General features: G+C 43.1%; 1 protein-coding gene and 2 pseudogenes across 1 annotated transcript; all 3 read left to right on the forward strand.

The window, feature by feature from the left end:
* Positions 1–493: 493 nt before the first annotated feature.
* Positions 494–2128, forward strand: LOC127327631 (phospholipase A1-II 7-like; annotated as a pseudogene).
* A 24832-nt stretch (positions 2129–26960) lies between these two features.
* On the forward strand, positions 26961–35334 carry LOC127339739 (phospholipase A1-II 7). Its single transcript, XM_051365556.2, has 2 exons — positions 26961–27760; positions 35053–35334. Exons 1-2 carry the CDS (start codon positions 27041–27043, stop codon positions 35332–35334), a joined length of 1002 nt encoding a protein of 333 aa, XP_051221516.2. The 5' UTR covers positions 26961–27040.
* A 25181-nt stretch (positions 35335–60515) lies between these two features.
* LOC127327632 (phospholipase A1-II 7-like) lies at positions 60516–62150 on the forward strand (annotated as a pseudogene).
* The last annotated feature ends 9939 nt before the right edge of the window (positions 62151–72089 follow it).

The raw sequence follows: 72089 nt of genomic DNA on the forward strand, positions 1-72089 counted from the left end.
TCTATATTTTCTGCACTTCGACCTCTTTCTCTATATCTCCATTTTTTCTCATCCCCTAACAATATCCTCTCAAACGAGTAGATTTAAACATTTAAAAAAAACAGAATGGAAGTTAAATATTTCAGAAAAATTTAAATTTCTACACTGATACATATATAGTTGTAGAACATTTTTCTGTACTTTTGGCTACACAAAAATAACTAATACTCTAACTAGGCATTATTTTTGTATTTTTCGTCTTCACATTTGTCGCTAATGTGTTGATCACGTATGAAAATATGATTCTATATGTAGTTGCATTTTTTCTTCAGAATTGTTTTAGACGAAACACTGGAGTTTTCTGAATTTAAAAACTTTGGGTTCACTAACACAAACACAACCAATTACACTTGGGATGCAGGCAACACTAACACAACCAACACTTAAATGTCATTTGTTGGTCCTGTCGTTTCCCTATAAATAGATTCCCATGTCTAGTAGAGAAACAAGGCGACACTTGGGACACATATATAGCTAGCTACGGCACCATTTCTAGAGTTGCAATAGTCGATCGGAGGAGAATGGCACCCACCGGGAACGCTCCCGTGTCGTCGCCGAAGCTTGGAGCAGGAAGCATCCCCGTTCCATGGGAAGAGCTCCAGGGCTCCTGCTCGTGGGAAGGGCTCCTGGACCCGCTCGACGCCGACCTCCGTGCCTCCCTCATCGCCTACGGCGAGCTCGCTGAGGCCGCGTACGACGGGTTCGACGCCGACGAGAAGTCGCCGCACGCCGGCTCGTGCATGTACACCCAGGCCGGCCTGCTCGCCGCCTCCGGCGTGTCCCACCCCGAGTACTACACCGTCACCAAGTTCCTGCAAGCGACCTCGGAACCGCGTGGGCAGTCGCCGGAGTCGGAGTCGACGGCGATAGGCAAGGCCTTGTTCGTGCAGCAGCCGGAGAAGCCAGGGCGGACCAACTGGATCGGGTACGTGGCGGTGGCGACGGACGACGGTGTGAAGGCTCTGGGGCGGCGCGACATCGTCGTGGCCTGGCGCGGCACCGTGAACATCCTGGAGTATCCCAAAGACGTGGAGTTCCAGTACAAGTCCGCCGCGCAGGTGCTGGCCGGCGATTTCCCCGACGCAAAGGTCCGCTCTGGCATCCTTGACGTGTACACCACGAACAACCCAGTTGAGAACCATATAATGCCCATGATCGTAAGGAACAGCGCCAGAGATCAGGTGAAACTTCGTTCGAGCCTTACTCACTCTTAATTACGAGCAACTTCACACTCTTCGTCGTTATAATTAAGCGCTCACGCTTGCATGCATGTACAATTAAGGTGCTGGCGGAAGTAAGGAAACAAGTGGAGGCGTACAAGGAAGAGAAGACCAGCATCACCGTCACCGGCCACAGCCTCGGCGCCTCGCTCGCCACCCTCAACGCCGTCGACATAGTGGCCAACGGCTATAACGTCCCCGGCTCCAGACCGGAGCAGACGCCATGCCCGGTGACGGCGATTCTGTTCGCGAGCCCTCACGTCGGGGACGACAACTTCAAGAGTCCGCCTTCGCCTCCTTCCCTGCTCTCCGTGCCCTCCACGTGAGGAACGCCGGCGACAAGGTGCCGCCGGCAGACGAAAACATGGACGTGGCGACCGCGGTTCTGCACATCAACATGGACAGGTCGCCCTACCTCAACCTGCGCCTGAACGATGACGTCACGCGCCACAACCTCGAGTGTTACTTGCATGGACTTGCTGGGGACCAAGGTGATGCCAAGGACTTCGAGATGGTGGTGGACCGGGATGTTGCGTTGGTGAACAAGAGTGCCGACGCGCTCAAAGACGACTACCCGGTGCCGGCAAACTGGTGGGCCATTAATCACAAGCACAAGGTCAAGGGCGTCGTTGGCCGCTGGACCTTCGACAACATCAATGATTTATAATTGTGTGGTTAAGTTACTACATGCACCCTCTGCCATGGATAAGGCTTATAAATAATATCGGTGCTCTGCTTTATGTTTTCGTAGCAATAATCATTTAAAGGTTCCCGTTGTTTGTGGACTTGTAAAATTCTTGGTTTGATATGATAAATTGTGTAACAAGATTTATTTTAATTATCAGGCAGGCGATGTTATCGGATTTCAATTACAACTCAAGCTACTACTCATTTTTAGTACGAATCACGAAGCAATATGTACATTATTTACCTTGTCACTCATGAATACCATGAATCACGAAGCAATTTAGCGGTATGTAGCACTTTTCGCAGTTGCATCCCATATGTAATTAGTAAAACTTACGTGTAACACCATATAAAACTAGGAAAAACTCGATTGCAAGTTGAAACTTATATTATAACCATATGGCAAGCGGTAATCATCATTTAATCAACGCCCTATGAACCAGATGTGGAATTCTTTATTATCCTAATGCTACATCTGATCCCAAGATGTGGAGTACTCCCTCCGTCTCAGTTTAACGCACGCAGTTTAAGACAAACTTTGACCATTGATTTGATCAATAAAATATAAATTTTATGTCTACAAAATTTATATCATTAGATTCGTATGAAAAATCTTTCCAATGCTATAATTTTTGTGACACATATTTCATATTTTATTAACCAAAATAATGGTCAAAGCAATTTCTTAAACTACGTGCGCGCCTGTTAAACCGGAGGGAGTATGTTTTTTCTTTTCAAAAATCAAAACCTCGGGCCTGTCATGCATGTCTTCAGTGTTGTGGACTTTTGGGATGAACTTTTTCCAGTTCTTCGATGTACCATTGTAGTGGAGTACTATGCGAAAAGTGTCTTTGGCTTTTGGGCACCAGTGTTCCTGCTGTTTAAAAAAATACATATTTATTTCGAAAAAATCTAAAAATAAATCTGAAAACAGTAAATAACGTAACCTACAAGCATGTAAAATTTTAATATGAAATTCTTTTAGGCCACACAAAAAGGACAAAATCTGTTGAGATTTGGAGATTTAAAATATACATACCTAGATCCACATGTTTGTCATTTTTGTGTAGCCCAAAATATTTTATATTTGAAATTGAAATTTTGCACGTTTATGGGATAATTCATTGGCTACACCATGATTTTTTTCTAACTTTTTTGAAACATATACGTGTGATATTTTATTTTTTCAAACAGCAGGCTGGTGTCCAAGAGCCAAAAAATCTATGTCTAGTACTATGTTCTTTGTACCATTGTTCTCACATACTACTAGCTATTATGTACTCTAGTTGACATATGATTTTAAATGTCTAGTGCATGAGAAAGCTTTCCCGGTACTTGCTGAGTAAGAATAGTCATAGTAGTGAGTAACATAGAGTAGTAGCATACACTTAATACTCTATCTTACCACCTCTATAGTGGGTACTAACACATGCAAGATTATATTTATTAGGTTGTAGACGCATATCTTGTCTTGGGAACTATTCGACTTGAATCTACGCATGGTTGCAAGCATCCGTCCCTAGACTCGGGGCTACTCTATCGGGAACGCTGGATGCGCACCTGATAAAAACAAATGCATTCGAAGAATAACGGACACGAAGGTTCCAGAAGATCCAAGATCGAGCCCAGGGACTTGATCCTAAGTAGAGTAACTTTGTTTTACCATCGGTAGTTAACCAGCATCGATTTATCGACTAAAGTTGGGCACGTTACTTCTATCCCTTACGTACAAACATAACCAAATGACTTTACCCGAAGTCTTTGAAGACCCGATATACTAAAAAGATATCAGATGACAAAGGAAGTTCAGAAAACATCGACAACAAAATCCTCGAGTAGTACAACTTGAGTCTACACACGGTTGCAAATATCCGTCCCTAGACTTGGGGCTACTCCCAACGGGAGCACTGGACGCGCACCCAATATCAAGCAATTTCAATTTCATGGTGAACGATAAGGTCCAATTCTTTTCAACAGCTAGAAGATATTGGTGATGAAGGAAACTCAGAAAGCAACGGCAACAAGATTTTCGACTAGTACAACTTGAGTCTACGCACGATTGCAAAATTCCGTCCCTAGACTCGAGGGCTACTCCCATCGGGAGCACTGGACGCGCACCCGATAGAAATGACTTCAAATCTGCAACAAATATGAAGACCCAATTGTCTTTGACATTAAAGCATATTCGTATGAAGGAAATTATAGTCCATGCCCGAAGCTTCAATTCAGCCAGTCACTCGGGGGCTACTGATGTGGACATTACCCTTTGGGTACCAACATTAGTCTATCTTCTTTGGTCTAATTAGGACCCATGAAGATTGTCCAACGACCGAGGTTGGCCCATACGTCGGTTCAAACAAAGGAGACCTATCAGAAGACGGATTCTTGAAGAACAAGGCAAGAAGACATCATCAAAAAAAAGACTAGAATAGATTTCATTGTAAACTAGTCGAGTTCGGACAGGACTCTCGGGACCTAACCAGCAATATAAAGGCCAGGAGAGGACCTGCCGAACGAGAACAGAACAAACAACAGTACGTGAAATCACCGCGATTGGAGCTCAAACCCTATAATCCATTCCTTTCGGCGAGTTAACCATAACAGCCTATCGACTACCCCATTGTAACCTGGTATATTTGATAACCAAGATCAGACAAGCAGGAAGTAAGGGTTTTACTTTAACGGGGGCCCCAAATCTAGGTAAATCTCTCTCTGTCTCCCGTTTGTTTGATATCCGATGTCGAGTGTTAGTTTGCAAGATTCCGTCAACACTAAGCCCCTCATGGTGGGCATTGCCGAGGAGCTCACTCGACAATGAGCGACGGGACGAATCTGTGGGGTCACTGACCTGGATTTGTCGCGGGAGATCTAACCTTGGGCTTCATCGTGCCACCAACCTGTAACACCGAAGCTAAACGATCAGATAACTCTAATGAGCCCAAGACGCAACAGCTTCAATCAAATCAAAGGAAACAATCTAGAATCTCTGGAAGAGTCACGGTACCTTCGGATCGAAGCGATGCGATTGGTTCGTGTGGGAGATGGATGAGGGTAGGCGATGGGAGGGTGGCTACTAGTGGCTGTTTGGATAGCGTTGACGGCGGCCGTTGAGCATCACGGTGCGGTGGCGGCAGAGCGAGATCACCAGGGGTGTCGGCGGGTCAAACCCCGATGTTTTAGATCATAATGTTTTTCTAGAAATATAAAGGATTTTATGTTCAATGTGTTTGCACTTGAAAATTGAATAACATATACTCCGTACATTATGTTTTGGTAGACTAATTTAGCTTGCCAAACCGGAGTGGTGTTTTGTTAATTTTGGTTTAAATACATTTTCAAAATATTGAGAAATTCGAACACAAATTTAATGGGCACATCTCGAAATTGTACACGCTCACAAAACCGTTTAACGGAAAATGGACATTTTACTGTCATGTTGTAAAAAACGAATTTTGGTGCATAAAAAGTTGTCTATTGGACTTTCTGTTGTGTTTTTCTCACAAATCAGTAAAATTGCCAGTTTTTCACAAAACTTGATGCGCGCACATAGAATATCCATATGTAAGCGTGCAATTTTTCATTCGAATTCCCATGTGCCGTATTGAATTTATGTGCCAAAACATCATATATTAGAAAAGGAGTGAATATTTTACAGTTAAGATTTTTATCTTGCAAAATTAAATATCAATTCATCATTGATTAGGTCACATACTAGGTCCAAAAAGTTCTAAAGAGCAAAGCATTAACTTCATTCAAATTAATATGATATGCAAAATTAAGAGTGACTATCTCAAATATTTTATTTCAATAAATGGGATATATTAATATCAAGATGATACCAAATACACCGAGACTCTGCAACAACATAATGCCTGGAGCCTGTGACATTATGGATGCACACAACATCCACATTTCATCCCTTTTCTTCGTCTCCGGGATGGATGTGATCTTTTTGACCTGTTCAGCGACTTTCCATCGGCAACCTACAACGTCACGCCGGTCCTGGGAGGTGCGGTAGTAGCAGTGTCACGTCGATACAGTCTGGAGGTTAAAGATGCAGTGCTCATCAAGGATCTCGTTGTAATTTTTGTTTTTCTTAAGGTGCTTTGTATTGTTCATTGTTTCTTTAATGTCAGACCTATTTGCAAAAAGGATGCACACGGCCGAAAACACAAAAGAAAAAAAACACCTCATCGAAACAAACAGAGATTTGCTGCAGCAAGAGCACCACAAGTGTTACAACACCTAAACTCCATAAAAGGCTCTAGAAAACAATGTCTCTAGAAAGGTAACAATGCTGAAACACCATTCTTCTGATCTAACCAGAATGGTTAGATCATGGGTTTTCGCCTTGCAGAAGGTCTCATCTCTAAACAATACCTTCAACAAGGAAATGAATAAAAGTCGCCATTGCAAAGTTACAACCACCAAAGCTCGGCATGAGTGTATTTACCCCGAAAACTAATACCGCAAAAAGGGGAGTCCGTAAGTGTCGTCGCTCCCACTCGCCGAGAACACTGCTGCAAAACACCGATCATCTGACACGCAAAATTATCCCGATCCACTATGAGAACTCTCTAGAAACTTCACTGGATCTCGACTCGAGCTGAACATGCGAGATAGTACCTCCAGAGTCTATCCGATCTTCTTCCAACACGGCCACAATTAATCGATATCATTGATACGTCTCCGACATATCGATAATTTCTTATGTTCCATGCCACATTATTGATGTTATCTACATGTTTTATGCACACTTTATGTCATATTCGTGCATTTTCTGGAACTAACCTATTAACAAGATGCCGAAGTGCGATTCTTTGTTCTGCTGTTTTTGGTTTCAGAAATCCTAGTAACGAAATATTCTTGGAATTGGACGAAATCAACGCCCAGGGTCCTATTTTGCCACGAAGCTTCCAGAAGACCGAAGAGGAGACGAAGTGGGGCCACGAGGTGGCCAAACCCTAGGGCGGCGCGGCCTGGCCCTTGGCCGCACCGACCTGTGGTGTGGGGCCCTCGTGCCACCTCTTGACCTGCCCTTCCGCCTACAAATAGCCTCCATCGCGAAACCCCCAGTACCGAGAGCCACGATACGGAAAACCTTACTGAGACGCCGCCGCCAATCCCATCTCGGGGGATTCAGGAGATCGCCTCCGGCACCCTGCCGGAGAGGGGATTCATCTCCCGGAGGACTCTACGCCGCCATGGTTGCCTCCGGAGTGATGTGTGAGTAGTCTACCCCTGGACTATGGGTCCATAGCAGTAGCTAGATGGTTGTCTTCTCCCCATTGTGCTTAATTGTCGGATCTTGTGAGCTGCCTAACATGATCAAGATCATCTATCTGTAATTCTATATGTTGCGTTTGTTGGGATCCGATGAATAGAGAATACTTGTTATGTTGATTATCAAAGTTATGTCTATGTGTTGTTTATGATCTTGCATGCTCTCCGTTACTAGTAGATGCTCTGGCCAAGTAGATGCTTGTAACTCCAAGAGGGAGTATTTATGCTCGATAGTGGGTTCATGTCTCCGTGAATCTGGGGGAGTGACAGAAACCTCTAAGATTATGGATGTGCTGTTGCCACTAGGGATAAAACATTGGTGCTATGTTCAAGGATGTAGTCACTGATTACATTACGCGCAATACTTAATGCAATTGTCTGTTGTTAGCAACTTAATACTGGAGGGGGTTCGGATGATAACATGAAGGTGGACTTTTTAGGCATAGATGCATGCTGGATAGCGGTCTATGTACTTTGTCGTAATGCCCAATTAAATCTCACAATACTCATCATAATATGTATGTGCATGGTCATGCCCTCTTTATTTGTCAATTGCCCAACTGTAATTTGTTCACCCAACATGCTGTTTATCTTATGGGAGAGACACCTCTAGTGAACTGTGGACCCCGGTCCAATTCTCTATATTGAAATACAATCTACTGCAATACTGTTCTACTGTTTTCTGCAAACAATCATCATCCACACTATACATCTAATCCTTTGTTACAGCAAGCCGGTGAGATTGACAACCTCGCTGTTTCATTGGGGCAAAGTACTTTGGTTGTGTTGTGCAGGTTCCACGTTGGCGCCGGAATCTCTGGTGTTGCGCCGCACTACATCCCGCCGCCATCAACCTTCAACGTGCTTCTTGACTCCTACTGGTTCGATTAAACCTTGGTTTCTTACTGAGGGAAACTTGCCGCTGTGCGCATCACACCTTCCTCTTGGGGTTCCCAACGGACGTGTCAACTACACGCATCAAGCAAATTTCTGGCGCCGTTGCCGGGGAGATCAAGACACGCTGCAAGGGGAGTCTCCACTTCCCGATCTCTTTACTTTGTTTTTGTCTTGCTTTATTTTATTTACTACTTTGTTTGCTGCACTAAATCAAAATACAAAAAAATTAGTTGCTAGCTTTACTTTATTTACTGCCTTGTTCTCTATATCAAAAACACAAAAAAATTAGTTACTTGCATTTATTTTATCTAGTTTGCTTTATTTACTATTGCTAAAATGAATAATCCTGAAAACACTAAGTTTTGTGACTTCACAACCACAAATAATAATGATTTCTTATGCACACCTATTGCTCCACCTGCTACTACAGCAGAATTCTTTGAAATTAAACACCTTTCTTGAATCTTGTTATGCGAGAGCAATTTTCTGGTGTTAGTTCTGATGATGCTGCTGCCCATCTCAATAATTTTGTTGAATTGTGTGAAATGCAAAAATATAAAGATGTAGATGGTGATATTATTAAATTGAAATTGTTTCCTTTCTCATTAAGAGGAAGAGCTAAAGATTGGTTGCTATCTCTGCCTAAGAATAGTATTGATTCCTGGACTAAATGCAAGGATGCTTTTATTGGTAGATATTATCCCCCTGCTAAAATTATATCTTTGAGGAGTAGCATAATGAATTTTAAACAATTGGATACTGAACATGTTGCACAAGCATGGGAAAGAATGAAATCTCTGGTTAAAAATTGCAAAACCCATGGACTGACTACTTGGATGATCATCCAAACCTTTTATGCAGGACTGAATTTTTCTTCGCGGAACCTATTGGATTCAGCTGCTGGAGGTACCTTTATGTCCATCACTCTTGGTAAAGCAACAAAGCTTCTTAATAATATGATGATCAACTACTCTGAATGGCACACGGAAAGAGCTCCACAAGGTAAGAAGGTAAATTCTGTCGAAGAAACCTCTTCCTTGAGTGATAAGATTGATGCTATTATGTCTATGCTTGTGAATGATAGGACTAATATTGATCCTAATAATGTTCCGTTAGCTTCATTGGTTGCACAAGAAGAACATGTTGATGTAAACTTCATTAAAAATAATAATTTCAACAACAATGCTTACCGGAACAATTCTAGCAATAACTATAGGCCATATCCTTATAATAATGGTAACGGTTATGCTAATTCTTATGGGAATTCTTACAATAATAATAGGAACACACCCCCTGGACTTGAAGCCATGCTTAAAGAATTTATTAGTACACAAACTGCTTTTAACAAATCTGTTGAAGAAAAGCTTGGGAAAATTGATATACTTGCTTCTAAAGTCGATAGTCTTGCTGCTGATGTTGATCTTTTGAAATCGAAAGTTATGCCTAATAGGGATATTGAAAATAAAATTGTTACTACAGCAAATGCCATCCAAGTTAGAATTAATGAGAATATAAGATTGATGGCTGAATTGCGTGGTAGGTGGGATAGAGAAGAAAATGAAAAACTAGCTAAAGAGAAAAATGTAGCTAAAGTTTGGACTATTACCACCACTTGTAATGCTAATGCTACACAAGTTGCTGCACCTCCTACTATTACTAATACAAGAATTGGTGTTAGCAATGTTTCCACTTCTAATGCAAAGCGCGAGAAACTGCCTGAAACTGCTAAAACTGCTGAAACTGCTTGTGATAAAACTGCTGAAATTTTTTCCAACCTTGGGGATGATGATCCCATTGCTGTAGCTCATAATGATTTAGATTTTGATGATTACCACATCTCTGAAGTTATAAAGTTCTTACAAAAACTTGCTAAAAGTCCTAATGCTAGTGCTGTAAACTTGGCTTTCACAAAACATATTACAAATGCTCTCATAAAAGCTAGAGAAGAGAAACTAAAACTTGAAACTTCTATTCCTAGAAAGCTAGAGGATGGTTGGGAACCCATCATTAAAATGAGGGTCAATGATTTTGATTGTAATGCCTTATGTGATCTTGGTGCAAGTATTTCTGTTATGCCTAAGAAAGTCTATGATATGCTTGACTTGCCACCATTGAAAAATTGTTATTTGGATGTTAATCTCGCTGATAATGCTAAAAAGAAACCTTTGGGGAGAACTGATAATGTTCATATTATGGTTAACAATAACCTTGTCCCCGTTGATTTTGTTGTCTTGAATATTGAATGCAATGCATCTTGCCCCATTATATTGGGAAGACCTTTTCTTCGAACCGTTGGTGCTACTATTGATATGAAGGAAGGTAATATTAAATATCAATTTCCTCTCAAGAAAGGTATGGAACACTTCCCTAGAAAGAGAATGAAGTTACCTTATGATTCTATTATTAGAACAAATTATGATGTTGATGCTTCGTCTCTTGATGTTACTTGATATACACTTTCTGCGCCTAGCTGAAAGGCGTTAAAGAAAAGCGCTTATGGGAGACAACCCATGTTTTTACTACAGTACTTTGTTTTTATTTTGTGTCTTGGAAGTTGTTTACTACTGTAGCAACCTCTCCTTATCTTAGTTTAGTGTTTTGTTGTGCCAAGTAAAGTCGTTGATAGAAAAGTTCATACTAGATTTGGATTACTGCGCAGTTTCAGATTTCTTTGTTGTCACGAATTCCGACCTGCCTCTCTGTAGGTAGCTCAGAAAAATATGCCAATTTACATGCGTGATCCTCAGATATGTACACAACTTTCATTAAATTTGGGAATTTTCATTTGAGCAAGTCTGGTGCCATTTTAAAATTCATCAATACGAACTGTTCTGTTTTGACAGATTCTGCCTTTTATTTCGCATTGCCTCTTTTGCTATGTTGGATGAATTTCTTTGATCCATTAATGTCCAGTAGCTTTATGCAATGTCTAGAAGTGTTAAGAATGATTATGTCACCTCTGAACATGTTAATTTTTATTGTGCACTAACCCTCTAATGAGTTGTTTCGAGTTTGGTGTGGAGGAAGTTTTCAAGGATCAAGAGAGGAGTATGATGCAATATGATCAAGGAGAGTGAAAGCTCTAAGCTTGGGGATGCCCCGGTGGTTCACCCCTGCATATTCTAAGAAGACTCAAGCGTCTAAGCTTGGGGATGCCCAAGGCATCCCCTTCTTCATCGACAACATTATCAGGTTCCTCCCCTGAAACTATATTTTTATTCCATCACATCTTATGTGCTTTGCTTGGAGCGTCGGTTTGTTTTTGTTTTTTGTTTTTGTTTGAATAAATGGATCCTAGAATTCACTTTATGGGAGAGAGACACGCTCCACTGTAGCATATGGACAAGTATGTCCTTAGGCTTTACTCATAGTATTCATGGCGAAGTTTCTTCTTCGTTAAATTGTTATATGGTTGGAATTGGAAAATGATACATGTAGTAATTGCTAAAATGTCTTGGATAATGTGATACTTGGCAATTGTTGTGCTCATGTTTAAGCTCTTGCATCATATACTTTGCACCTATTAATGAAAAAATACATAGAGCATGCTTAAATTTGGTTTGCATATTTGGTCTCTCTAAGGTCTAGATAATTTCTAGTATTGAGTTTGAACAACAAGGAAGACGGTGTAGAGTCTTATAATGTTTACAATGTGTCTTTTATGTGAGTTTTGCTGCACCGTTCATCCTTGTGTTTGTTTCAAATAGCCTTGCTAGCCTAAACCTTGTATCGAGAGGGAATACTTCTCATGCATCCAAAATACTTGAGCCAACCACTATGCCATTTGTGTCCACCATACCTACCTACTACATGGTATCTCTCCGCCATTCCAAAGTAAATTGCTTGAGTGCTACCTTTAAAATTCCATCATTCACCTTTGCAATATATAGCTCATGGGACAAATAGCTTAAAAACTATTGTGGTATTGAATATGTACTTATGCACTTTATCTCTTATTAAGTTGCTTGTTGTGCGATAACCATGTTTCTGGGGACGCCATCAACTACTCTTTGTTGAATATCATGTGCGTTGCTATGCATGTCCGTCTTGTCTGAAGTAAGAGAGATCTACCACCTTATGGTTAAGCATGCATATTGTTAGAGAAGAACATTGGGCCGCTAACTAAAGCCATGATCCATGGTGGAAGTTTCAGTTTTGGACAAATATCCTCAATCTCATATGAGAAAATTAATTGTTGTTACATGCTTATGCATAAAAGAGGAGTCCATTATCTATTGCCTATGTTGTCCCGGTATGGATGTCTAAGTTGAGAATAATCAATAGCGAGAAATCCGATGAGAGCTTTCTCCTTAGACCTTTGTACAGGCGGCATAGAGGTACCCCTTTGTGACACTTGGTTAAAACATGTGTATTGCGATGATCCGGTAGTCCAAGCTAATTAGGACAAGGTGCGGGCACTATTAGTATACTATGCATGAGGCTTGCAACCTGTAAGATATAATTTACATAACTCATATGCTTTATTACTACCGTTGACAAAATTGTTTCATGTTTTCAAAATCAAAGCTCTAGCACAAATATAGCAATCGATGCTTTTCCTCTATGGAGGACCATTCTTTTACTTTCATTGTTGAGTCAGTTCACCTATCTCTCTCCACCTCAAGAAGCAAACACTTGTGTGAACTGTGCATTGATTCCTACATACTTGCATATTGCACTTGTTATATTACTCTATGTTGACAATATCCATGAGATATACATGTTACAAGTTGAAAGCAACCGCTGAAACTTAATCTTCCTTTGTGTTGCTTCAATGCCTTTACTTTGAATTATTGCTTTATGAGTTAACTCTTATGCAAGACTTATTGATGCTTGTCTTGAAGTACTATTCATGAAAAGTCTTTGCTATATGATTCACTTGTTTACTCATGTCGTATACATTGTTTTGATCGCTGCATTCACTACATATGCTTTACAAATAGTATGATCAAGGTTATGATGGCATGTCACTCCAGAAATTATATTTGTTATCGTTTTACCTGCTCGGGACGAGCAGAACTAAGCTTGGGGATGCTGATACGTCTCCGACGTATCGATAATTTCTTATGTTCCATGCCACATTATTGATGTTATCTACATGTTTTATGCACACTTTATGTCATATTCGTGCATTTTCTGGAACTAACCTATTAACAAGATGCCGAAGTGCCGATTCTTTGTTTCTGCTGTTTTTGGTTTCAGAAATCCTAGTAACGAAATATTCTCGGAATTGGACGAAATCAACGCCCAGGGTCCTATTTTGCCACGAAGCTTCCAGAAGACCGAAGAGGAGACGAAGTGGGGCCACGAGGTGGCCAAACCCTAGGGCGGCGCGGCCTGGCCCTTGGCCGCGCCGACCTGTGGTGTGGGGCCCTCGTGCCACCTCTTGACCTGCCCTTCCGCCTACAAATAGCCTCCGTCGCGAAACCCCCAGTACCGAGAGCCACGATACGGAAAACCTTACTGAGACGCCGCCGCCGCCAATCCCATCTCGGGGGATTCAGGACATCGCCTCCGGCACCCTGCCGGAGAGGGGATTCATCTCCCGGAGGACTCTACGCCGCCATGGTTGCCTCCGGAGTGATGTGTGAGTAGTCTACCCCTGGACTATGGGTCCATAGCAGTAGCTAGATGGTTGTCTTCTCCCCATTGTGCTTAATTGTCGGATCTTGTGAGCTGCCTAACATGATCAAGATCATCTATCTGTAATTCTATATGTTGCATTTGTTGGGATCCGATGAATAGAGAATACTTGTTATGTTGATTATCAAAGTTATGTATATGTGTTGTTTATGATCTTGCATGCTCTCCGTTACTAGTAGATGCTCTGGCCAAGTAGATGCTTGTAACTCCAAGAGGGAGTATTTATGCTCGATAGTGGGTTCATGTCTCCGTGAATCTGGGGGAGTGACAGAAACCTCTAAGATTATGGATGTGCTGTTGCCACTAGGGATAAAATATTGGTGCTATGTTCAAGGATGTAGTCACTGATTACATTATGCGCAATACTTAATGCAATTGTCTGTTGTTAGCAACTTAATACTGGAGGGGGTTCGGATGATAACCTGAAGGTGGACTTTTTAGGCATAGATGCATGCTGGATAGCGGTCTATGTACTTTGTCGTAATGCCCAATTAAATCTCACAATACTCATCATAATATGTATGTGCATGGTCATGCCCTCTTTATTTGTCAATTGCCCAACTGTAATTTGTTCACCCAACATGCTGTTTATCTTATGGGAGAGACACCTCTAGTGAACTGTGGACCCCGGTCCAATTCTCTGTACTGAAATACAATCTACTGCAATACTGTTCTACTGTTTTCTGCAAACAATCATCATCCACACTATACATCTAATCCTTTGTTACAGCAAGCCGGTGAGATTGACAACCTCGCTGTTTCGTTGGGGCAAAGTACTTTGGTTGTGTTGTGCAGGTTCCACGTTGGCGCCGGAATCTCTGGTGTTGCGCCGCACTACATCCCGCCGCCATCAACCTTCAACGTGCTTCTTGACTCCTACTGGTTCGATTAAACCTTGGTTTCTTACTGAGGGAAACTTGCCGCTGTGCGCATCACACCTTCCTCTTGGGGTTCCAACGGACGTGTCAACTACACGCATCAATCATCACCTTGGACATCGCATCAATGAAGGTGCCAATGTGGATCCAAGGAGAATGGAGGTCGCGACATAGCCATAGGAACATAGATGAGAGATCATCATATTACCATCGACGAGGGCGGCACAACGAGCACTAGTGGAAAAGAGGCCTTTCGTCCCACCCTTTAGTCCCCGTTTTGAACCAAACCGGGACCAATGGGGGGCATTGGTCCCGGTTCATCATGAAAACCCTTTAGTCCCGGTTCGTTTGGACCCTTTAGTCCCCCTTCGTATTACGAACCGGGACTAAAGGGTGGTCTATGGGGCAAAAGTCTTTAGTCCCGGTTCGTATTACCAACCGGGACTAAAGGTCTACCCTTTAGTCCCGGTTCGTAATACGAAGGGGGACTAAAGGATTTTTTGCCTCCCCATGCACCTCCACCCCCGTGGAGCGCCTTTTTTAACACTGTAAAATGTAAAAGAAAATGATAGAAAATTTAAAAAATAAAATCTTTTCAGATTCTTGTATGTTATGCAACCTACTATTAGGGAAAATTAACAAATTTGAGTTTTCATTTTTTTTGCAAAAAAGGTTTGAAAAATGGTAAAACCGCATTAACTTTTGCCCTAGCGTCTGGTGGCCCTCTGGCCCCCCTCTGGTGGCTCTCGGGTGTTCTGAAAGCTTCGTGGAATTCTAAGATGCTGGGCGTTGATTTCGTCCGATTCCGAGAATATTTCCTTACTAGGATTTCTGAAACCAAAAACAGCAAAAACAAAGAATCGGCCCTTCGACATCTCGTCAATAGGTTAGTTAGGAAAACGCATAAATATGACATATAATGTGTATAAAACATGTGAGTATCATCATAAAAGTAGCATGGAACATAAGAAATTATAGATACGTTTGAGACGTATCAAGCATCCCCAAGCTTAGTTCCTACTCGACCTCGAGTAGGTAAATGATAACAAGGATAATTTCTGAAGTGACATGCTATCATAATCTTGATCATACTATTGTAAAGCATATGAGATGATTGCAACGATTCGAAGCAATGATGAAGATTATAAGTAAACAATTGAATCATATAGCAAAGACTTTTCATGAATAATACTTTCAAGACAAGCATCAATAAGACTTGCATAAGAGTTACTCATAAAGTAATAAATTCAAAGTAAAGGTATTGAAGCAACACAAAGGAAGATTAAGTTTCAGCGGTTGCTTTCAACTTCAACATGTATATCTCATGGATAATTGTCAACACAAAGTAATATAACAAGTGCAATAAGTAAACATGTAAGAATCAATGCACACAGTTGGTACAAGTGTTTGCTTCTGTGATAGAAGGAATAGGCAAACTGACTCAACAATAAAGTAGAAGATTGGCCCTTCGCAGAGGGAAGCATGGATTACTATATTTGTGCTAGAGCTTTTCATTTTGAAAACAAGAAACAATTTTGTCAACGGTAGTAATAAAGCATATGTGTTATGTATAAGATATCCTATAAGTTGCAAGCCTCATGCATAGTATACTAATAGTGCTCGCACCTTGTCCTAATTAGCTTGGATTAACACGGATTATCATTGCATAACATATGTTTCAACCAAGTGTCACAAAGGGGTACCTCTATGCCGCCCGTACAAAGGTCTAAGGAGAAAGCTCGCATTGGATTTCTCGCTTTTGATTATTCTCAACTTAGACATATCCATACCGGGACAACATTGACAATAGATAATGGACTCCTCTTTAATGCATAAGCATTCAACAACAATTAATATTCTCATAAGAGATTGAGGATTAGTTGTCCACACTGAAACTTCCACCATTAATCATGGCTTTAGTTAGCGGCCCAATGTTCTTCTCTAACAGTATGCATACTCAAACCATTTGATCATGAAAATCGCTCTTACTTCAGACAAGACGAACATGCATAGCAACTCACATGATATTCAACAAAGGTAAAAGTTGATGGCGTCCCCAGAAACATGGTTACCGCTCAACAAGCAACTTATTAAGAAATAAGACACATAAGTACATATTCTTCACCACAATAGTTTTTAAGGCTATTTTCCCATGAGCTATGTATTGTAAAGGCAAAGAATAGAATTTTTAAAGGTAGCACTCAAGTAATTTACTTTGGAATGGCGGAGAAATACCATGTAGTAGGTAGGTATGGTGGACACAAATGGCATGGTTATTGGCTCAAGGATTTGGATGCACGAGAAGAATTCCTCTCAATACAAGGCTAGGCTAGCAAGGTTGTTTGAAGCAAACTCAAGTATAAAAGGTGCAGCAAAGCTCACATATGAACATATTGTAAGCATTATAAGACTTTACATCGTCTTCCTTGTTGTTCAAACACCTTAACCAGAAAATATCTAGACTCTAGAGATCAATCATGCAAACCAAATTTTAACAAGCTCTATGTAGTTCTTCATTAATAGGTACAAGGTACATGATGCAAGAGCTTAAACATGATCTATATGAGCACAACAATTGCCAAGTATCAAATTATTCAAGACATTATACCATTTACCACATGCGGCATTTTCTGTTTCCAACCATATAACACTTAACGAAGCAGTTTCAACCTTCGCCATGAACATTAAGAATAAAGCTAAGAACACATGTGTTCATATGAAACAGTGGAGCGTGTCTCTCTCCCACACAATGAATGCTAGGATCCAATTTTATTCAAACAAAACAAAAACAAGAACATAAAGACGCTCCAAGTAAAGCACTTAAGATGTGACGGAATAAAAATATAGTTTCACTAGAGGTGACCTGATAATTTGTCGATGAAGAAGGGGATGCCTTGGTCATCCCCAAGCTTAGATGCTTGAGTCTTCTTCAAATATGCAGGGATGAACCACGGGGGCATCCACAAGCTTAGACTTTTCACTCTTCTTGATCATAGTATATCATCCTCCTCTCTTGACCCTTGAAAATTTCCTCCACACCAAACTCAAAACAAACTCATTAGAGGGTTAGTGCATAATCAAAAATTCACATGTTCAGAGGTGACACAATCATTCTTAACACTTCTGGACATTGCTCAAAGCTACTGGAAGTTAATGGAACAAAGAAATCCATCCAACACAGCAAAAGAGGCAATGCGAAATAAAAGGCAGAATCTGTCAAAACAGAACAGTCCAGACGAATTTTTATGGGGCACTTAACTTGCTCAGATGAAAATGCTCAAATTGAATGAAAGTTGCGTACATATCTGAGGATCACGCACGTAAATTGGCAGATTTTTCTGAGTTACCTACAGAGAACCCTGCCCAAATTCGTGACAGCAAGAAATCTGTTTCTGCGCAGTAATCCAAATCTAGTATGAACCTTACTATCAAAGACTTTACTCGGCACAACAATGCAATAAAATAAAGATAAGGAGAGGTTGCTACAGTAGTAACAACTTCCAAGACTCAAATATAAAACAAAATTGCTGTAGTAAAATAAAAACATGGGTTATCTCCCAAGAAGTGCTTTCTTTATAGCTATTAAGATGGGCTCAGCAGTTTTAATGATGCACTCGCAAGAAACAAGAGTTGAAGCAAAAGAGAGCATCAAGAAGCAAATTCAAAACAAATTTAAGCCTAACCCACTTCCTATGAAAAGGAATCTTGTAAATAAACAAATTCATGAAGCATAATGCAACAAGCAGAGAAAGATAAAACAAGTGTAACTTCAAAAATTTCAGCATATAGAGAGGTGTTTTAGTAACATGGAAATTTCTACAACCATATTTTCCTCTCTCATAATAATATCCAGTAGTATCATGAGCAAACTCAACAATATAACTATCAAATGAAACATTCTTATCATGAGTCTCATGCATAAAATTATTACTACTCCCAACATAAGCATAGTCATTCTTATTAATTGTAGTGGGAGCAAATTCAATAAAGTAGCTATCATTATTATTCTCATCATCAAATATAGGAGGCATAGTATATTCATAATAAACGTTATCCTCCATAGTAGGTGGCACCAAAAGACCACTATCATTATAATCATCATAAATAGGAGGCAAAGTATCATCAAAGAAAATTTTCTCCTTAATGCTTGGGGGACTAAAAAGATCATGAAAACCAGCTTCCCCAAGCTTAGAACTTTCTATATCATTATCAACAATGGTGTTCAAAGCGTTCATACTAATATTACTACCAGCATGCAAATAAGGTTCCATAGGTTTTTTAATTTTCGCATCAAACAATCCATGTCTTAACTCAGGAAATAGAATAAGAAGCTCATTGTTGTCCATTATGCCTTACTAGTGTAAAACAAGAAACAAAAAGATGCAATTGCAGGATCTAAATGAAATAGCTTCGAACACTCACACAACGGCAACAGAAAAGTACTTATTTACCTGGGACCGGAGTATGAGTGCCTTTTACCTTTCCTCCCCGGCAACGGCGCCAGAAAAGTGCTTGATGTCTACGGGTGCTTCTATTCTTGTAGACAGTGTTGGGCCTCCAAGAGCAGAGGTTTGTAGAACAGCAGCAAGTTTCCCTTAAGTGGATCACCCAAGGTTTATCGAACTCAGGGAGGAAGATGTCAAAGATATCCCTCTCAAACAACCATGCAATCACGATACAAGAAGTCTCTTGTGTCCCCAACACACCTAATACACTTGTCAGATGTATAGGTGCACTAGTTCGACGAAGAGATAGTGAAATACAAGTAATATGGATGTATATGAGTGGTAATTGCAATCTGAATAAAATATGGCAGCGAGTAAACATGCAACAAAACAGTAAGTAAACGGAGTTTCGATGCTTAGAAACAAGGCCTAGGGATCATACTTTCACTAGTGGACACTCTCAACATTGATCCCATAATAAAACCACTCTACACTCTCTTGTTGGATGATGAACACCACTAATTACGTAGGGCTACGAGCACCTCAATGCTGGAGTTAACAAGCTCCACAACATTCGATGTTCATATTTAAATAACCTTAGAGTGCATGATAGATCATTGCAATTACACCAAGTACTAACATAGCATGCACACTGTCACCATCACACTATGAAGGAGGAATAGATCACATCAATACTATCATAGCAATAGTTAACTTCATAATCTACAAGAGATTACAATCATAACCTACGCCAAGTACTACATGATGCACACACTGTCACCTTTACACCATGGAGGAGGAATAGAGTACTTTAATAACATCACTAGAGTAACACATAGATGAATAGTGATACAAAACTCATATGAATCTCAATCATGTAAGGCAGCTCATGAGATTATTGTATTGAAGTACATAGGAGAGAGATTAACCACATAGCTACCGGTACAGCCCTTAGCCTCGATGGAGAACTACTCCCTCCTCATGGGAGACAGCAGCGTTGATGAAGATGGCGGTGGTGTCGATGGAGATGCCTTCCGGGGGCACTTCCCCATCCCGGCGGCGTGCCGAAACAGAGACTCATGTCCCCCAGATCTTGGCTTCGCGATGGCGGCGGCTCTGGAAGGTTTCTCGTACCGTGGCTTTTCCGTATCGAGGTTTTAGGTCAGGGACCTTTAAATAGGCGAAGAGGCGGAGTCGGAGGGCTGACGGGGGCGCCACACAATAGGGCCCCCCCCCCTTGGGCCGCGCCGCCCTAGCGTCTGGTGGCCCTGTGGCCCCCCTCTGGTGGCTCTCGGGTCTTCTGGAAGCTTCGTGGAATTCTAAGATGTTGGGCGTTGATTTCGTCCGATTCCGAGAATATTTCCTTACTAGGATTTCTGAAACAAAAAACAGCAGAAAACAGCAACTGGCCCTTCATCATCTCGTCAATAGGTTAGTTCCGGAAAACGCATAAATATGACATATAATGTATATAAAACATGTGAGTATCATCATAAAAGTAGCATGGAACATAAGAAATTATAGATACGTTTGAGACGTATCAGGCGGGGACGGCCTCGGGGCACCGGATACCGTATCGGGGCGCGCCGGACAAAACACGGCTTTAGGGGACGCGGCTGAGAATGTTTTTTCGTCCGGCGCGCCCCAAATCCCTTTGGGGGGCGGTTTGGGGGGCGACTGGAGATGCTCTTAGGCCCTAGCACACTGTACATAGGCCCATTTTCTTTGCCTCAGTAGCCAGTGCCCCGCCCTCGATCAATCAACCTTAGATCCTAAATTATATAACTGCAACATCTCCCGTCAATAACTTCTTAGAAATTCACTCTTTTTGTATGAATTGTGGCTAGAATATGAATTCGCGTGAAAAATCAAAACTAAGGTTTGTGGAGCATACACATATATGTAATTGCTAATTAGTACACCTCATCGTCTAGGCAAAATTTGAAGTTTTCTATGTAGCATTTGTTTCTCAAACACGGGTAAGAAGGAACAAGTATCTTCTCAAAAGAAAAGCCCCATCATAAGATGTTACGGAAGACATGAATCGAAAAGAGGAGATTCAACATGACGCAGACAAGAGGAAATTGATAGGACATTATCATCCTAATTCGAAAAAGTGGTAAAAAGAAAATACTTGGTTAATGGACGTTGCCAACTTCAAATTTCCTTTTTTCCTGTAGGTTGAGCCTTGGCGTTTGATGATGTATTTCAAAACCTTAAAATGCAGGACATCTTTTTCCAAGTAACTTTGTCCAGTCTCCAGTGTTACTTCAGTATAATAGGCATTTTGATTATTTTTAATCAATTTTTGTATTCATACATTATATTTTATTACTTTGATCGACAAGGATCCACAACCACAGAACATGTCTTTGTGGTCGGTTCGGTGTGGTGCATTGTTTCACTGTTTCCCTATAAATTTAGGCCCCTCCTTACGATTTGACGCAGAGGAGCTAGTAGCATGTCTAGTAGAGGAGCTAAGCCGTGTTACATACTTTCGATTTGACGCTATAACTCGCGGCGACAGGATCACACTTGAAAACGAAACGGACGCGCAAACTACCAACAACTCGGGAGCTTACACACGTTAGTACGGACGTACTTTTGGTTGAGTTCATTCCCGGGTGAGCGAGATGTCGGAGAGGCACCGCGATGTGTACATATTAATTAACGCGAGGTCTTGCGACGGAGGCTCATTATGGAGGATGTGAATGCGTGTGAGCGAATTTTCGGAACCTAGCCACTGATAATCCCACATGAATGGTGGAATCGATAAAAATATTAAATCGAATAACAATATGACATAAATCATGCATGTAGGAAATATATGCAGGTATGTGCATATCAAGTTTAAAATTCCAATACATAAGTGTTTAACTTGTGAAAAACCAAGTGAACAAGAAACAAATTAAAAAAAACTCGGATTACTCTGCAAATTTCATTTTTCCTCTTTTAGATATGCACGGATTTTTTTCTTGATTTTTTGTACGAATAAATACCAAGCCAGTATTTACATTGGTGGTTTCCTTAAAAAAATTCGGAAACTTACTAATAGAATTTGTTTTGGGTGGCTATGAACACTAGGGTTCATGAGTACCTGTTTCCATATGTGTAATTTCCCCATTGCTATAGCAGAAACTTAACTAGTTTTCAGTCTACGGAAATCACTGTCTACCCAAAAACAACAATACAAATATTTTTCATTGAAAAAATATACATAGTCCTTGCTAAGCAAATTTTCTTTTTTATTGAGACATGTATTTCATTGATGACAAGGCAAGAACTTGGTTTTGGGAGGATTCTCTGTTAGGTGCGCAATCCCTCTATCATTTCAATACATATTTCTCCACGATATCATGCCACATATATTATTGTTGCGGATATGTTATCGCAAACTCCACTGAAAATTTGATTCAGACGGACTTTAACTAGAGATTGCTGGATAATGTTGCTGAATTTAGTAGAGAGGTCAATGGGGGTAACCTCGTAGATGAGCAGGATAATTAACATGGCATTTAACTACCATGCGGTCAATTTCTATTAAACCTATGTATGCGGGCTTCATGAACGGTCACACTAGGGTTTTATGAGAATACCTTGGAACTAATGGCTCCTTTAAATATAATTTTTATGTGGTTCTTTAATATAACGTGAAGGATAATCGGGCAAAATTGTGATGGTTTGGGTGTACCAAGTGCGTTTTTTTTTTTTTGCAATTCACAAGAGTCTTTTGAGCCATTGATTATCCCATTTCCTTTTCCACGTTTAGTTTGGAGAGTTTTTCATCATACTTTCAATATACCACCTCAACAATGTCACCAACATGTTTAGGAATTGGCTAAATATGATAGAAAGAAGACAAATGGTCAAATTTGTGTAGGAGTATGTGCTCTGGTTTGAGCAATTTGGAATTTTCAATGTTTTTTTTCGTAAGACTGAATTGCCAACTTCTTGCAGGATATACACGGAGCTATCTACTGGATACACAGAGCATATGGACACTGGATGCAATCGGTTGATGGGGGTCGTACGGGCTACTTCAACCAGGGTGACCGGTTTTGTTCTGTAACACACGGAGCCCAATAGACTTAGGTGAAATTCATTTTGTACTAATTACAATCTAATATAACCCAATGTATCAGGTTGGCCTGGAGGAATGAATGAGGGTTCAGTATTCCATCCAACCAGCCAACCAGGCTGCAGGCTCACGCCCACGGCGGATGCACATTCATGACCTCACACACGCCGTTCACCAGGGTGACTGCTTCGTTTGCTCGTTAGCTTGGCTCAATCACAGGCACATCAGGAGCTTGGTTGTACTCCCTCCGTTAGCTTGGCGCATGTATTGGATACTTGGATGATGTAACAGCATCTTATATTAGTAGACAGATTGATTGTCGGACAGAAAAAGGACAAGGCCGCCTGCTCGGCTGTTCACACCATACCCAAAACAAGAACCAATCCTCCGATTAGGCGATCACTAAGCACTGCCACTGCCCTAGCACCCTAGCACCCTGCACCCATGCCTCTTCTCTTTGCCGCAGTAGCTGGTGCTCCGCCCTCAATCAATCAACATCAAATCCTAAATTATACAACTGCAACACCTCCCGTAAGTAATTTCTTAGAAATTCACTCTATTCGTTTCAAAAATTGTGGCTAGTAGATGATTTCTCTTGAAAATGCTAGCTAAGGTTTATGCAGGATACACGTATATGTAATTACTACTTAGTACATTTCATTTGTTTAGGAAAATTTTGAAGTTTCGTATGTAAAATTTGTTTTTCAAACGTAGGTATGTAATGGACAAGTATCTTCTCAAAAGAAAAGCTACCTAATAAGATTCTCCAGAAGACATGAATTGGAGAGAGGAGATTCAATATGATGTAGACAAGCGGAAATTATTAGGACATTATCACCCTAATTTGAAAGGAGTGGTAATAAGGAAATACTTGGTTACTGGAGCTTTCCAACTTGAAAATTAAGCTTTTTTTCTTGTAGGTTGAGCCTCTGTATTCCATGATGTATTTTGGAAATTGAATATGTAGGACATCTTTTCCGAGTAATGTTGTCTTGTTTTACTTCAGACATCAGTATAATGGGAAATTTGATGATTTTTCAATAGCTTTTTATAATTCTACTTTGTATTTTATTACTTTGAGTGACCATGAGTTGTAAACTTTAAATCAACAACCACTTTGTATTTTTCAACTGTCGGCGTAGCTCCTCATACTTAAACTTAATCTTAGGCCAAATTACCCCTCATACTTAAACTTCCTAACGGGCACCCATCCTCAATCTACTCCACCTCTAGCACGCTTAATATCTTGGTTCCTTCGGGTTGAACTTCCATCTTCTTCAGGAAACATTGTTGATAATACTACCATACCAATCCTATTAACCCTTAGATCGTGATATCAAAACTCTTTATTATTTTGAATTTTTAATAATTATTTAAATAAACATCAATGGTTAAGCACTAATACTCTACCGAGGATGCAATTATTAACTTAATTTAAATAAAAAATAAAAAATTACAAAATCCTGCCGATTCGGCAGGAATTTGTCTTTTTCATGAGGGGTGAATGGAAAGGTTCCAGATATACCGGTTGAGAAATTTTCCATCTTAGGTGGTCTATTATTTTTGTAAAATGTGTTGGTACCAATGTGAAAATTTAATTTGGTGGTTGCTTCACAAAACACCTCATTTTCGGCACCTCAAAAATGAAAATTGGTTATTTCGTGAGATGAAAAGGAAAACTTCCTCCTGCAGCATCGTATGATATCTCGAGATATACATATGTGTACAATATGGGCACATTATCACAAACTATGCGATTCTAGCCATAACATTCATCGTTTGACCTAAATGCCTGAAACATCGATCGAAGGATTTTTTGTGATGTTTGCAATTTACCAAGTTTAATATTTTTCCTTCCAACTATGACACATACTTTAACACCACACGAAGGTTTCACATTTTTTAGATCGTTCTTGAATTTGTTATGCCCGTTTCAAACTATATTCAAAACGGCGAGCATGAAGATTCTTTCCTCGGGGATGACCCTCGGTAAATTTGCACTGGATCTTTGATGAAATAGCATGTTGTGAACTGAAAAATTATTTTTACAATTTTGTTTGAGCATTATACCATGTACATGTAGTTTAAATATGGTCGGCCTCCTACTGATTCGGCATAAATTTGTATTTTTCATGACGGGTGGACGGATAGGTTCCATATATATCGGTTAAAAAAATTTCCATCTTAGGTGGTCTAGTATTTTTTTTTAAAATGTGTTGGTACCAATGTGAAAATTTAATTTGGTGGTTGCTTCACAAAACAACCCGTTTTCGGCACCTCAAAAATTCAGAATGTAGTTTTGGTGCGATGAAAAGGAAACCTTCCTCCTGCAACATCGTATGACATCCCAAGATGCACATGTGCGCACAATATGGGCACATTATCACAAGCTATGCCACGATTTTATCCATAGCATTGGTTGTTTGACCTAAATGCCATGAAACCTTGAACATAATAGTTCTTTTTGTGCAGGATTTTTTGTAATGTTTGCAATTTTATAAGTTTAATATATTTTTTCCTTGCAACTATGACACATAATTTGACACCACTCTAAAGTTTCCCATTATTTGGATCGTTCTTGAATTTGTTATGCCCGTTTCAAACTATATTCAAAACGGTGGGTATGAAGATCCTTTGCCCGGGGATGACCCTCGGTAAATTTTGCACTGGATCTCTGATGAAATAGCATGTTGTGAACTTAAAAATGATTTTTACAAAAAAATCTTGAGCATTATACCATGTACCTATAGTTCAAATCTGGTCGGCCTCCTGCTAATTCAACATGAATTTGTCTTTTTCATGAGAGGTGGACGGAAAGGTTCCACATATACCCGTTGAGAAGTTGTCCATCTTAGGTGGTCTAGTATTTTAGAAAAAAGTGTTGGTACCAATGTGAAACTTTAATTTGGTGGTTGCTTCACAAAACATGCCGTTTTCGGCACCTCAAAAATGGAAAATATTTTTCGTGCTATGAAAAGTTAAACTTTCTACTGCAACACCGTAGGACATCCCAAGATGCACATATGTGCACAATATGGGCACATTATCACAAACTATGGGACAATTCTAGTGATAACATTGATTGTTTGGCGTGAAAGCCAGGAAACATCGGACATGATAGCTCATTTTTTAGAAATTTTTTTGAGATATTTGCAATATTCTAATTTTAATATTTTTCCAAGATAGATCTTATTTTTCTGAAAATTTTGATATATTATTTGTATTTTTATGAATTATAATGATTTAGTTATGACTTTTTGAAGATTAATATGGTAAAATGGAAAATAGCTACGCCGACGGGCCACCGTCGGCATAGATGTGACGCCGTCACAGGGCGTTAGGGCAAGATCAAGCAGGGCCAGCTACTTGTGGCTATACCAACGACCAGGTATACGCCGAGGGTCACCGTTTGGCGTAGCAACGAGTACGCCGAAGGCACATGCACGCCGAGGGGTAAACCGAGGGGCTGGGTTGGCTGGCTTGTACGCCGACGGCCCCGATATTTGGCGTCGGCGTACAGCCAGGCCGTCAGCACCTCCTGCCATTCTTGTAGTGAACAAATTTAGCTAGATCGTGGGCTACCGAGAACGGAGCTCTGTTACATATTTTCTTTAAAAAAAGGGTATACTTGCAGTAGCATAAGATGATGGGTCCTGCACCGGTTTTCAGTCTTCTATCAGTCGGTCGACAAGGATACATAACCTGTGTTTACAGTCGGTTCCCTAGCCCAGCCAGCACTTGGTGGGTTTGGCACTCTGTTTTTCCTATAAATACATGCCCAATTCTAGTGGAACAAACCAACACTTGGAACGCAGAGCTATAGCAGAAGCTAGAAGAGTGTAGTACACACGTAGCGATCGAGAAGAAATAATGGCACACACCGCCGCTCCGATGTCGTCGCCCAAGGTTGGAGCCGGAAGCATCGCCACCCCATGGCAACAGCTCCAGGGTTCGGAGTCATGGAAGGGGCTCCTGCCCTCGAGCGAGCACCCGGACTCGCTGGACGCCGACCTCCGTGCCTCCCTCATCGCCTACGGCGAGCTCGCGGAGGCCGCCTACGACGGGCTCAACGCCGACGAGAGCTCGTGGGACGCTGGCTCGCCCCTTTACGGCCACGCCGGCCTGCTCGCCGCCTCCGGCGTGTCCCACCCGGAGCACTACCGCGTGACCAAGTTCCTGTACGCGACCTGCGATCTGCGGGTGTGGCCGTGGAAGACGTCGAAGTCGACCAGGTCGGTAGGCAAGTCCATGTTCGTGCGGCCAGCGCAGGTGGCGCGGGCGGGGCCGTGGTGGTGGGAGACCAACTGGATCGGGTACGTGGCGGTGGCGACGGACGACGGCATGAAGGCGCTGGGCCGGCGCGACATCGTCGTGGCGTGGCGCGGCACCGTGCAGACGTCGGAGAAATTGAAAGACGCCATCTTCCCGTACGCGTCCGTGGCGGAGGGGCTGGACCTCTCGGCTGAGAACAAATTCGCCGACGCAAATGTGCACAGTGGCTTCTTGTCAGTGTACACCACAAACAACCCCCGTCGGAACTACCGCGATTCGCAGATTGACATCGTTTTCGATACCAGCCCCAGAGATGAGGTGAACCCTTCATTACTACTGCTGTAGTACTCCCTCCATACTCATTTGACATCACTCTTGATTTTATGAGCGAAGCATGCATGCATAATACTCCCTCCATGCTCAAATAAGTGTATACTACTAGCTATAACATATCATAAGATCAGCACACTAGGAAAAAGTAGCAGCATTTATGATATTAAATTAATATCGCTAGATTCTGTTGACTGCCAAAACCCACCGGCGGGCAGCGACTGTCAACACGGTAGAGCCGGGAAGAGCCTAGAGCTGCGGCTGGCTGAGACCCCTCCGAGCGACGGCCCGCAATGCTCTTCTGGTCACACGTCCGATGCGAAGTGCAAGGGCGTGCCACCTGACCTATACCTGGTCAGGAAGGTGATGGGGATGCCTCGCTTAGTTTCCTGCATGGCATACACGTAAACATCAAATACGAGCCTCGATCGGCTCTAGAGCCGATCCACCCATGATTCGTACGGGGTGCACGAATGTATGGTGATCCTGCTTGATCAAGATAAAGCTAATTAGATCTACGACGATTTAGGGTTTTCACCGCATAATCGGATCATCCTACTCCAGGTTGGGCCTCGCAGCCACGCACGGTGCTCGTAAGCCGATCCTAAACAAGGCCTAAAAACCAACATGAAGTTGATCCTCGGAACATCCTGTTTAGGACTTGCGAACGCCACCCTACGTGCCGCTGGATCCTCCACCCCTTTGTAAGGCCTAACTATTGCAGATATTAAACTAATCCTTGCAGAACAAGGAGCAATCGTAACAGATCAGATCTACTAAATAAAGATCAAGCGGGGTGCCGCCCCCACACCTGAGATAGGTGTGAGGGCGGCTAGACATGCAAGGGTTGCACTACGTAAGCATGTTATACGAAGAACTATGCTAACCCTAACACATCTATGATAACTACGTTGCTCGCCATCAAAGACGCTTCAGTACGAGCAACGCATGAACAACGTGGGGCTGGTGCTGCCTAGATCGCAAGATGCGATCTAGGCAGCATGTCGCTTACCTGATAGAAACCCTCGAGACGAAGGAGTTGGCGATGCGCCGAGATTGGTTTGTTTTGGGTTGAACGTGAGTTGTTGTTTATTCCATAAACCCTAGATACATATTTATAGTCCAGGGGACTTTCTAATTCGGACGTGCACCTAACCGTGCACGGGTAAAACTCTAACTCCTAACTTAAGATACGATCAAATAAATTACAGATAAATGGGCAATCTAGCCCAACTTTGCATATAAGGCCGATCTTCGTATTCTCTCCATATATAACCTTCAAGCTTATCTTGATCGTGGCCCACCTCCGACTTGGTCAAATTCTGGTGATAACACATGCCCCCCTGGTTTTGGAAATGACATTTCCAAAATCATTATGCTTTTTCGTCGGGTCATGTCGTGGTAGAACAGAACCATTGCAGCATTTTTCGTCATGATGATCGTCTTCTCAACTTCTCTGGAAACCTGTAGCACTTTTTATCTTCTTCCCCAAGCGAGCCAATGTCAGAGCCTGAATGGGACTTCGGCCTCTTGCCAGATAGCGACAAACCCTTGACTGACGGGGAGGACGACCCCCAGTTTCTCATTGAAAGGGAACTGGAGAGCGAGAGCGAGGATGACCTCCACTCATGGAGGACCGAAGAGGACGACGACTCCTCCTTCTCCTCCATTGGGTACCCACCGGCGGAGCGCTTCCGCGCTTGGGCGGACAATGAAGATGACGATGATGACGAAGAGGAAAGGGCTCCAGTCCAAGACTAGGGCAGCGGTGACGAAGAGTTCTCCGGAAGTAGCGCAGGTGACAGCTACGACGCCGACGACGAGGGCAGCGAGGACTAGTGACATAGCACCAGTAGTATGCGAGCAATGGGCTCTTCTTTTGTTCCTCTTTGAACAATCGGCTCTTTATTGTAAAAAAAAAACCCTCCTCTGTTAGCGAAGGAGTGTTTCCAGTCAACTGTTTTGCCGACAGTCAAAGTCACAAAATCTCCAAAAAGAGCTGATGGCATCGCATCGGTCTCTACCATCAAAACACGGGTAAAGTTCACCTAGCCGCCCTTCCAAACGGTAACCTGCGACCTCCATCCGAAAAGGCAAACTCAGATCCCCAAATCGCCGCCTGAGCAGTCCCAACTCAACACCACCTACACAGATCTCGACTGCGCCGCCCCCAACTCCTTCGACGCATCCCATGGCGGAATCATCCAATATCGACATCAGGGTTCCCGGACTGAAGGTAATCCTCAACCTCCCCTCGCCGTTCGACTTGACATGGGATTAATGGCAAACACCTGAATTAATGTTTCGTTCCGCTACTAATTTAGGTTTCAGACATCCTTCTGCCACATCCTTCTCTCGCAAATTCGATGTGCCTCGGTCCTCGTTCTTCTGAGAGTCCCGCCCTGTTAATTTCGTGCGAAGCTAACAGAATCCCCTTCGTGAGCCAGAACCTAGATCTGACTTCCTGGGCCGACTGCTTGCGAGCCTGGCCTAATCCTCCTGAGGGTTGGGTGGCATGGTACAATAGAGTATCAAAAACCCACTATGCCACTTGGGAAACCATAGGGATAGCCGATGCCCTGTCATTATCATTATCTCCTCTTGAGAAGAATGAGAATATCCTGAAGACCATCGGCTACTTCTGGTCCGACGCCCTGAACTGCTTCATGTTCGGCCATGGCCCCATGACACCAACTCTGCTAGACGTGGCCATGATCACAGGCCTAGACATCGCATCCCCAAGCCCGTCTGCATTCAAACTTCCGAAGGTCCCTTTCACCCTGTCTTCTAAGAAAGAATGTACCAGCTGGGGTGCCTACCTCAATCGTTATATGAAGACCAAGGGCCCTGTGACAGAAAGGGAACATACAGCCTTCCTGAATTTCTGGTTGGAGCACTTTATTTTTACGTGGCCCATCGCTTGCCCCTACCAAGAATTATCTTTCCCTGGCCTATGAACTTGCTAAAGGTACCCAACTTGGCCTAGGCAAACTGTTTCTTGGAGAAGTCTATCGATCTCTTCAACTGATGTCTGTCAAACTGTTCTCTCGAAAGACAGTTAAAACTGGCGGCCCTTGGTGGTTCATTCAGTTATGGGCGCAGCTATATTTTCAGCACCAGATCCCGGACTTCCCATCTTTGACCACTTGCACCTTTCCAGATGTTAACGGAAAGGATATCCGATGCACCAGCTATGGCCAAGCTTTGTATGGTCTCCCAGGCAGCAGGCTGATCCCCAAGGAAGCAGCAGGGTGGTTCAAGATTTTCTACCAAGGTTTGGACAACCCCCTGTTTCTTCCCTATGCTGAGTCGGCGAACTTTGAAAACCCAATCTCCTTTCGATTGGACGATTTTGCCGATGATGTTAGCACCAACATCGTATTCTATCATGATCCGTCCTTGCTTCCTCCCCGTTGGCATGAGTACCTCGAACCGGATCATCAAGCCTGGTTACGAGTGTTACCAACCGGTAGTGGTAGCACGACAGCTTGGCCTCGGGCAGGTGCCTCCACACTTCTTCCTACACCACCTGACAGCAAGTAGAGCTGAACTGCTCGATATTATTATCGGCCAAAGATGTTATACCTTCTTCGATGCTTTGGCCATTCCAATTCCCCGCGACCTCCGTTTCTCCTTCACCACCGATGGCTTCGAGACTTGGTGGTCCATGTGGAAGACCCATGTCTTCAGAAGGGCTCTAGGACCGCTGCTGAGACAACTTGATGCCGAGTATGACATTCCTGCAGATCAGGTACCATTACTTAAACATTTCTTGTACCCGCACCATGATGATCGTCTGCGACCTGACTCTTTCTCCTGGCAGCAACAAGATGGTCCGGCTCCCACACAAACCGACGGTTCCCCTTTCGTATTCCTTCCTCCGGCACCAGTGGTTCTCTTCTGTCAGAGCTCGCCACCCCTGAAGAAAGTCATCATGCAGAGTCAGCCGATTTCACCGAAATCGGCTCCCAAGAGTAAAGCATCTTCGGGGCCGGTTGCCCCCCGAGCCTCGACTCAGGCGAGGACGGCAGTGAGGAAGGTGGCTGCCAGAAAAACCCTGAAGCGTAAAGCTCCGGCCCAAGAAAGCTTGCGTGTAAGTTGGTTCAGACCCTGTAGACACTTGTCTGCTTTCAACAATTTGTTTACAATACGCCCATATCCTTTCCTACAGGCCTCCACTGAAGGAACCTCCAGCGGGGCCGAAGAAACCAGTCAGGGGGACTCGAGCTCGGGTAATTCCGAGAGGTCCACCACCCAGAGCCAGACGGCCTCACCAGCGCCGGCTTCCAAGAAAAGGTCGATCGCTGAACCCCCTGCCCCCCAAGCCCCGAGCAGATCGGGGTCACGCACGAAGCGCCGATGCGTCAAAAGGGCTCGTAAGAACCCACGAGCCTCTTCATCAAGTCAGGAGGTTTCAAACGTAACCATCTTCTTGGTCACACTTTATGCTCGTGTTTTTCTATCCCGTCGTCATAGATGGATCGGCTAATCACTTCCTCTTGCAGGCCGCAGAAACTTCTAGCGGAGACGTTGAAGAGATACCGATGCCGTCCGCCACCATGGACCTAGCCACCTCGGCGATCGCGTCTGCCCAAGTGGCTGACCCATCTCAGTCCACAGAAAAGCCGATCGTTACTGCGTCGGCTGTTCCTCCTTCCTTGGGAGAGGTACGTCCCTCCTCCTTGGCTCCATTAATTCCCCCATTGCCTGCTGAATTCACCTTGTTTGCCCTATCAGGGTTGTGATCTCTCGAGCTTGCTTACGTTCGATCCAGAATCCATCGAACCAACTTGTTCCAAGGCAGGTGGGGAGCCGATCCCTAGTACGGTTCGTGGTCCACTCCAGCGTCTCAAAGATTTGCTTTCTGCCCCAACTGAGACTCTGATTGAAGACTCCGAGGAAGCCAAAGGCATTCTCGAGGATATCCAGCTTCATCTTCCTATGACCCTGCAAGTGAAGCTCTGGCCCGCTGTTACCCTGCCGGTCTTTAAGTCAAGGGTGCAATCGGCTCGCCAAAGGATCGCTCTTCGCCACTCCCAACTTCCGCTGAGGGCCGATATTGCCGAAAAATGTCGACGACTCAATGAGAAGAAGGCTGCTCTGGACGCCAAGACGGATACTTCTGCCACTCGCGCTGAACTCGAGACCCTGCGCAAGGAGCTGGAGGATCTTGAAGAGAGGGTAAGGGCGACAAAACAGCTCATCCAGGACAAGGAAGCCCTTGTTGCCCATTCTCAAGACGAAGCAAAAGGCCTCACAGCCGATCTGAAGACCGATCTGGCCGAAATCCGTACCCTGAGCAATCAGCTGGTGACGGGTAAGGACGAGGATGACAAGGCTGAGATCGCTGAGGCGGATCGTGTCCGTATCGACGCCATTCTCGCCCTCGGTGTGTTTCTTCAGTAGGGCCTTCAGAGACAGATGATGCTTCATTGGACTGGATCTCTCTGTACTTGCTACAATTTTTTATTTTTTATTTTTTACTGGCCGATTTTCCATCGGCTCCCGACATTTTCTTGCCCATGCGTCTGTCTGATAACCATATGCCTCCCCCGAGCCGAATCTGACAGGTGACTGCAGATATCGGCTTTGTATTATGCCAATGCGCCATACTCGTACCTCGGCTCCGTTGGGATTCGTGTAGCCGACGTGGCCGTCGTTCGTTAGATCACCGCTGAAACCAAGCAGACCGTGTAGTGAGAATAATCTTGGCCGACTCGCTGGATCGAAGCACTCCATGAAGGTTTCGTAATATCCCTCGTGTAATCCTGGAGCACTAGGCTCCGTCGGGAGGACGCGCATCGTGTTCGTACCAGCCGATGTCTCGTCATCGGCTTTCTTTTGCTCGATGTCCCACTGGGCGTGCCAGAATGTGTTGACTGCCAAAACCCACCGGCGGGCAGCGACTGTCAACACGGTAGAGCCGGGAAGAGCCTAGAGCTGCGGCTGGCTGAGACCCCTCCGAGCGACGGCCCGCAATGCTCTTCTGGTCACACGTCCGATGCGAAGTGCAAGGGCGTGCCACCTGACCTATACCTGGTCAGGAAGGTGATGGGGATGCCTCGCTTAGTTTCCTGCATGGCATACACGTAAACATCAAATACGAGCCTCGATCGGCTCTCAGGTTATCCTGTGAATCGGCTCAAAGAGCCGATCCACCCATGATTCGTACGGGGTGCACGAATGTATGGTGATCCTGCTTGATCAAGATAAAGCTAATTAGATCTACGACGATTTAGGGTTTTCACCGCATAATCGGATCATCCTACTCCAGGTTGGGCCTCGCAGCCACGCACGGTGCTCGTAAGCCGATCCTAAACAAGGCCTAAAAACCAACATGAAGTTGATCCTCGGAACATCCTGTTTAGGACTTGCGAACGCCACCCTACGTGCCGCTGGATCCTCCACCCCTTTGTAAGGCCTAACTATTGCAGATATTAAACTAATCCTTGCAGAACAAGGAGCAATCGTAACAGATCAGATCTACTAAATAAAGATCAAGCGGGATGCCGCCCCCACACCTGAGATAGGTGTGAGGGCGGCTAGACATGCAAGGGTTGCACTACGTAAGCATGTTATACGAAGAACTATGCTAACCCTAACACATCTATGATAACTACGTTGCTCGCCATCAAAGACGCTTCAGTACGAGCAACGCATGAACAACGTGGGGCTGGTGCTGCCTAGATCGCAAGATGCGATCTAGGCAGCATGTCGCTTACCTGATAGAAACCCTCGAGACGAAGGAGTTGGCGATGCGCCGAGATTGGTTTGTTTTGGGTTGAACGTGAGTTGTTGTTTATTCCATAAACCCTAGATACATATTTATAGTCCAGGGGACTTTCTAATTCGGACGTGCACCTAACCGTGCACGGGTAAAACTCTAACTCCTAACTTAAGATACGATCAAATAAATTACAGATAAATGGGCAATCTAGCCCAACTTTGCATATAAGGCCGATCTTCGTATTCTCTCCATATGTAACCTTCAAGCTTATCTTGATCGTGGCCCACCTCCGACTTGGTCAAATTCTGGTGATAACAGATTCATCTTGACATGTTGTTCAATAATATACTAATTTGATATCACATATTTTGCTATTTTTGTGTAAAAGTTTGGTCAAATTGGAAAATGTTGGTCTTCTAAAAAATAAAAATGTACACTTATTCAGGAACGGAGAAAGTATACTACTACAACTCGACATAGATAGAGTGTTCAACAAATGAGTCTTTTCGATAAAGTGCAGCTTTACCTTCACAAACCTGATACCTGCATGTAGGCGCTCAAGGAAGTGCGGAATCTAGTGGAGGCGTACAAGAGCGAGGAGATGAGCATCACCGTCACTGGCCACAGCCTTGGCGCCTCACTCGCCACCCTCAATGCCTTCGACATAGTGGCCCACGGCATCAACGTGCCGCCCGCTTCCTCCAAGCTGATTCCGACTCTTCCGTGCCCTGTGACGGCGATCCTGTTCGCGAGCCCGCGTGTCGGGGACGTGTTGACTGCCAAAACCCACCGGCGGGCAGCGACTGTCAACACGGTAGAGCCGGGAAGAGCCTAGAGCTGCGGCTGGCTGAGACCCCTCCGAGCGACGGCCCGCAATGCTCTTCTGGTCACACGTCCGATGCGAAGTGCAAGGGCGTGCCACCTGACCTATACCTGGTCAGGAAGGTGATGGGGATGCCTCGCTTAGTTTCCTGCATGGCATACACGTAAACATTAAATACGAGCCTCGATCGGCTCTCAGGTTATCCTGTGAATCGGCTCAAAGAGCCGATCCACCCATGATTCGTACAGGGTGCACGAATGTATGGTGATCCTGCTTGATCAAGATAAAGCTAATTAGATCTACGACGATTTAGGGTTTTCACCGCATAATCGGATCATCCTACTCCAGGTTGGGCCTCGCGGCCAAGCACGGTGATCGTAAGCCGATCCTAAACAAGGCCTAAAAACCAACATGAAGTTGATCCTCGGAACATCCTGTTTAGGACTTGCGAACGCCACCCTACGTGCCGCTGGATCCTCCACCCCTTTGTAAGGCCTAACTATTGCAGATATTAAACTAATCCTTGCAGAACAAGGAGCAATCGTAACGGATCAGATCTACTAAATAAAGATCAAGCGGGGTGCCGCCCCCACACCTGAGATAGGTGTGAGGGCGGCTAGACATGCAAGGGTTGCACTACGTAAGCATGTTATACGAAGAACTATGCTAACCCTAACACATCTATGATAACTACGTTGCTCGCCATCAAAGACGCTTCAGTACGAGTAACGCATGAACAACGTGGGGCTTGTGCTGCCTAGATCGCAAGGCAGCATGTCGCTTACCTGATAGAAACCCTCGAGACGAAGGAGTTGGCGATGCGCCGAGATTGGTTTGTTTTGGGTTGAACGTGAGTTGTTGTTTATTCCATAAACCCTAGATACATATTTATAGTCCAGCGGACTTTCTAATTCGGACGTGCACCTAACCGTGCACGAGTAAAACTCTAACTTTTAATCTAAGATGCGATCTACTATATTACAGATACATGGGCAATTCAGCCCAACTTCGTGTATAAGGCCAATTCTTGTTCTTCCTTCCATGTATATCTTCAAGTCTATCTCAATCGTGGCCCACCTCTGACTCGGTCAAATTCTGGTGATAACACATGCCCCCCTGGTTTTGGAATTGGTAATTCCAAAATCACCCTGCTTTCCTTTGTCGGGTCATGTCGTGGCAGAACCGTTGCAGTATCCTTCATCATGATGCCCTGCCTTCTCAACTTCTCCGCGTGAACTGGCAGTTTTTTTTTCTTTAGGCACCACTTCCTCGGAAACTGCTGTGGTATTGAATTTCCACTATATCCCCTTTTATTTAACCGTTGCGAACAGTTCTCCTCTGCATCTCCTTCGCATTAGCACTCCAAAAGCCCTCCTGCCACCATGTCTTCTTCCTCCTCTGCTCCATCGGATCCTCCCAGCCAGTCCTCCACATCCCGTGAGCCGACGCCGGAGTACAACCCGGCAGAGGTCCACGCGGCGAACATCCGCCGCGCCATTGCGGCCGGGGAGGAGTCAGACCATGACTTCTCCATCTGGTCCGAGGACGATCAGTCCTCGACGGACGGGGAGAGCGACCTCCGCTTCCTCGCCAACGGGGAATCGGAGGAAGGGAGCGATGACGATCGCTTCCCCTGGGACGACTTCACCTCCCCCGAGGGGGTGGAGGAGGAGGAAGAGGAGGAGGAGGACGACGACGACAGCTCCTCCGACGAGCCGCCGGCCAAGCGGTTCTGCCCTTGGCCGGGCAATCTTAGCGACTTCGACAGCGACGAGGACGAAGCTGACGAAGAAGATGAAGACAACGAGGGCCCGGTCGGCGGCCATTGGAGCGACGACGAGCCCGCCGGGAGCAGCGCCGACAGCGGCGACGACGGCGACGACGAGGGCAGTGATGGCCCGTAGATAGGACCTCTAGAATAGGGCCAGCAGTAGTAGATGGGGCAATGTATCCCCTGGTATTTCCTTTTGAGAGCAATTAGCTCTTTATGTAAGAAATCTCGCCTATCAATGAAGAACTTTTCCCCAATCTGATGCTGCCGATTTCTTCTGAGTTTAATTGAGCCGATTCCCTCTTCTACTGACCTTGCCGATTCGTCCCCTTTGCCAATGCGTATTGAACCGATAGCACCGCATCGGTTCTTTGAAATTCACCTTTCCCTTCTTCAACTGATGATTTTCTAAATCTGGTGGAAAACGCAGGATCTTCAGGGAAACCTTTGAACTTTTCCAACCAAATACAATAATCCTCTTCAGTACTCATCATTGTGAAGAAGGTTGCAATGAAGGAGCAGCCGATGGTATCCCCATCGGCTCTTTAAACAGAGTAAAACAGAGCATCCACCAGGCCTGCTGCCCCCCGAGCCCTACTCGAGCCTGCTGCCCCCCGAGCCTTACTCGAGGCGAGATGGTCAGAGAGAATGCGCCAAAGCCGATCCTCTTTCTTCCTCAGACAGCCGATAATCTTCCGTTTCAGCTGAACTAGCCCCAGAGATTGGAAATCCTCGACAAAAAAGGTCCAGAAACCCGGATCGGCTCGAAGCCGCTGAAGAGATTCCCATTGTTTTATTCCCTTGAAGCAACAGAAGGCACCACCGTTGGCCTGGATTTGGTGGAGACTCGATAAACATCGCATAATTCCACTAGAGTCGATGGCTGCGCATCGGCCGTAGAAATTTTTTTTTTTTTTACCGGCCGATTTTCTCCTATCGGCCCCCAGTATTTCATTGCACACATGTACCCCTGCATCTGTTCCCATGTTTAGGTGCCCCCCGAGCCGAAGCTGTCAAAGAATGGCAGATATCGGCTCTGTAATTCATACGTCGGCTCCTGATAGGGTCAAGGGCGAACACAAGCAGAACATGTGGTGAGGATAATTTTGGCCGATTGCTGGGATCGGCCTCCATAATGATTGGAGCGCTGACTGAAGGTTCTGTAATGTCCCTTCATAGACCTTTGGGGCCGATCACAAGGATCAGCCTCGCCAAGTTGCACATCGCTTCGCTTCAACTACACGGTCAGGCCAGTGGATAAAACCAGCTTAACCCTTCCCTTTGTCACATCGATGCGCTCGCAGTCGTCCAAGTTGATGCCTGAGAGGGGTTCTTGGCCTGCTGCTTCCCATGCGTTCATGCCAGCCGTTGAAATTTCGGCTGAGTCATCGGCCTGGACGACCTCTACCTCATCTCCATCCCACTGTATTATGCATTGGTGCATCGTGGAGGGAATACAGCAGTTGGCGTGGATCCAATCTCTTCCCAGCAGCACAGCATAACTGCTCATGCTATCAACGATGAAGAACGTCGTAGGGATAGTTTTCCTTCCTACGGTCAGATCCACGTTCAAAACTCCTTGTGCCTCAGACGCTTGGCCGTTGAAATCGCTCAATGTTACGTTGGTCTTGATTAGATCCGAGCTAGAGCGTCCCAGCCGATGTAGCATAGAGTACGGCATGATGTTAACTGCCGCTCCGGTGTCCACCAGCATCTTATTTATAGGCCTCCCATCGATATATCCTCGCAAGTACAGGGCCTTCAGATGCCTATAGCTCCTTTCTCGTGGCTTCTCAAAGATAACCGGCCGTGGGCCGCAGTCAAGTTGTGCCACGGATGTCTCATCTAACCCTGGAGCACTGAACTCTGAAGGGAGGATGAACACCATGTTCGTGCCAGCCGATGTTTCATCATCGGCTCCCCTTTGTTTGGGGCGTCACTCCATTTTCCGTGGATGACCCTCTTCATCCAGGGCTCGCTGAACCTTTGCAGCCAGATCAGGCCGTGCCTTCCTTAGCGTATGCAGGTATAACCTTTCGGCTTCCTCCAGGCCGCGCAACCGCTGAACCCTGCGCTTTTGTGAACGGCTGAGTCCGTCAGGGCACCACCTTGGACGGTGGTACCTGTCTTCTTCCTCTTCTAGTCCCTCGTCTTCTGAATCCTCAAGATCTGCCCAACGAGGTGACTCAGCACGTTTGCTCTGTGGCGGGAGAGGCCCTAATCGCTCGAACACAGATACGTCGGCTGCCTCCTTCTTCTTCTTGTTGCATTCTGGGCAATTGCCGATTGTGGGCAATCGGCTCATTCCTGAATCCCAGCAGTATCTGAAGAAAGGGTAGTCCCAGTGTCTGGCGTTGTCATCTTGCTCCCTTGATGTGTCCGTGGCACGGCGCTCGTGCTCTTCCTCATCGCGATCCTGCCGACGATGTCTTCTGGCCTCTCTAGCCAGACGATCTCCTTCATCGTCATAGTTGGACCGTCGGCGTTGGTCATACTGACTCACATATTTGTTGAGGAGGTGATCAGAGAGAGGTCGTTGATATCTTATGTTCTTCACCTCTCCCTCTGTGACGTAGCGCTTGCCATCATGATGGAGCCGATCGCGTGGAGCGGCCTTCTTTGTGTCCTTGCTATGAGAGCAGCTGCCCTCATCTCCATCTTTGCCAGAGTGGTTTCCAGGTCCTACCATGTTGATACTGAACGAGGGACCTGGCTGGCAACCCTCAGGGTAGGTGACTTCCACCATGTTAACGGCGGGGAAGGGTTGGGTGTCGACCTTCATGGCATACTGGTTGAAAATTAAACGCCCCTTCTCTATCGCCGCTTGGATGTGCTGACGCCACACCCTGCAGTCGTTGGTGGCATGGGAGAGCGAGTTGTGGAATTTGCAGTACGGCTTTCCGTTTAGCTCTTGCGCCGTGGGGAACTTGAGACCTTCAGGAATCGTCAACTGTTTCTCCTTGAGCAGGAGGTCGAAGATTTGTTCAGTCTTGGTCACGTCAAAATCAAATCCCCTGGGCGGCCCTGGTGGCTTTACCCATTTGCAGGACACGGGGGTTCCTCCCCGAGTCCACTCAGCCACTGCTACTTCTTGGTCTCCCGCAGGAACTTCGTCTTCCTCCGCATCGACCAGGACTACTGCACGCTTGAACTTGTCTTGGTACAGGTCCGGGTGGCGCTGTTCATATGCTGATAGTTTCTGAACCATGTGCGCCAGCGAGGGATAATCCGCTTGGGAGGCCATGTCCTTGAGCTGTGTTGCAAGGCCAGCTACTGCCAACTCGACTGCTTCCTTTTCAGTTATACGAACCGAATAACATCGGTTCCTAAGATTCCTGAAGCGCTGGATGTACTCTGTCACCGTTTCTCCGCGCTTCTGACGTAGTTGTGCTAGATCGGCAATGCTAGACTCGGAAGCTTCTGAATGGTATTGCGTATGGAATTATTCTTCCAATTGCTTCCAAGACTGGATGGAGTTTGCTGGCAAAGAGGTGTACCATCCAAAAGCCGATCCCGTGAGGGACTGTGAAAAGTGCCTCACGCGTAGCTGATCCGACACTGAAGCCGGTCCTAGTTGCGCCAAATATCGGCCGACGTGCTCGATGGAGCTGGAGCCATCTGATCCACTGAATTTGGAGAAGTCAGGGAGCCGATATTTAGGAGGCAGCGGGATCATCTCGTACTCGTCGGGGTACGGCTTGGAATAGCCGACTGCCCTTCTTTTCGGCACCATGCCGAACTGGTCTCTCAGTATGGTACTGATCTGATCCGCTGTGCTGGCTGCAGGAGTTGCACTCTGAAGATTCGCCGGGGTGGCGTACTTAGCCAGCCATGTTTGCTTTTCCAGCTCTGAGCCAACTGCAGGAGCTGGGCTCTGGAGTTTCGTCGGGGTGGCATACTTAGTTAGCCACGTCTGCTTCTCAAGCTCTGTCGCTGACGTTCCTCCTGTCTTCGCCGGAGTCCCTGATGTTGTGGCCTGGTTTGAGAGTGCCCAGTTGCCACAATCTGGCACATACGTGCACGCGTATCCTTGAGGGATCTCCTTAGGCGCCTCAGCCAAGAACTGGTAGTCACTAGGGTCACCACCGATCTTGTAGACGACGAATGCCGGTGTAGCCGGCACTTCAGCTGGTGCTGCCAACGCATATGGCAGCGGTGGACGGGACTGGAGTGGCAACTCTCCTTGATGCGTCCCGAGAGCTGGTCCTGACGGCGAGTACTGGTGGCTCATGATCTCCTGGATCACGCGCAGCGAGACGCTCCAACACGTTGACCAAGTTTTCAGAGTGGCGGTGTAGCGAGTGAGCCACCAAGTAGTTGATCTCCTGCCGCAGGCCCCTGGTGCGTTCCTCCGACGGGGCAGAGAGGTCTATCCCATCGAGTGCACCTTGCGGTGAGAATCCCTTCCATCTGATGCCATGGGAACAGGTTCTCTGAAAAGAGCCGATGAGGTCGGCTTCGAGGGTGACCTTGATCTCGTCGTATCTCTTCTTGAGCTCGTCAGGCAGCTCCTCATAGGTGACTGGCGTGCCGTCCGCCATCTCAGATGTAGATGGCGATGTGGTTGATGTAGACGGTTGTCCCACCGGGCGTGCCAGAATGTGTTGACTGCCAAAACCCACCGGCGGGCAGCGACTGTCAACACGGTAGAGCCGGGAAGAGCCTAGAGCTGCGGCTGGCTGAGACCCCTCCGAGCGACGGCCCGCAATGCTCTTCTGGTCACACGTCCGATGCGAAGTGCAAGGGCGTGCCACCTGACCTATACCTGGTCAGGAAGGTGATGGGGATGCCTCGCTTAGTTTCCTGCATGGCATACACGTAAACATTAAATACGAGCCTCGATCGGCTCTCAGGTTATCCTGTGAATCGGCTCAAAGAGCCGATCCACCCATGATTCGTACGGGGTGCACGAATGTATGGTGATCCTGCTTGATCAAGATAAAGCTAATTAGATCTACGACGATTTAGGGTTTTCACCGCATAATCGGATCATCCTACTCCAGGTTGGGCCTCGCGGCCACGCACGGTGATCGTAAGCCGATCCTAAACAAGGCCTAAAAACCAACATGAAGTTGATCCTCGGAACATCCTGTTTAGGACTTGCGAACGCCACCCTACGTGCCGCTGGATCCTCCACCCCTTTGTAAGGCCTAACTATTGCAGATATTAAACTAATCCTTGCAGAACAAGGAGCAATCGTAACGGATCAGATCTACTAAATAAAGATCAAGCGGGGTGCCGCCCCCACACCTGAGATAGGTGTGAGGGCGGCTATACATGCAAGGGTTGCACTACGTAAGCATGTTATACGAAGAACTATGCTAACCCTAACACATCTATGATAACTACGTTGCTCGCCATCAAAGACGCTTCAGTACGAGCAACGCATGAACAACGTGGGGCTTGTGCTGCCTAGATCGCAAGATGCGATCTAGGCAGCATGTCGCTTACCTGATAGAAACCCTCGAGACGAAGGAGTTGGCGATGCGCCGAGATTGGTTTGTTTTGGGTTGAACGTGAGTTGTTGTTTATTCCATAAACCCTAGATACATATTTATAGTCCAGCGGACTTTCTAATTCGGACGTGCACCTAACCGTGCACGAGTAAAACTCTAACTTTTAATCTAAGATGCGATCTACTATATTACAGATACATGGGCAATTCAGCCCAACTTCGTGTATAAGGCCAATTCTTGTTCTTCCTTCCATGTATATCTTCAAGTCTATCTCAATCGTGGCCCACCTCTGACTCGGTCAAATTCTGGTGATAACAGGACGACCATTTTAAGCACGTCTTTGCCTCCTTACCCCAGCTGCGGGCACTCCACGTGAAGAATGAAAATGACGGAGTGACAAGTCTCCCAACAGGGAACTTCTATGATGCGGCAACGGCTTCACTACTCATCGACACCAATAGGTCGCCCTACCTACGCCACGGAAATCTAAAGACAGTCAGGTGGTACCACAACCTCCAGTGCTACCTGCACGGCTTAGCCGGAGACCAGGGTGCTGAAAAGCACTTCAAACTGGTGGTGGACCGCTGATGGCGTGTATTTCACACGTTCGTTGGGCAACCCCAAGAGGAAGGTATGATGCGCACAGCAGCAAGTTTTCCCTCAGAAAGAAACCAAGGTTTATCGAACCAGGAGGAGCCAAGAAACACGTTGAAGGTTGATGGCGGCGGGATGTAGTGCGGCGCAACACCAGAGATTCCGGCGCCAACGTGGAACCTGCACAACACAACCAAAGTACTTTGCCCCAACGAAACAGTGAGGTTGTCAATCTCACCGGCTTGCTGTAACAAAGGATTAACCGTATTGTGTGGAAGATGATTGTTTGCAGAGAAAATAGTAAAACAAGTATTGCTGCAGATTTGTATTTCAGTATTAAAGAATGGACCGGGGTCCACAGTTCACTAGAGGTGTCTCTCCCATAAGATAAAAGCATGTTGGGTGAACAAATTACAGTCGGGCAATTGACAAATAGAGAGGGCATAACAATGCACATACATGACATGATAAGTATAGTGAGATTTAATTGGGCATTACGACAAAGTACATAGACCGCCATCCAACTGCATCTATGCCTAAAAAGTCCACCTTCAGGTTATCATCCGAACCCCTTCCAGTATTAAGTTGCAAACAACAGACAATTGCATTAAGTATGGTGCGTAATGTAATCAACAACTACATCCTCGGACATAGCGCCAATGTTTTATCCCTAGTGGCAACAGCACAACACAACCTTAGGGGTTTCTGTCACTCCCCCAGGTGTCAATGCAGGCATGAACCCACTATCGAGCATAAATACTCCCTCTTGGAGTTAAAAGTAAAAACTTGGCCAGAGCCTCTACTAGAAACGGAGAGCATGCAAGATCATAAACAACACATATGTAATAACTTGATAATTAACATGACATGGTATTCTCTATCCATCGGATCCCGACAAACACAACATATAGAATTACAGATAGATGATCTTGATCATGTTAGGCAGCTCACAAGATCCAACAATGAAGCACAATGAGGAGAAGACAACCATCTAGCTACTGCTATGGACCCATAGTCCAGGGGTGAACTACTCACTCATCACTCCGGAGGCGACCATGGCGGTGTAGAGTCCTCCGGGAGATGAATCCCCTCTCCGGCAGGGTGCCGGAGGAGATCTCCAGAATCCCCCGAGATGGGATCGGCGGCGGCGGCGTCTCTGGAAGGTTTTCCGTATCGTGGTTTTTCGCATCAGGGGTTTCGCGACGGAGGCTTTAAGTAGGCGGAAGGGCAGAGTCGGGGGCCAGACGAGGGGGCCACACCATAGGGCGGCGCGGGCCCCCCCTGGGCCGCGCCGCCTTGTGGTGTCGCCACCTCGTGGCCCCACTTCGTATGTTCTTCGGTCTTCTGGAAGCTCCGTGGAAAAATAGGCCCCTGGGTCTTTGTTTCGTCCAATTCCGAGAATATTTCGTTACTAGGATTTCTGAAACCAAAAACAGCAGAAAACAGGAACTGGCACTTCGGCATCTTGTTAATAGGTTAGTTCCAGAAAATGCACGAATATGACATAAAGTGTGCATAAAACATGTAGGTATCATCAATAATATGGCATAGAACATAAGAAATTATCGATACGTCGGAGACGTATCAAGCATCCCCAAGCTTAGTTCTGCTCGTCCCGAGCAGGTAAAACGATAACAAAGATAATTTCTGAAGTGATATGCCATCATAACCTTGATCATACTATTTGTAAACATATGTAGTGAATGCAGCGATCAAAACAATGGTAATGACATGAGTAAACAAGTGAATCATAAAGCAAAGACTTTTCATGAATAGTACTTCAAGACAAGCATCAATAAGTCTTGCATAAGAGTTAACTCATAAAGCAATAAATCAAAGTAAAGGCATTGAAGCAACACAAAGGAAGATTAAGTTTCAGCGGTTGCTTTCAACTTGTAACATGTATATCTCATGGATAATTGTCAACATAGAGTAATATAACAAGTACAATATGCAAGTATGTAAGAATCAATGCACAGTTCACACAAGTGTTTGCTTCTTGAGGTGGAGAGAGATAGGTGAACTGACTCAACATAAAAGTAAAAGAATGGTCCTTCGAAGAGGAAAGCATCGATTGCTATATTTGTGCTAGAGCTTTTATTTTGAAAACATGAAACAATTTTGTCAACGGTAGTAATAAAGCATATGAGTTATGTACATTATATCTTACAAGTTGCAAGTCTCATGCATAGTATACTAATAGTGCCCGCACCTTGTCCTAATTAACTTGGACTACCGGATCTTTGCAATGCACATGTTTTGACCAAGTGTCACAATGGGGTACCTCCATGCCGCCTGTACAAAGGTCTAAGGAGAAAGCTCGCATTTTGGATTTCTCGCTTTTGATTATTCTCAACTTAGACATCCATACCGGGACAACATGGACAACAGATAATGGACTCCTCTTTAATGCATAAGCATGTGGCAACAATTATTATTCTCATATGAGATTGAGGATATGTGTCCAAAACTGAAACTTCCACCATGAATCATGGCTTTAGTTAGCGGCCCAAAGTTCTTCTCTAACAATATGCATGCTCCAACCATGAAGGTGGTAGATCTCTCTTGCTTCAGACAAGACGGACATGCATAGCAACTCACATGATATCCAACAAAGAATAGTTGATGGCGTCCCCAGAAACATGGTTATCGCACAACAAGCAACTTGATAAGAGATAAAGTGCATAAGTACATATTCAATACCACAATAGTTTTTAAGCTATTTGTCCCATGAGCTATATATTGCAAAGGTGAATGATGGAATTTTAAAGGTAGCACTCAAGCAATTTACTTTGGAATGGCGGATAAATACCATGTGGTAGGTAGATATGGTGGACACGAATGTCATAGTGGTTGGCTCAAGTATTTTGGATGTATGAGAAGTATTCCCTCTCGATACAAGGTTTAAGCTAGCAAGGTTATTTGAAACAAACACAAGGATGAACGGTACAGCAAAACTCACATAAAAGACATATGGTAAACATTATAAGACTCCATACCGTCTTCCTTGTTGTTCAAAACTCAATACTAGATGTTATCTAGACTCTAGAGAAACTAAATATGCAAACCAAATTAGCAAACTCTAAGTGTTTCTTCATTAATGGGTGCAAAGTATATGATGCAAGAGCTTAAACATGAGCACAACAATTGCCAAGCATCAAATTATCCAAGACATTTTAGAATTACTACATGTAGTATTTTCCAATTCCAACCATATAACAATTTAACGAAGAAGAAACTTCGCCATGAATACTATGAGTAGAGCCTAAGGACATATTTGTCCATATGCAACAGCGGAGCGTGTCTCTCTCCCATAAAGTGAATGCTAGGATCCATTTTATTCAAACAAAACAAAAAACAAAAACAAACCGACGCTCCAAGCAAAGTGCATAAGATGTGACGGAATAAAAATATAGTTTCAGGGGAGGAACCTGATAATGTTGTCGATGAAGAAGGGGATGCCTTGGGCATCCCCAAGCTTAGACGCTTGAGTCTTCTTAAAATATGCAGGGGTGAACCACCGGGGCATCCCCAAGCTTAGAGCTTTCACTCTCCTTGATCATATTGCATCATACTCCTCTCTTGATCCTTGAAAACTTCCTCCACACCAAACTCGAAACAACTCATTAGAGGGTTAGTGCATAATAAAAATTCACATGTTCAGAGGTGACACAATCATTCTTAACACTTCTGGACATTGCATAAAGCTACTGGACATTAATGGATCAAAGAAATTCATCCAACATAGCAAAAGAGGCAATGCGAAATAAAAGACAGAATCTGTCAAAACAGAACAGTCCGTAAAGATGGATTTTATTAGGCCACCAGACTTGCTCAAACGAAAATGCTCAAATTGAATGAAAGTTGCATACATATCTGAGGATCATGCTCGTAAATTGGCGTAATTTTCTGAGCTACATACAGGGAGATAGACCCAGATTCGTGACAGCAAAGAAATCTGGAACTGCGCAGTAATCCAAATCTAGTACTTACTTTTCTATCAAAGACTTTACTTGGCACAACAAAACATAAAACTAGGTAAGGAGAGGTTGCTACAGTAGTAAACAACTTCCAAGACACAAATATAAAACAAAAATACTGGAGTAAAAACATGGGTTGTCTCCCATAAGCGCTTTTCTTTAACGCCTTTCAGCTAGGCGCAGAAAGTGTAACTCAAGTAACATCGAGAGATGAAGCATCAACATCATAATTTGTTCTAATAATAGAATCATAAGGTAACTTCATTCTCTTTCTAGGGAAGTGTTCCATACCTTTCTTGAGAGGAAATTGATATTTAATATTACCTTCCTTCATATCAATAGTAGCACAAACGGTTCGGAGAAAAGGTCTTCCCAATATAATGGGGCAAGATGCATTGCATTCAATATCCAAGACAACAAAATCAACGGGGACAAGGTTATTGTTAACCATAATATGAACATTATCAATTTTCCCCAAAGGTTTCTTTTTAGCATTATCAGCGAGATTAACATCCAAATAACAATTCTTCAATGGTGGCAAGTCAAGCATATCATAGACTTTTTTAGGCATAACAGAAATACTTGCACCAAGATCACATAAGGCATTACAATCAAAATCTTTGACTTTCATTTTAATGATGGGCTCCCAACCATCCTCTAGCTTTCTAGGAATAGAAGTTTCAAGTTTTAGTTTCTCTTCTCTAGCTTTTATTAGAGCATTTGTAATATGTTTTGTGAAAGCCAAATTTATAGCGCTAGCATTGGGACTTTTAGCAAGTTTTTGCAAGAACTTTATAACTTCAGAGATATGGCAATCATCAAAATCTAAATCATTACAATCTAAAGCAATGGGATTATCATCCCCAAGGTTGGAAAAAATTTCAGCAGTTTTATCACAAGCAGTTTCAGCAGTTTTAGCAGTTTCAGGTAATTTTGCGCGCTTTGCACTAGGAGTAGAAGCATTGCTAACACCAATTATTTTACCATTGATAGTAGGAGGTGCAGCAACATATGAATCATTAGTATTGCTAGTGGTGGTAATAGTCCAAACTTTAGCTACATTTTCCTTTTTAGCTAGTTTTTCATTTTTTTCTCTATCCCACCTAGCACGCAGTTCAGCCATTAATCTTATATTCTCATTAATTCTAACTTGGATGGCATTTGCTGTAGTAACAATTTTATTTTCAATATCCCTATTAGGCATAACTTTCGATTTCAAAAGATCAACATCAGAGGCAAGACTATCAACTCTAGAAACAAGAATATCAATTTTATTGAGCTTTTCCTCAACAGATTTGTTAAAGGCAGTTTGTGTACTAATAAATTCTTTAAGCATGGCTTCAAGTCCAGGGGGTGTATTCCTATTATTGTTGTAAGAATTCCCATAAGAATTAGCATAACCGTTACCATTATTATAAGGATATGGCCTATAGTTATTACTAGAATTGTTCCGATAAGCATTGTTGTTGAAATTATTATTTTTAATGAAGTTTACATCAACATGTTCTTCTTGGGCAACCAATGAAGCTAATGGAACATTATTAGGATCAACATTAGTCCTATCATTCGCAAGCATAGACATAATAGCATCAACCTTATCATTCAAGGAAGAGGATTCTTCAACAGAATTTACCTTCTTACCTTGTGGAGCTCTTTCCGTGTGCCATTCAGAGTAATTAACCATCATATTATCAAGAAGCTTTGTTGCTTCACCAAGAGTGATGGATATAAAGGTACCTCCAGCAGCTGAATCCAATAAATTCCGCGAAGAAAAATTTAGTCCTGCATAGAAGGTTTGGATGATCATCCAAGTAGTCAGTCCATGGGTTGGGCAATTTTTAACCAAAGATTTCATTCTTTCCCAAGCTTGAGCAACATGTTCATTATCCAATTGTTTAAAATTCATTATGCTACTCCTCAAAGATATAATTTTAGCAGGGGGATAATATCTACCAATAAAAGCATCCTTGCATTTAGTCCATGAATCAATACTATTCTTAGGCAGAGATAGCAACCAATCTTTAGCTCTTCCTCTTAATGAGAAAGGGAACAATTTTAATTTTATAATGTCACCATCTACATCTTTATATTTTTGCATCTCACATAGTTCAACAAAATTATTGAGATGGGCAGCAGCATCATCAGAACTAACACCAGAAAATTGCTCTCGCATAACAAGATTTAGTAAAGCAGGTTTAATTTCAAAGAATTCTGCTGTAGTAGCAGGTGGAGCAATAGGTGTGCATAGGAAATCATTATTATTTGTGCTAGTGAAGTCACACAACTTAGTATTTTAAGGGTTGGCCATTTTAGCAATAGTAAATAAAGCAAACTAGATAAAGTAAATGCAAGTGTGTTTTTGATATAGAGTGCAAGACAGTAAATAAAGTAAAACTAGCAACTAATTTTTTTGTGTTTTGATATAAGTGCAGCAAACAAAGTAGTAAATAAAATAAAGCAAGACAAAAACAAAGTAAAGAGATTGAGAAGTGGAGACTCCCCTTGCAGCGTGTCTTGATCTCCCCGGCAATGGCGCCAGAAAAAGAGCTTGATGGCGTGTATTTCACACGTTCGTTGGGCAACCCCAAGAGGAAGGTATGATGCGCACAGCAGCAAGTTTTCCCTCAGAAAGAAACCAAGGTTTATCGAACCAGGAGGAGCCAAGAAGCACGTTGAAGGTTGATGGCGGCGGGATGTAGTGCGGCGCAACACCAGAGATTCCGGCGCCAACGTGGAACCTGCACAACACAACCAAAGTACTTTGCCCCAACGAAACAGTGAGGTTGTCAATCTCACCGGCTTGCTGTAACAAAGGATTAACCGTATTGTGTGGAAGATGATTGTTTGCAGAGAAAATAGTAAAACAAGTATTGCAGCAGATTTGTATTTCAGTATTAAAGAATGGACCGGGGTCCACAGTTCACTAGAGGTGTCTCTCCCATAAGATAAAAGCATGTTGGGTGAACAAATTACAGTCGGGCAATTGACAAATAGAGAGGGCATAACAATGCACATACATGACATGATAAGTATAGTGAGATTTAATTGGGCATTACGACAAAGTACATAGACCGCCATCCAACTGCATCTATGCCTAAAAAGTCCACCTTCAGGTTATCATCCGAACCCCTTCCAGTATTAAGTTGCAAACAACAGACAATTGCATTAAGTATGGTGCGTAATGTAATCAACAACTACATCCTCGGACATAGCGCCAATGTTTTATCCCTAGTGGCAACAGCACAACACAACCTTAGGGGTTTCTGTCACTCCCAGTGTCAATGCAGGCATGAACCCACTATCGAGCATAAATACTCCCTCTTGGAGTTAAAAGTAAAAACTTGGCCAAAGCCTCTACTAGAAACGGAGAGCATGCAAGATCATAAACAACACATATGTAATAACTTGATAATTAACATGACATGGTATTCTCTATCCATCGGATCCCGACAAACACAACATATAGAATTACAGATAGATGATCTTGATCATGTTAGGCAGCTCACAAGATCCAACAATGAAGCACAATGAGGAGAAGACAACCATCTAGCTACTGCTATGGACCCATAGTCCAGGGGTGAACTACTCACTCATCACTCCGGAGGCGACCATGGCGGTGTAGAGTCCTCCGGGAGATGAATCCCCTCTCCGGCAGGGTGCCGGAGGAGATCTCCAGAATCCCCCGAGATGGGATCGGCGGCGGCGGCGTCTCTGGAAGGTTTTCCGTATCGTGGTTTTTCGCATCAGGGGTTTCGCGACGGAGGCTTTAAGTAGGCGGAAGGGCAGAGTCGGGGCCGACGAGGAGCCACACCATAGGGCGGCGCGGGCCCCCCCTGGGCCGCGCCGCCTTGTGGTGTCGCCACCTCGTGGCCCCACTTCGTATGTTCTTCGGTCTTCTGGAAGCTCCGTGGAAAAATAGGCCCCTGGGTCTTTGTTTCGTCCAATTCCGAGAATATTTCGTTACTAGGATTTCTGAAACCAAAAACAGCAGAAAACAGGAACTGGCACTTCGGCATCTTGTTAATAGGTTAGTTCTAGAAAATGCACGAATATGACATAAAGTGTGCATAAAACATGTAGGTATCATCAATAATATGGCATAGAACATAAGAAACTATCGATACGTCGGAGACGTATCAACCGCGACGTGGCATTGGTGAACAAAAGTACTGACAGACTGAAAGAAGAGTACCCAGTGCCGGCGAATTGGTGGGTAACTACTAATAGCCACTACAAGGGCAAGGGCGTTGCTCGTTTTAAGTTGGACAAATTCGGGGAAGAATAATTGAGAGCCCAAGTTACTGCATCCATGCACCCTCGGCCTTGGTTGAGGCTTATATCTACAATAATGCAGATGCTTAGATGAGTGTTTTCGTTTCAATTATTGATAGCTATGTGGTGTTGAAGATATCAGTTGTTCGATGGCGACCATCATTTGTCGTGACTCTCTGTTCTTGTGTTGATACACACCTTGTAAAACTCTCGGTTTGGTAAAATAAATTCAGATACATGACGTTATTACATACAATGCCTTCACTTTGTTGCGATGCTCAAGGTACGGATACCATTTTTTAACCTTGGTATGCGAACATATATGAAGGTCTTTTAACTTGTGTGTATACCTTGAGTCGTAGTTTTCTGTAAGATAGGGTGTCTCATAACTTCAGAACTTGAGTAACGATCGTCATTAGTAGTTCTAAATTATTGTTCTATATCAAATGTTTCGTGTCAAGTGCAAGATTATGCCGCTGTTTACAAGATATTGCTGAGCTGAATGTTCATTTGGCTGCTACTATTGACCTATCATAATATGGCAGGCAATCCCAAACATGCTCTGCCCACTAAAGCGTGTCAGGCTACTATCTACCGCCGTGTTAACGGCTATTTATCCCTGCAGCATTTGTAAAAAGTCTTGTCATGAATTGTTGTTTATTATTCCATATGTGCATGTTATTGTCAAATTTATACAATACGTACAGCTTTGGAATGCGGTCTCCATTGTGTAGCCGGTGGGGGATAACACGGACTCCTAATCCGGCCAAGTTTATGTACATGGATTTCTTTGAGGGGCGTATGCTTTGGCCTCTATATGGAGATGCAAAGTCCCTCTGAGATTCAAACTTTTTCCTAGAAAATGGTGTGGAACAGGTATTGGACAGGCTAGAGAAAACAGCGCCATGTGTTGACCAGCGATGGTACTTGTGTTTTTTTTGCAAGCAAGACTTGGAGTCCCTTCTCTCGGACCATCCCTCTCTCGCTCCTTCTTAGGTGGACATCCTTCTTGAGTAGCAGTGGCGGGTACCCGACACTCTGGCCGGACAGGCTGCACCTCAAGTGTGTTGCCTATTCTTCTCGTTGCATAGGTCGATTTGGATCCAGCGGAACAATACGATTTTCAAGCACAAGACAAGGTCGGAAGCACTTCTTCTTGATGCCATCGTCAAGGACGCAGATAGGTGGAAATTAGTGGGCTAACTTCCTTTGTAATCTTGAGGGCTTTGGCCTCGTCTATCTCAAGAGTGGATCTTTGTATTCTGTTCTTCGCATATCTATAAAAAGGATGTTCCTGAAGTAAATGTTATTGTAAAAGTAAAAAAACATCAATTGTACCTTATAACTAATCAATGTTGAACTGTCATTGTCCTCATGTTGCAACTGTATTCCTTTCGGGAGTTTTGCGTGTAAGATAATCAAAATGGTGGTTTTGGTTCCCGGTAAAACTGTGCAAGAGATGGTCACTTATTTTCTGATTCTTCCTTTTGATGATGTTACCCGGGAGTAGTGTGGGTTTTTTTCTCGGTTGAAAGAAATTACAGGCAGGCACCGATATTTACGGTTCTCGAAAAATACATACTGAAATATCGGTTGTGAATTGTCAAACAAATTAATAAATTTGTCCACAATAATCTATAAAAAAGAGAAAATTATGTAAATACAGGTGAATTTTTGTTCGTATCTGTTTCTAGATTCGTAGGGATGTAGGTTGATCCTTTCCTTATTTCTAGCAGCTGACCAAATCGGTGGAAGGGGGTTTTTATAAAATAAACACAGCTTTCCTCTTACAATCTGAAACAAATGGGGAAAAACAATAGGCACTATATATAGGAACGGGGGGAGTATATAATGGTAGGAGATCACTGCGCTATCTAGCTGAGCAGTCCGATCCAAATTATTCATGGTTGGTAGCTAGGCGAGCTTGATATTGCCAGAGCAGCCATGTTACACGAAACGTACGGTAGCAGGAAAGCGCATTGCAGCCGTGTTACACGGTTTCGATTTTGACGCTACAATTCACGTGACAGGCTCACAATTGATGGAATGGTCGCGCGCTGGCTCGTGCGCGGCCGCGCGGGCACGTCCGTAAGTAGGTAAAAAATACGTCATCATCAGTATTTACGTACGTACGGACGAACTGTATGGGCCTCAAGATGTAAATCGATCAACCGAGACAAGTCTTTGACATGCATGTCTCCCTCTCTCCATTCACAAATAATTGTATTCTTTAGGTTTCTGTCAAAAAATTAAGTTTGAGCAACTCTATATATAATAATGGTACAGTAGCAATTATGAAACTGGTAAGTATATTCTAACATGCATCTAGTGATATTAGTTTGGTGTCATAAGCATCGCTGCAGCTTTCTACAGAATTGATCAAACTTAAAAATATTCGATTTAAAACAATAGCTAGATGTACACTTATTTGTGGATGAGCATGGAACCGAAAGGCTAGCATAAGAGCAGCGGTTCTTTCGAATGCATACTCCCTCCGTATTCTTTTACATTCTAAATATGTTTTTCAAAATTTTATTATTCCCTTTGCTCACTAAATCACTAATGGAAGGTGTTTTAGCTTTTTTGTAAAGACATACTTTTAGACGTGTTTTAATATTTAGGTTTACTTATTTTGATTCTTATCCTAGTTTACTTTGAAATATTTAAAAGGTCTAACATTAAGAAACTGGGGACTATTTTTCACCTTGGTTCCTACGCTCCAGACAACGTACTCCCTCCGTTTTCTTTTAGTCTACATTCTAAGAAAAATTAGACAAATTAGTAGTGCATTTATTAGTACTACTTAAATTGGTAAACAACCAATCTAAAGTACATTGAAAATAGTGACATCCAATAGATAAAGAAGGACCATTTCGTTTTCCGTATTCTTGTTGACTAAAAGCTAAAATGTTGAGTATTTTAGAATAAATTTTAGGTTTAGAATGCAGAATATTTCAGAAAGGAGAGAGTAAGCTTCATGCATGGGTGCGTTAGATCAAGGTAGGCCCATAGGGCAGGGCAAATGGAAATGGGCGTGATATCAGATTTATTTGCGTTCCTATATTAGTTATCTGCTATTGACGATCAAGGGTATATGATTATAGAAAATATGGATCAAGCTGAAAGCCTATATCATGCCTCTAATCTAGCTCCTCTTACCTAATTTTTTTTAAATATTTTTACTAGATGCCGTGATTTCTCTCTGGCCTTCCGAAATGCGCAGAACAACACCAACACTTATGTGCCTTTCTATGGTTGTAAGTATTCACTAGTGGAGAATAACGACGTAACCACATAACTATGCCATCCGCAAGTAGCCCTCCTTTGATTTCCAACGGGTCTAGTTCGCCCCATCATTATATCACATTCTCTTATTAAATGAATGCCAAATATGTCTACTCTTATACTCAATTTTTTCACATGAATCACTTACTCCCATAATTTTGTTCCGCTAGAAATAAATAACATACTATATAATTCGCTCGACCAATAGAAATAAGTAGTTTTTTAAAGCTTTATCGAGATCCCAAACACTATCGATCTATTTGTATAGATTATTTGCGTTGCCATTACATTATAGTAATAGTTCTCTTACAGAGTACTAATATTCTTTTGTACCGGCGGATCTTGACGCACATTGTTGAGGGGCCAAGGAACATTAGTCATGCTTAAACCTTGATTAATCTTTACAATTTTACCATAAACATTACATATATTGTGAAGAATTTTTTTTATAATATTTACTGGTGTTGTGTCGCCCTAGGGCTCCCAAAATCAGTGGAGCGGACCTACGTTACATGAGCCATCTGAAATATTTGAAAGTTTCAATAAGTAATCGAGTAGATTTTTAGATTCAATGTTACACTACAAGAAATACTCAGCACTGAAAAGACAGATTCTACTATTGTAGAAGTCAATGAAAATAGTTTATTTTTTTCGACACAAAGAAGATATAGAATGGGTTTATTTCTGAAATAAAATTAGACAAGCTTTATAAATTTAAATTTAATATCAAAAAATAGAGGTGGTCATTTCTAATATTTGAACGAGAAATAAATGTATATAGCTTTGGAGTTTCCCGTAGCGATATGGAGCCCAGGCTCCTGGGCACCTAACATTTAAAAATATATAGAACATTTGAAAGTTACAATAAATAACATAGAAGACAGAAACGGGTTTATTTTTGAAAATCCTAAGATGCAACACACATCCATATGAAATTGAAGAAGCTTTAGAAATGCAATTTTAGTATCAAAAAATGGAAATGATGATTTTTAATATTTGAACGAGAAACATATGCATATAGAGTTGGAGTTTCCACCTAATGGGCATATTTTCGATAAAGGGTGTTTTATTACTCAAGTTTAAACAATACACCCGGCCTCTGCATAACTGGGATGCACACGGCCGTTCAAGTTCGCACCCAGTGATAAAACAAAAGTACAAAAAGATAGGATCTGAAACGAAACAAAACCCTAGGCGTTTGGAGGTAGGATTCTTCGATTATGCAGCCACCCATATTGGGTAATAAAATCCTTGGCCATTTCCCCCAACCGTGTAGACACCTCTGTAAAGAGGTCGTGGTCCTCCAAGCGCTGAAGCGACGACCATAAACGGAGCAAAGTTGTAGACCTGTAGATGACCTGCATAAGTGACGAATTTTTATTATAAAAAATCTTTTCATTTCTACATAGCCAAAACGACCATATAATGACAATCACTCCCAGATAACATGCTCGGCATATGGAGCCCAAGCTCCAGATAACCCGACATTAAAAAAAAAATGAGTAGTTAAATATTTCAGAAATAATGTGTTTATTTTTTCGATAACGGATGCTTTATTACTTAGAAAAGCAATTACACCCAGCCTCTGCATAACCATGATGCACACAGCCGTTTATATGTCTCGAGTCGAAATTCTGAAAACAAAAAAACTTGGCGAAATACATATCGGAACGATGAATCATAAGACGCCTAAGGTGTGGGTGGGGGTTCAATCCGTAGACTATGTTGCCACCCATGTAGGGAAAAAGTATCCCTAGCCGCAGCCTCCAACCATGTACAGACCTCCGTAAAGGTCTCGGTTCTCCACTCGCTGCAGAGGTAACCACAAACGAAGAAATAATGTGTTTGTACACTCATACATACATCGATGACGATTTCTAGGAACACGTGAAAAGATGTTGATGGTTGTTTTTGTATAGCACTAGCATAGAACATTTCCAGGAACATTTTATTTTACGCCTTAAGCATATATAGAAACCGAGGGTGTAGGTAGGTATATGCATCATCATCAACCTGTACGAATGGATGTAATGGTGTACTCTATTTGGGTCCCAAGATGTAGATGGATCGATGGAGACAAAACATAGATATGATGCACGCGGCAGGCCACGTCAATTGCAGTGAGTAGTGAACGCACGTGCAGTGGATATTCTTGCCATCGCTTGTGAGATTGGGAGCATGCTGGATTGCTGGGTATTTTGGGCACTTTTCATCTCACTGCTGGGTATTTTGGGCACTTTTCATCTCACTTGCTATGGAGAGTCATCGTCACCTTGATGTATATGCGCGGTCGCTGCTGGTAATTGAGGTGAGCACTCGGGTCCAGCGGATGTACTGTCTCGTCGTGTAACACGAAGGTACGTACAGCGCGTACAGGACCACATTTGAAATTGTCTAGTATTAGGTGCGAACCAACAGGACGCGCAACGCCCAACAAGAACATCGACCGATCGAGGGCAAAAGCTTGTCGGGAGCATACACACTCAAGGATTGATGCAAGGTTTCTCTATTTCTTCCATGTGAATAGCTTACCAACGGAGAAACATGAAATAGAGTGTATAAAATGCAGAGTGGAGTGAAGCCGGTCTGGCATCATCCTCCTAAAGAATTGCATCTTCTAAGTGGACTAGTATTCATGGTAAATGAAGTTATCTTCAGCACAGAAGCTAAATCAGTTTCTCCATGCAGAAAAGAATTCAGAAATAGAGAAACTTCGAAAAGTCGTCGGATGTACTTCAGAACTCTACAGACCCAACAACGAGGCCTAAAATCCGGAGACGAGTTAGTCCGACTAGTTCGAGATTGGGAAAACTCTATAAGGTAAGGTCCATGCGGGAGATTACCCACAAGCCCCATCTAGAAAAAAAGGCAAGGCAGCATAAGTTAGGGAGCATAGGTAAGCTATTCAGGAGTCGTCTAGATAGAGTACCCCAAATCAGTTTTACCTGGATAAAACACCTAGATACAACATAGATATCAGATCTCCCATATTTCGCTTTTCTTATCTTTTCTGTAAGACGAAGTCTATCTATCACGTTGACAAGTTATTTTTCACGACATGAACAATCTATGATATTTGGTTCTTTTTGTACGGTTCATCATGAAAACCCTTTAGTCCCGGTTCGTTTGGACCCTTTAGTCCCCCTTCGTATTACGAACCGGGACTAAAGGGTGGTCTATGGGGCAAAAGTCTTTAGTCCCGGTTCGTATTACCAACCGGGACTAAAGGTCTACCCTTTAGTCCCGGTTCGTAATACGAAGGGGGACTAAAGGGTTTTTTGCCTCCCCATGCTCCTCCACCCCCCACCCCCCTGGATCGCCTTTTTTAACACTGTAAAATGTAAAAGAAAATGATAGAAAATTTTAAAAATAAAATCTTTTCAGATTCTTGTATGTTATGCAACCTACTATTAGGGAAAATTAACAAATTTGAGTTTTCATTTTTTTTGCAAAAAAGGTTTGAAAAATGGTAAAACCGCATTAACTTTTGCATACGACGTCGAAAAAAAACGTGTAATATATCAAAATCATCGTGGGAAAAAGTTACATCCAAATTCACCGGGGTTTACCCGGTTAGCCAATTTTTAGATTCTCAAAATTCCAAATGAAAATATGAAAGCAGGAAGATTTTAGTTTTTGCCAGAAATTCGGAATGTATATGCGCGGTCGCTGCTGGTAATTGAGAGTCATCGTCACCTTGATGTATATGCGCGGTCGCTGCTGGTAATTGAGGTGAGCACTCGGGTCCAGCGGATGTACTGTCTCGTCGTGTAACACGAAGGTACGTACAGCGCGTACAGGACCACATTTGAAATTGTCTAGTATTAGGTGCGAACCAACAGGACGCGCAACGCCCAACAAGAACATCGACCGATCGAGGGCAAAAGCTAGTCGGGAGCATACACACTCAAGGATTGATGCAAGGTTTTTCTTAGACCTCGATCAACTTTATCAGTCGTCAGAATAATCTACCAAAGAAAAAGAATTCGTAGATTGTTTCTCATCATAATTACATGCTCCGGTTACAAGGATGTGCTCATTGAGGAGATATACAGTAGAATACAGCCCAAATGCAACATGCAGAAGCCTATATGTGACATAATATTGGTTAATTACGTCCTCTGGGTTTTAATTACGGATTCAATTGTTGTGGAAGTCAATGAAATAAGTTTATCTTTTGACGCAAATAATGTAGAAATGGGTTTATTTTTGAAAATCGTAGATGCAAGACTCTTCGATATGCAATTGGTGAAGCTTTTGTAATGCAATTTTAGTATCAAAAAACAGAGATGGTGATTTCTAATATTTGAACCGACAACATATATATATAGAGTTGGAGGGTGCTTTTGGTTCCCTGGCATAAATTGGTTATAGTGTAGCTTGGTTAGGGTAGGCGTTTGGTACGAGAAAAAACAACCAGCTTTACAGAATCAGATAGCCTCATTGGGCCAGAATAGCCTCGGTCGTAAGGGAGAGCAATTTGGCTTGCCTTTGATAGAAAACACGTCTAGCGAAAAAACTAGGCACCAAAGTAGTGAATCGTCCGAGCAAGATGAAATCAGTCCTGAAGGATTTTTTTGGTTAAGGCCACTAAGTAGAATGTAATTAATGGAATGGTTCCACACTTGACATTCATTCTCATGTTCGGTTGGGAGAAAGGAATGAAATGGAGTGGTGCAAAAAAGAGAATATTCCCACTAGATGTGGAATGGAGTGGTTCCACCGAATCAGTGGAATATGCATGTTCTCTCTCACCCCATCTCTATCGTCTATGGCAAGGTGTGGCTACAGGGCAAAGGCGGCGGCAAAAAGAAAAAAAAAGGAGGCGGTGACGAAAAGAAAAAAAAAGGAGGCAGCACCAGAAGAAGATAGAGAAGAGTCGGGGTCTCGTTTTTTCTTTTAACACCAATTTGTCTTGTCTGATTGGTTCTTCTTGAGGATAAGATTGGAATTTGCATTTTCTTTTGGAAAATTTCCGTGATTGTCATTTGGAATTGCTTCCACCAGAAGTAGACGATAAGTACCGTACTACCGTAGATGTAAGAATTTCGTATATGGCAAATTTAGGTAGTAAGTAATGGAACTGTAGTGCTGAAATTGTGAATATTAAATTTCAATTAGGTGCTAATAATTATTCTAGAGGTTAGCTGAACTAAATCTACTCGATCCCATCTCTCAGACCAAACGCCGGATGGAACCATTCCATTCCATATTTTCAGCAACAAATGAACAAACGAATGGAATCAGCCCATTCATTACATTTTTTCCGAGGTGGATGGAACCATTACATTACATTATATTTCACTTGGTTCCTAAACCAAACACACCCTAACAAATCAATCTATATTTTCTGCACTTCGACCTCTTTCTCTATATCTCCATTTTTTCTCATCCCCTAACAATATCCTCTCAAACGAGTAGATTTAAACATTTAAAAAAAACAGAATGGAAGTTAAATATTTCAGAAAAATTTAAATTTCTACACTGATACATATATAGTTGTAGAACATTTTTCTGTACTTTTGGCTACACAAAAATAACTAATACTCTAACTAGGCATTATTTTTGTATTTTTCGTCTTCACATTTGTCGCTAATGTGTTGATCACGTATGAAAATATGATTCTATATGTAGTTGCATTTTTTTTCTTCAGAATTGTTTTAGACGAAACACTGGAGTTTTCTGAATTTAAAAACTTTGGGTTCACTAACACAAACACAACCAATTACACTTGGGATGCAGGCAACACTAACACAACCAACACTTAAATGTCATTTGTTGGTCCTGTCGTTTCCCTATAAATAGATTCCCATGTCTAGTAGAGAAACAAGGCGACACTTGGGACACATATATAGCTAGCTACGGCACCATTTCTAGAGTTGCAATAGTCGATCGGAGGAGAATGGCACCCACCGGGAACGCTCCCGTGTCGTCGCCGAAGCTTGGAGCAGGAAGCATCCCCGTTCCATGGGAAGAGCTCCAGGGCTCCTGCTCGTGGGAAGGGCTCCTGGACCCGCTCGACGCCGACCTCCGTGCCTCCCTCATCGCCTACGGCGAGCTCGCTGAGGCCGCGTACGACGGGTTCGACGCCGACGAGAAGTCGCCGCACGCCGGCTCGTGCATGTACACCCAGGCCGGCCTGCTCGCCGCCTCCGGCGTGTCCCACCCCGAGTACTACACCGTCACCAAGTTCCTGCAAGCGACCTCGGAACCGCGTGGGCAGTCGCCGGAGTCGGAGTCGACGGCGATAGGCAAGGCCTTGTTCGTGCAGCAGCCGGAGAAGCCAGGGCGGACCAACTGGATCGGGTACGTGGCGGTGGCGACGGACGACGGTGTGAAGGCTCTGGGGCGGCGCGACATCGTCGTGGCCTGGCGCGGCACCGTGAACATCCTGGAGTATCCCAAAGACGTGGAGTTCCAGTACAAGTCCGCCGCGCAGGTGCTGGCCGGCGATTTCCCCGACGCAAAGGTCCGCTCTGGCATCCTTGACGTGTACACCACGAACAACCCAGTTGAGAACCATATAATGCCCATGATCGTAAGGAACAGCGCCAGAGATCAGGTGAAACTTCGTTCGAGCCTTACTCACTCTTAATTACGAGCAACTTCACACTCTTCGTCGTTATAATTAAGCGCTCACGCTTGCATGCATGTACAATTAAGGTGCTGGCGGAAGTAAGGAAACAAGTGGAGGCGTACAAGGAAGAGAAGACCAGCATCACCGTCACCGGCCACAGCCTCGGCGCCTCGCTCGCCACCCTCAACGCCGTCGACATAGTGGCCAACGGCTATAACGTCCCCGGCTCCAGACCGGAGCAGACGCCATGCCCGGTGACGGCGATTCTGTTCGCGAGCCCTCACGTCGGGGACGACAACTTCAAGAGTCCGCCTTCGCCTCCTTCCCTGCTCTCCGTGCCCTCCACGTGAGGAACGCCGGCGACAAGGTGCCGCCGGCAGACGAAAACATGGACGTGGCGACCGCGGTTCTGCACATCAACATGGACAGGTCGCCCTACCTCAACCTGCGCCTGAACGATGACGTCACGCGCCACAACCTCGAGTGTTACTTGCATGGACTTGCTGGGGACCAAGGTGATGCCAAGGACTTCGAGATGGTGGTGGACCGGGATGTTGCGTTGGTGAACAAGAGTGCCGACGCGCTCAAAGACGACTACCCGGTGCCGGCAAACTGGTGGGCCATTAATCACAAGCACAAGGTCAAGGGCGTCGTTGGCCGCTGGACCTTCGACAACATCAATGATTTATAATTGTGTGGTTAAGTTACTACATGCACCCTCTGCCATGGATAAGGCTTATAAATAATATCGGTGCTCTGCTTTATGTTTTCGTAGCAATAATCATTTAAAGGTTCCCGTTGTTTGTGGACTTGTAAAATTCTTGGTTTGATATGATAAATTGTGTAACAAGATTTATTTTAATTATCAGGCAGGCGATGTTATCGGATTTCAATTACAACTCAAGCTACTACTCATTTTTAGTACGAATCACGAAGCAATATGTACATTATTTACCTTGTCACTCATGAATACCATGAATCACGAAGCAATTTAGCGGTATGTAGCACTTTTCGCAGTTGCATCCCATATGTAATTAGTAAAACTTACGTGTAACACCATATAAAACTAGGAAAAACTCGATTGCAAGTTGAAACTTATATTATAACCATATGGCAAGCGGTAATCATCATTTAATCAACGCCCTATGAACCAGATGTGGAATTCTTTATTATCCTAATGCTACATCTGATCCCAAGATGTGGAGTACTCCCTCCGTCTCAGTTTAACAGGCACGCACGCAGTTTAAGACAAACTTTGACCATTGATTTGATCAATAAAATATAAATTTTATGTCTACAAAATTTATATCATTAGATTCGTATGAAAAATCTTTCCAATGATATAATTTTTGTGACACATATTTCATATTTTATTAACCAAAATAATGGTCAAAGCAATTTCTTAAACTACGTGCGCGCCTGTTAAACCGGAGGGAGTATGTTTTTTCTTTTCAAAAATCAAAACCTCGGGCCTGTCATGCATGTCTTCAGTGTTGTGGACTTTTGGGATGAACTTTTTCCAGTTCTTCGATGTACCATTGTAGTGGAGTACTATGCGAAAAGTGTCTTTGGCTCTTGGGCACCAGTGTTCCTGCTGTTTAAAAAAATACATATTTATTTCGAAAAAATCTAAAAATAAATCTGAAAACAGTAAATAACGTAACCTACAAGCATGTAAAATTTTAATATGAAATTCTTTTAGGCCACACAAAAAGGACAAAATCTGTTGAGATTTGGAGATTTAAAATATACATACCTAGATCCACATGTTTGTCATTTTTGTGTAGCCCAAAATATTTTATATTTGAAATTGAAATTTTGCACGTTTATGGGATAATTCATTGGCTACACCATGATTTTTTTCTAACTTTTTTGAAACATATACGTGTGATATTTTATTTTTTCAAACAGCAGGCTGGTGTCCAAGAGCCAAAAAATCTATGTCTAGTACTATGTTCTTTGTACCATTGTTCTCACATACTACTAGCTATTATGTACTCTAGTTGACATATGATTTTAAATGTCTAGTGCATGAGAAAGCTTTCCCGGTACTTGCTGAGTAAGAATAGTCATAGTAGTGAGTAACATAGAGTAGTAGCATACACTTAATACTCTATCTTACCACCTCTATAGTGGGTACTAACACATGCAAGATTATATTTATTAGGTTGTAGACGCATATCTTGTCTTGGGAACTATTCGACTTGAATCTACGCATGGTTGCAAGCATCCGTCCCTAGACTCGGGGCTACTCTATCGGGAACGCTGGATGCGCACCTGATAAAAACAAATGCATTCGAAGAATAACGGACACGAAGGTTCCAGAAGATCCAAGATCGAGCCCAGGGACTTGATCCTAAGTAGAGTAACTTTGTTTTACCATCGGTAGTTAACCAGCATCGATTTATCGACTAAAGTTGGGCACGTTACTTCTATCCCTTATGTACAAACATAACCAAATGACTTTACCCGAAGTCTTTGAAGACCCGATATACTAAAAAGATATCAGATGACAAAGGAAGTTCAGAAAACATCGACAACAAAATCCTCGAGTAGTACAACTTGAGTCTACACACGGTTGCAAATATCCGTCCCTAGACTTGGGGGCTACTCCCAACGGGAGCATCGACGCGCACCCAATATCAAGCAATTTCAATTTCATGGTGAACGATAAGGTCCAATTCTTTTCAACAGCTAGAAGATATTGGTGATGAAGGAAACTCAGAAAGCAACGGCAACAAGATTTTCGACTAGTACAACTTGAGTCTACGCACGATTGCAAAATTCCGTCCCTAGACTCGAGGGCTACTCCCATCGGGAGCACTGGACGCGCACCCGATAGAAATGACTTCAAATCTGCAACAAATATGAAGACCCAATTGTCTTTGACATTAAAGCATATTCGTATGAAGGAAATTATAGTCCATGCCCGAAGCTTCAATTCAGCCAGTCACTCGGGGGCTACTGATGTGGACATTACCCTTTGGGTACCAACATTAGTCTATCTTCTTTGGTCTAATTAGGACCCATGAAGATTGTCCAACGACCAAGGTTGGCCCATACGTCGGTTCAAACAAAGGAGACCTATCAGAAGACGGATTCTTGAAGAACAAGGCAAGAAGACATCATCAAAAAAAGACTAGAATAGATTTCATTGTAAACTAGTCGAGTTCGGACAGGACTCTCGGGACCTAACCAGCAATATAAAGGCCAGGAGAGGACCTGCCGAACGAGAACAGAACAAACAACAGTACGTGAAATCACCGCGATTTGAGCTCAAACCCTATAATCCATTCCTTTCGGCGAGTTAACCATAACAGCCTATCGACTACCCCATTGTAACCTGATATATTTGATAACCAAGATCAGACAAGCAGGAAGTAAGGGTTTTACTTTAACGGGGGCCCCAAATCTAGGTAAATCTCTCTCTGTCTCCCGTTTGTTTGATATCCGATGTCGAGTGTTAGTTTGCAAGATTCCGTCAACACTAAGCCCCTCATGGTGGGCATTGCCGAGGAGCTCACTCGACAATGAGCGACGGGACGAATCTGTGGGGTCACTGACCTGGATTTGTCGCGGGAGATCTAACCTTGGGCTTCATCGTGCCACCAACCTGTAACACCAAAGCTAAACGATCAGATAACTCTAATGAGCCCAAGACGCAACAGCTTCAATCAAATCAAAGGAAACAATCTAGAATCTCTGCAAGAGTCACGGTACCTTCGGATCGAAGCGATGCGATTGGTTCGTGTGGGAGATGGATGAGGGTAGGCGATGGGAGGGTGGCTACTAGTGGCTGTTTGGATAGCGTTGACGGCGGCCGTTGAGCATCACGGTGCGGTGGCGGCAGAGCGAGATCACCAGGGGTGTCGGCGGGTCAAACCCCGATGTTTTAGATCATAATGTTTTTCTAGAAATATAAAGGATTTTATGTTCAATGTGTTTGCACTTGAAAATTGAATAACATATACTCCGTACATTATGTTTTGGTAGACTAATTTAGCTTGCCAAACCGGAGTGGTGTTTTGTTAATTTTGGTTTAAATACATTTTCAAAATATTGAGAAATTCGAACACAAATTTAATGGGCACATCTCGAAATTGTACACGCTCACAAAACCGTTTAACGGAAAATGGACATTTTACTGTCATGTTGTAAAAAACGAATTTTGGTGCATAAAAAGTTGTCTATTGGACTTTCTGTTGTGTTTTTCTTACAAATCAGTAAAATTGCCAGTTTTTCACAAAACTTGATGCGCGCACATAGAATATCCATATGTAAGCGTGCAATTTTTCATTCGAATTCCCATGTGCCGTATTGAATTTATGTGCCAAAACATCATATATTAGAAAAGGAGTGAATATTTTACAGTTAAGATTTTTATCTTGCAAAATTAAATATCAATTCATCATTGATTAGGTCACATACTAGGTCCAAAAAGTTCTAAAGAGCAAAGCATTAACTTCATTCAAATTAATATGATATGCAAAATTAAGAGTGACTATCTCAAATATTTTATTTCAATAAATGGGATATATTAATATCAAGATGATACCAAATACACCGAGACTCTGCAACAACATAATGCCTGGAGCCTATGACATTATGGATGCACACAACATCCACATTTCATCCCTTTTCTTCGTCTCCGGGATGGATGTGATCTTTTTGACCTGTTCAGCGACTTTCCATCGGCAACCTACAACGTCACGCCGGTCCTGGGAGGTGCGGCGATGGCAGTGTCACGTCGATCTGACACGGAGGTTAAAGATGCAGTGCTCATCAAGGATCTCGTTGTAATTTTTGTTTTTCTTAAGGTGCTTTGTATTGTTCATTGTTTCTTTAATGTCAGACCTATTTGCAAAAAGGATGCACACGGCCGAAAACACAAAAGAAAAAAAACACCTCATCGAAACAAACAGAGATTTGCTGCAGCAAGAGCACAACAAGTGTTACAACACCTAAACTCCATAAAAGGCTCTAGAAAACAATGTCTCTAGAAAGGTAACAATGCTGAAACACCATTCTTCTGATCTAACCAGAATGGTTAGATCATGGGTTTTCGCCTTGCAGAAGGTCTCATCTCTAAACAATACCTTCAACAAGGAAATGAATAAAAGTCGCCATTGCAAAGTTACAACCACCAAAGCTCGGCATGAGTGTATTTACCCCGAAAACTAATACCGCAAAAAGGGGAGTCCGTAAGTGTCATCGCTCCCACTCGCCGAGAACACTGCTGCAAAACACCGATCATCTGACACGCAAAATTATCCCGATCCACTATGAGAACTCTCTAGAAACTTCACTGGATCTCGACTCGAGCTGAACATACGAGATAGTACCTCCAGAGTCTATCCGATCTTCTTCCAACACGGCCACAATTAATCGATATCATTGATACGTCTCCGACATATCGATAATTTCTTATGTTTCATGCCACATTATTGATGTTATCTACATGTTTTATGCACACTTTATGTCATATTCGTGCATTTTCTGGAACTAACCTATTAACAAGATGCCGAAGTGCCGATTCTTTGTTTTCTGCTGTTTTTGGTTTCAGAAATCCTAGTAACGAAATATTCTCGGAATTGGACGAAATCAACGCCTGTGGTCCTATTTTGCCACGAAGCTTCCAGAAGACCGAAGAGGAGACGAAGTGGGGCCACGAGGTGGCCAAACCCTAGGGCGGCGCGGCCTGGCCCTTGGCCGCATCGACCTGTGGTGTGGGGCCCTCGTGCCACCTCTTGACCTGCCCTTCCGCCTACAAATAGCCTCCATCGCGAAACCCCCCCTACCGAGAGCCACGATACGGAAAACCTTACTGAGACGCCGCCGCCAATCCCATCTCGGGGGATTCAGGAGATCGCCTCCGGCACCCTGCCGGAGAGGGGATTCATCTCCCGGAGGACTCTACGCCGCCATGGTTGCCCCCGGAGTGATGTGTGAGTAGTCTACCCCTAGACTATGGGTCCATAGCAGTAGCTAGATGGTTGTCTTCTCCCCATTGTGCTTAATTGTCGGATCTTGTGAGCTGCCTAACATGATCAAGATCATCTATCTGTAATTCTATATGTTGCGTTTGTTGGGATCCGATGAATAGAGAATACTTGTTATGTTGATTATCAAAGTTATGTCTATGTGTTGTTTATGATCTTGCATGCTCTCCGTTACTAGTAGATGCTCTGGCCAAGTAGATGCTTGTAACTCCAAGAGGGAGTATTTATGCTCGATAGTGGGTTCATGTCTCCGTGAATCTGGGGGAGTGACAGAAACCTCTAAGATTATGGATGTGCTGTTGCCACTAGGGATAAAACATTGGTGCTATGTTCAAGGATGTAGTCACTGATTACATTACGCGCAATACTTAATGCAATTGTCTGTTGTTAGCAACTTAATACCGGAGGGGGTTCGGATGATAACTCGAAGGTGGACTTTTTAGGCATAGATGCATGCTGGATAGCGGTCTATGTACTTTGTCGTAATGCCCAATTAAATCTCACAATACTCATCATAATATGTATGTGCATGGTCATGCCCTCTTTATTTGTCAATTGCCCAACTGTAATTTGTCCACCCAACATGCTGTTTATCTTATGGGAGAGACACCTCTAGTGAACTGTGGACCCCAGTCCAATTCTCTATACTGAAATACAATCTCTTGCAATCTTGTTCTACCGTTTTCTCGCAAACAATCATCATCCACACTATACATCTAATCCTTTGTTACAGCAAGCCGGTGAGATTGACAACCTCGCTGTTTCATTGGGGCAAAGTACTTTGGTTGTGTTGTGCAGGTTCCACGTTGGCGCCGGAATCTCTGGTGTTGCGCCGCACTACATCCCGCCGCCATCAACCTTCAACGTGCTTCTTGACTCCTACTGGTTCGATTAAACCTTGGTTTCTTACTGAGGGAAACTTGCCGCTGTGCGCATCACACCTTCCTCTTGGGGTTCCCAACGGACGTGTCAACTACACGCATCAAGCACATTTCTGGCGCCGTTGCCGGGGAGATCAAGACACGCTGCAAGGGGAGTCTCCACTTCCCAATCTCTTTACTTTGTTTTTGTCTTGCTTTATTTTATTTACTACTTTGTTTGCTGCACTAAATCAAAATACAAAAAAATTAGTTGCTAGCTTTACTTTATTTACTGCCTTGTTCTCTATATCAAAAACACAAAAAAATTAGTTACTTGCATTTATTTTATCTAGTTTGCTTTATTTACTATTGCTAAAATGAATACTCCTGAAAACACTAAGTTGTGTGACTTCACAACCACAAATAATAATAATTTCTTATGCACACCTATTGCTCCACCTGCTACTACAGCAGAATTCTTTGAAATTAAACCTGCTTTACTGAATCTTGTTATGCGAGAGCAATTTTCTGGTGTTAGTTCTGATGATGCTGCTGCCCATCTCAATAATTTTGTTGAATTGTGTGAAATGCAAAAATATAAAGATGTAGATGGTGATATTATTAAATTGAAATTGTTTCCTTTCTCATTAAGAGGAAGAGCTAAAGATTGGTTGCTATCTCTGCCTAAGAATAGTATTGATTCCTGGACTAAATGCAAGGATGCTTTTATTGGTAGATATTATCCCCCTGCTAAAATTATATCTTTGAGGAGTAGCATAATGAATTTTAAACAATTGGATACTGAACATGTTGCACAAGCATGGGAAAGAATGGAATCTCTGGTTAAAAATTGCAAAACCCATGGACTGACTACTTGGATGATCATCCAAACCTTTTATGCAGGACTGAATTTTTCTTCGCGGAACCTATTGGATTCAGCTGCTGGAGGTACCTTTATGTCCATCACTCTTGGTAAAGCAACAAAGCTTCTTAATAATATGATGATCAACTACTCTGAATGGCACACGGAAAGAGCTCCACAAGGTAAGAAGGTAAATTCTGTCGAAGAAACCTCTTCCTTGAGTGATAAGATTGATGCTATTATGTCTATGCTTGTGAATGATAGGACTAATATTGATCCTAATAATGTTCCGTTAGCTTCATTGGTTGCACAAGAAGAACATGTTGATGTAAACTTCATTAAAAATAATAATTTCAACAACAATGCTTACCAGAACAATTCTAGCAATAACTATAGGCCATATCCTTATAATAATGGTAACGGTTATGCTAATTCTTATGGGAATTCTTATAATAATAATAGGAACACACCCCCTGGACTTGAAGCCATGCTTAAAGAATTTATTAGTACACAAACTGCTTTTAACAAATCTGTTGAAGAAAAGCTTGGGAAAATTGATATACTTGCTTCTAAAGTCGATAGTCTTGTCATTGATGTTGATCTTTTGAAATCGAAAGTTATGCCTAATAGGGATATTGAAAATAAAATTGTTACTACAGCAAATGCCATCCAAGTTAGAATTAATGAGAATATAAGATTGATGGCTGAATTGCGTGCTAGGTGGGATAGAGAAGAAAATGAAAAACTAGCTAAAGAGAAAAATGTAGCTAAAGTTTGGACTATTACCACCACTTGTAATGCTAATGCTACACAAGTTGCTGCACCTCCTACTATTACTAATACAAGAATTGGTGTTAGCAATGTTTCCACTTCTAATGCAATGCGCGAGAAACTTACTGAAACTGCTAAAACTGCTCAAACTGCTTGTGATAAAACTGCTGAAATTTTTTCCAACCTTGGGGATGATGATCCCATTGCTGTAGCTCATAATGATTTAGATTTTGATGATTGCCACATCTCTGAAGTTATAAAGTTCTTACAAAAACTTGCTAAAAGTCCTAATGCTAGTGCTGTAAACTTGGCTTTCACAAAACATATTACAAATGCTCTCATAAAAGCTAGAGAAGAGAAACTAAAACTTGAAACTTCTATTCCTAGAAAGCTAGAGGATGGTTGGGAACCCATCATTAAAATGAGGGTCAATGAATTTGATTGTAATGCCTTATGTGATCTTGGTGCAAGTATTTCTGTTATGCCTAAGAAAGTCTATGATATGCTTGACTTGCCACCATTGAAAAATTGTTATTTGGATGTTAATCTCGCTGATAATGCTAAAAAGAAACCTTTGGGGAGAATTGATAATGTTCATATTATGGTTAACAATAACCTTGTCCCCGTTGATTTTGTTGTCTTGAATATTGAATGCAATGCATCTTGCCCCATTATATTGGGAAGACCTTTTCTTCGAACCGTTGGTGCTACTATTGATATGAAGGAAGGTAATATTAAATATCAATTTCCTCTCAAGAAAGGTATGGAACACTTCCCTAGAAAGAGAATGAAGTTACCTTATGATTCTATTCTTAGAACAAATTATGATGTTGATGCTTCGTCTCTTGATGTTACTTGATATACACTTTCTGCGCCTAGCTGAAAGGCGTTAAAGAAAAGCGCTTATGGGAGACAACCCATGTTTTTACTACAGTACTTTGTTTTTATTTTGTGTCTTGGAAGTTGTTTACTACTGTAGCAACCTCTCCTTATCTTAGTTTAGTGTTTTGTTGTGCCAAGTAAAGTCGTTGATAGAAAAGTTCATACTAGATTTGGATTACTGCGCAGTTTCAGATTTCTTTGCTGTCACGAATTCCGACCTGCCTCTCTGTAGGTAGCTCAGAAAAATATGCCAATTTACATGCGTGATCCTCAGATATGTACGCAACTTTCATTAAATTTGGGAATTTTCATTTGAGCAAGTCTGGTGCCATTTTAAAATTCGTCAATACGAACTGTTCTGTTTTGACAGATTCTGCCTTTTATTTCGCATTGCCTCTTTTGCTATGTTGGATGAATTTCTTTGATCCATTAATGTCCAGTAGCTTTATGCAATGTCTAGAAGTGTTAAGAATGATTATGTCACCTCTGAACATGTTAATTTTTATTGTGCACTAACCCTCTAATGAGTTGTTTCGAGTTTGGTGTGGAGGAAGTTTTCAAGGATCAAGAGAGGAGTATGATGCAATATGATCAAGGAGAGTGAAAGCTCTAAGCTTGGGGATGCCCCGGTGGTTCACCCCTGCATATTCTAAGAAGACTCAAGCGTCTAAGCTTGGGGATGCCCAAGGCATCCCCTTCTTCATCGACAACATTATCAGGTTCCTCCCCTGAAACTATATTTTTATTCCATCACATCTTATGTGCTTTGCTTGGAGCGTCAGTTTGTTTTTGTTTTTTGTTTTTGTTTGAATAAATGGATCCTAGAATTCACTTTATGGGAGAGAGACACGCTCCACTGTAGCATATGGACAAGTATGTCCTTAGGCTTTACTCATAGTATTCATGGCGAAGTTTCTTCTTCGTTAAATTGTTATATGGTTGGAATTGGAAAATGATACATGTAGTAATTGCTAAAATGTCTTGGATAATGTGATACTTGGCAATTGTTGTGCTCATGTTTAAGCTCTTGCATCATATACTTTGCACCTATTAATGAAAAAATACATAGAGCATGCTTAAATTTGGTTTGCATATTTGGTCTCTCTAAGGTCTAGATAATTTCTTGTATTGAGTTTGAACAACAAGAAAGACGGTGTAGAGTCTTATAATGTTTAAAATGTGTCTTTTATGTGAGTTTTGCTGCACCGTTCATCCTTGTGTTTGTTTCAAATAGCCTTGCTAGCCTAAACCTTGTATCGAGAGGGAATACTTCTCATGCATCCAAAATACTTGAGCCAACCACTATGCCATTTGTGTCCACCATACCTACCTACTACATGGTATCTCTCCGCCATTCCAAAGTAAATTGCTTGAGTGCTACCTTTAAAATTCCATCATTCACCTTTGCAATATATAGCTCATGGGACAAATAGCTTAAAAACTATTGTGGTATTGAAT

Source organism: Lolium perenne, chromosome 1 (genome assembly GCF_019359855.2).
Source record: "Lolium perenne isolate Kyuss_39 chromosome 1, Kyuss_2.0, whole genome shotgun sequence".
In the NCBI taxonomy this organism is placed as follows: Eukaryota; Viridiplantae; Streptophyta; class Magnoliopsida; order Poales; family Poaceae; genus Lolium; species Lolium perenne.

Excerpts from the sequence above, each read along its gene's own strand:
- LOC127339739 (XM_051365556.2), top strand. The coding sequence starts at position 27,041 with ATGGCACACACCGCCGCTCCGATGTCGTCGCCCAAGGTTGGAGCCGGA. Across the intron at positions 27,761-35,052 it reads ATACCAGCCCCAGAGATGAG|GCGCTCAAGGAAGTGCGGAA; the intron begins GTGAACCCTTCA and ends ACCTGCATGTAG.